At 41.1% G+C, this 60948-nt stretch overlaps 5 protein-coding genes, 1 long non-coding RNA gene and 1 pseudogene across 8 annotated transcripts; 5 read left to right on the top strand and 2 right to left on the bottom strand.

Annotated features, from left to right (window-relative positions):
* Positions 1 to 2728: 2728 nt before the first annotated feature.
* LOC131323147 (glycerol-3-phosphate dehydrogenase [NAD(+)]-like) lies at positions 2729 to 3806 on the bottom strand. Its single transcript, XM_058354812.1, has 5 exons — positions 3643 to 3806; positions 3418 to 3481; positions 3303 to 3340; positions 3095 to 3212; positions 2729 to 2980 (listed from the first exon to the last, which is right to left on the bottom strand). The coding sequence occupies exons 1-5, from the start codon at positions 3754 to 3756 to the stop codon at positions 2916 to 2918; spliced, it is 399 nt and encodes a 132-aa protein (XP_058210795.1). The 5' UTR covers positions 3757 to 3806; the 3' UTR covers positions 2729 to 2915.
* An 8868-nt stretch (positions 3807 to 12674) lies between these two features.
* On the bottom strand, positions 12675 to 13900 carry LOC131323150 (uncharacterized). Its single transcript, XR_009199092.1, has 2 exons — positions 13658 to 13900; positions 12675 to 13070 (listed from the first exon to the last, which is right to left on the bottom strand). It is a non-coding gene; the product is annotated as an uncharacterized LOC131323150 (long non-coding RNA).
* Positions 13901 to 13976: 76 nt separating this feature from the next.
* LOC131323146 (receptor-like serine/threonine-protein kinase SD1-6) lies at positions 13977 to 15752 on the top strand. The gene is made up of 2 exons (XM_058354810.1): positions 13977 to 14195; positions 14304 to 15752. The coding sequence occupies exons 1-2, from the start codon at positions 14022 to 14024 to the stop codon at positions 14640 to 14642; spliced, it is 513 nt and encodes a 170-aa protein (XP_058210793.1). The 5' UTR covers positions 13977 to 14021; the 3' UTR covers positions 14643 to 15752.
* A 1292-nt stretch (positions 15753 to 17044) lies between these two features.
* On the top strand, positions 17045 to 29711 carry LOC131322628 (uncharacterized). The gene is made up of 22 exons (XM_058354023.1): positions 17045 to 18371; positions 18566 to 18697; positions 18882 to 19093; positions 19224 to 19434; positions 19565 to 19799; positions 19908 to 20055; positions 20162 to 20458; positions 20607 to 20747; positions 20913 to 21183; positions 21227 to 21285; positions 21368 to 21458; positions 21588 to 21656; positions 22479 to 22813; positions 22870 to 23431; positions 25618 to 25708; positions 25850 to 27168; positions 27419 to 27550; positions 27794 to 27993; positions 28119 to 28329; positions 28434 to 28668; positions 28776 to 28923; positions 29032 to 29711. The coding sequence occupies exons 1-22, from the start codon at positions 17087 to 17089 to the stop codon at positions 29335 to 29337; spliced, it is 6690 nt and encodes a 2229-aa protein (XP_058210006.1). The 5' UTR covers positions 17045 to 17086; the 3' UTR covers positions 29338 to 29711.
* A 16209-nt stretch (positions 29712 to 45920) lies between these two features.
* On the top strand, positions 45921 to 47162 carry LOC131322629 (G-type lectin S-receptor-like serine/threonine-protein kinase At4g27290). The gene has a single exon (XM_058354024.1). The coding sequence runs from the start codon at positions 45921 to 45923 to the stop codon at positions 47160 to 47162; it is 1242 nt and encodes a 413-aa protein (XP_058210007.1).
* A 46-nt stretch (positions 47163 to 47208) lies between these two features.
* LOC131322630 (G-type lectin S-receptor-like serine/threonine-protein kinase At4g03230) lies at positions 47209 to 49500 on the top strand (annotated as a pseudogene).
* Positions 49501 to 53033: 3533 nt separating this feature from the next.
* On the top strand, positions 53034 to 57124 carry LOC131323140 (G-type lectin S-receptor-like serine/threonine-protein kinase At4g27290). 3 transcript variants are annotated; one of them, XM_058354786.1, is made up of 7 exons: positions 53034 to 54699; positions 54928 to 55059; positions 55293 to 55495; positions 55621 to 55831; positions 55936 to 56170; positions 56278 to 56425; positions 56534 to 57124. In XM_058354786.1, the coding sequence occupies exons 1-7, from the start codon at positions 53388 to 53390 to the stop codon at positions 56837 to 56839; spliced, it is 2547 nt and encodes an 848-aa protein (XP_058210769.1). In that variant the 5' UTR covers positions 53034 to 53387; the 3' UTR covers positions 56840 to 57124. The 3 variants fall into 3 exon arrangements, with proteins under 3 accessions (XP_058210769.1, XP_058210771.1, XP_058210770.1); XM_058354788.1 differs by having other exon boundaries at positions 53059 to 54699; positions 56341 to 56425; XM_058354787.1 differs by having other exon boundaries at positions 53062 to 54699; positions 55296 to 55495.
* The last annotated feature ends 3824 nt before the right edge of the window (positions 57125 to 60948 follow it).

The raw sequence follows: 60948 nt of genomic DNA on the forward strand, positions 1-60948 counted from the left end.
TAGGATAATTGTGTTTGTAAAATAAATCCTATTAATGCATTAATTAATTTTTATTATCAGTAAAACTAATTAATTAATTTTTTACTATCAATAAAATTAATTATATGATATTATTATTAAAAGAAAATCTCGGGTCGTTACAGGTTAGGTTATGGCTTCAAAAAAATAAAAACCATTCTTGGTTCGGTTACTGATTCTCATTTAAAGAACCATGGTTAGAACCGGACCGGACCGTTTAGAACTAATATATATAATTATATACAAATAAATATATGTGTAGAGATTGGTCTACTTTTTGAACATGGAAGAAGTTAGTGCTGCTGATTTAAATGATGTTTTGGGCATTGGAGCTGCTATTCTTTACTTCAAGACGTGCTGCTATATTTTATAGTTTATAATATAGGTTTAATTTTAGTCATAAATATAATGGGTCATTAATGTTTTTCTGTCGTTGAATTTAATTATTCCATAAGTGGTTTTGGCTACTTTATTGATTTTTCGTCAATGTTTTTCGGTCGAGTGTCAAGTATTTCTTGAACCATATTGGGTTTTGATTCTTAATAAAATGTCTATTATTATTTTATGAGTTATTTGATGCTTTAAAATTTTAATTTTATGAGTTTATATTTTGTGAATAATTAAGTGTTTGGATGTTATTTGGATAAAACCGGAACCAAACCAAAACCGGACCGATTTTGCGGTTTGGTTCTGATTAGGTTCCATGCATATATTGGTTAGGTTCTGGTTCCAAATTTCCTAGAACCGTTGGAAATAGTCCGGTTACTGGTTTTCTAGAGAACTAGACCAATCCGGACCGTTTACACCCCTAGTTTTCTCCAACAATTTTGTTTATCAATATGACTCCCAACAAAAGCTCCAATCTTATCAAGGAAAAAAAATACCAGGTATGCACAACAATTAAAGAATAGCGTGTCTCGCACTCATCTATGTAAATCTCTCAATTGAACGGTTTGGTTCCTATAGGGTTTCATGTTCTCAATTGAACGGTTTGATTCATATAGTGTTTCATGTTTTCTCATAGTGATCTGAATATAGATTTTCATGTTGTTTCATACCAGATTTCAAGCCCTAATTATAATCATGGATTCTTTGCATACTAATTTCTTTATCAAATTAAACACACAAAAAAAAGTTGGGGAAAACAATACAGGAAAACTCAAAGTAGTCCTAACACTGAAATGAAAATAAAGTAGTCTTAACACTGAAATCAAATTCCTTTTTAACTTCTAGAAAGGACTTTTAACCGTGAACATAGATGGAACAAAAAAGAGCTAAGGCCAATAGCAAGGGCTGAAAACAATAATCTAGACTTAAGATCACAGAAATCATAAAAAAGTCCAAACACCAAAACCCAATTCCTTTCATAGTTAAACAAGGGAAATTCATCATTACCCAAATCCTCGAATTTTTTAAATTTGGATATCGAAGGGATGAAAAGGAGTTGTTGCTAACAAAAGTGGTCAAGTCTACTTTTGAAGTCCACACTTCAACTGAAGAACAAGTAAATTGTAATGTCAAAAGCATGAATAGCACAGTAAAAAAAATTATATATAACTTCAATCACATATTTTTCATTTACAAGAACAGAGTCAAACGCACTTACCGTTTGATTAGGCGGCCGTCGTGGTGTTTCAGATCAGCTACTGAACCAAACCAAACAAACAAAATCCACTGCGATCTGACCAAAATAGGGCCCCCAATAGGGCAAACCCCTGTGGGAATTTCAAGTTTTAAATCTACAAATCTGCGAAACCACACTTTTTATAGAATGCATATATACTGAAGAGTAAGCGATTATACTTTTTGTCGCCGAGGACAGGGCTTTGTCTCTCATTTTTAAGGGGGTGTTCGGACAAATAAGCCAAAATGGCTTATTTTTTGTCCTTATTCAAATTTTTTTCGTATCACTTGACTTATTGTCATTTTTTTAGAGATTATTGCATCCTTACGACAAGAGGAATCTAAAAAGTAAAAAATTTTGACCGAAATCCAAATTTTTTTGAATAAAGACGAAAGTAAATCAATAAGCCACTTTTTTCATCTTTATTCAAAAAAAATTGGATTTCGGTCAAAATTTTTTACTTTTTAGATTCCTCTTGTCGTGAGGATGCAATAATCCCCAAAAAAATGACAATAAGCCAAGTGATACGAAAAAAATTTGAATAAAAACAAAAAATAAGCCACTGTGGCTTATTTGTCCGAGCGGGTTAGTATCCCAGCACCGAGCGCACCTGGGGTTTCGCGGGGAATAACGCAACTGACACAATCTTACGTACTAATAAAACAAAAGTAATCCCAGATTTGTTCAAATAACTTGTTTATGGTGTGACTTATTCAGTAATCGCTAATCAACGAAAAACATACCATGCTTTCTTGCCTATCCTATGACTTCGTAGATGGATGTGGAGATCAAAAATGTTCTTAGAAGATAAGATCTCTACATTTTTAGAAAACAGAAATGCTAGAGGTACCGAAAATGGGGGAGAGATTTCGGACCGACGGCCGCTGGCGGGCCGTCTCCGGCCACCGGGTATACATATACACACGAAAAGGGGTGCTCCGATCAAGCACCCTACACACCTCGGATGACGTTGATTCCCGCGCTAGGCCCCTCGGTTTTTTTTTTTAGAATTTTTGGACGGCTTGGATCGGCCGTCGGTCCGAAATCTCTCCCCCATTTTCGGTACCTCTAGCAACACTCTTTGGAAAATTCCCAGACACTAGCCTTGAAAATATTTTTTTCATCAAAAGATTCTCAACGGGCTTGATTTTTGAAATGTTATCAATTTTCAGATAGAAATCATGCTTAAAACATTAAAAAACATAAATGCGGCTATATATTTCTTTCGGTATCTACCTGTAATTTCTGGCCCTACAGCATCTCAGCTTCAAGCTCATCGAAAGACTTTTCCGCTAATCCGAGCAAAAGCATCTGCACATTTCCTGTTTCTTCCCCCTACTGCCAAATCAAATCAAAACCATATAAATTTGCTGCATGTTATTATTATGTGCAAACAATGTTCCAAAGGAAATTTTATCAGAGATGTGAAAGCAAAGAATTCTGCCTCCTTACAGCAAGTTGTTATAAGGTCAGCTACGTCACAGCTTTCCAAAAAGGTGCTATCCTTTTTTGAAAATAGGAGCTGGGAAAAGGCCTTCATTTCTCCTAAACCCATTCTCATTATCGCAGCCTATAACATCATATATATATAAACACTCAAATGCAAGACAAGAGTTCAAGGTAGATAAAAATGGTTTTGTCTAAGAACAGACTGCCTTGCCTTCGTGTTATTTCCCATTTCCAAACCATCAACAAAACCTATTCCGGTGGAAATTAAATAATTTCACTCACTTGTGAATATACTAAAGGAACTTGAAAGAAAAAGCAACCTATACCTGCTGCTATTACCACCACATTTTTCAGGGTCCCGCATAGTTCAACTCCCTCCACGTCTTGACACTGTTATATTTGTCCGAGCATTTTCCCCATGAAAAAATCAGGCGATTAATTTATCAAAGTAGTCGTACACAGAAATTTCATATAATCTGGCATAATTTTATTGTGTTCTCTGTACAAATTAGATGCCTACCAATTAAATAACGCAAACAGTTTGCATTCACAGCTGAGGCCATGAAATAAGGTGTACTGAATAGCCGAACCCATTTCTCCGCTATCTTTTTGTTCTCCCTATATCCAACTGTCGCTTCACTGAACTTCTCCACTGCAATCTGCATTTGCAGTATCTAATCATTAGCGACTGATGGTTCAAATAGCCAGTGCAAGAACAATCGGAACCAAATAGTAATTGGGGTTCTAATACCTCATTAGCAACGTTTGCCCCCATTTTAGAACACAACAACTAATTCCAAGCTGTAGGGCCCATCTTAATATGCCGCCAAACATATGGATCGAAGAGACATTCATGGGAAAATGACGGCTCAGAACGTGTTTTGATAATTAATACCCGTCAAGGACAAGTTAAGAACATTTGTTAATGCTGAAAATGTCCTTGGCGGGTATTAATTATTAAAACACGTCATTGGCCGTCATTTTCCAGACATTCATTGCTCTTGAACCAGCAGCTATTACAGAATAGGAGAGGGTCGTCGTTTGCTCCATCGGAGATAGGAAAACGTGGGTGAGAGAAAGAAAGATTGGTGGTGTTCCAGCATTGGTAGTGTCGGCTCCGGTGGTGGAGAGAGAGAGAGAGAGAGAGAGAGGGGTTCAGATCCCATCCAGTTTCCTACTATCCATTGTGTCCATTTAATGGATGGGATTCACTCTAAGAAATCCAAGGAATCCCATGATGCCACGTCGAATCTTAGTTTTGCTCTCAAACGGCAGTTACGGCACTACCAATTTGCTAACAGAAAAGCCCCATTCAATGTGAAAAGAATATTCTTAAATTGGCATGATTTTGTGAGGCCTATTTCGGGACCTATAAAAAAGATTCGAATTGCAAGTTATTCTTAAAATATTTTTTATGGGTTTTTGTAAAAAATTAGCTCAATCCAATAAATATAAAAGCCTTTTCAGCATTCGTAGAAGCCTTACAAATTCTGAAACATCCAATGAATCTTGACAGAACCCTCATCGATATCGAATTGAGCTAATTTTGTTTAGAAACCCATAAATAAATTTTTAAAATTAACTTGCATTGCGATTTGAATCCTTGTAGGACCCGTGATGGACCTTGAAATTTTTTTAAAAAAAAATCATTCCCATCTTAATGTACCAAACAGGGAGTAAACAACTTCATTTTTTTTTTTTTTTTTGTGGAGCCTATTACGGGTAATACTAAAATAATTCAAACCACAAATTATTATTAAAATATTTTTTATGGGTTCTTGAAAAAATTAACTCAATTCAATATTGATAAGAGCTCTTTTAGAATTTGTAGAGCATCTACAAACACTGAAAATGCCCTTACAAATATCAGATTGAGCCAAATTTTTACAAGAACCCATGAAAAAAAAATTAAAGAATAACTTGCGTTTGAATCATCTTTGTGGGACCCGAAATAGGACCCAAAAAATCATGCCCATTTAATAATTTTTTTTTTTTCATATCGATTGGGGCTTTCCCATTATCAAAAGGTATTGCCGTTTGTGAGCGAAATTAAGATTGGACATGGCATCACGGGGTTCCTTGGATTTCTCTAAGTAAATCTCAGCCATTGAATGGACCACAATGGATGGTTGGAAACTGAATAGGATATGAACCAGAGAGGGAGAGATGGGGATGCAGATGAGGAGAGTAAAGTTCGAGAGAGAGTTGGGTGAATTTGTCGAGATAGAGAGTGTCGAGTCATTTTTGGTCAATATGAATTCTAGGAACAACATTGTTAGTATTTTACTTGAGGGAATGGGTTAAATAATTTGAGATGTGGTAGTAAATAATTATTTAGCCTATTCTGGGCCCATAAAAAATTATCAGAATCGTCCATTTTGTTGAGCTCATCGAAAATTTCGACCTTGCAAAAATTCATGTTGATAGGATACCGATCAATACCTGATCCAAAGATTCAAAACGTAGTTATCTTAAAGCAAATGTGTGCTATCCAGCGTGCACAGTGTTTTTTTCCAAGTTAAATGTTACGTTCAAACATTTCCTAACATGCACTATTCTGATTTGTTACAATTGAAGAATTTCCGAAATCTTCAATCAATTTACGTTTCCATTTTTTAAGCCAATGGAAGCAATTTGAATTATAGTATGGCAAATGATTTTGGCACTCCAATCTTTGATGATAGCACTCAAAGACTTGTCTTTTAGTTTAAAAATTATACAACTAAACGACAATTTTTAAAGTGCCATAATAAAGAATTTGAGTGCCAAAATCATTTTCCTTATAATATATAGGGTAAATTTCTTTTATATCCCTTCGACTTTGACCAAAAATTGATTTTGGTCATTCACCTGTCAATTTCGGCATAAAAATACTTCGACTTTCTAATTTTTTTCAATGTCATCCTTTAGAAGCAATCCGTTTTCTTTGAGTCCTTCTATAGGGACCGACGGCCGCACCGGGCTGTCTCCGGCCACCGGACGGCCGATCCGAGCTGTCCAAAAATTCTATAAAAAAAAGGGGGGGCTAATGCGGGAATCAACGGCATCCAATACAACTTATAAATTGAAAAGTTGAAGTATTTTTATGCCGAAATTGAAAGGTGAAGGACCAAAATGAATTTTTGGTCACAATCGAAGGGATATAAGAGAAATTTTCTCTAACATCTATAATAATATACTACCTGTTAGAGCATCCACAATGGAATAATCAAAAGTTGTCACATCATTTTTTGGTTATCCATTTAAGAGGTTGCTAAGGTTAGATTAGCAATATAGAAGTCCATAATGGGACAATCAAAATTGCATAACCAAAACTTGCCATATCACCTTTTTAACTTATAAAAATCTAGAAATTGTGACATAGAAAATATATATTTTAAAATAGTTTTCAAACTAATAAAAATAGGTTATTAGAAAAAGAGAAAATAGTTTTTTGAAAACTTTGATTAAAAAAAAAAAAACAGTTTTTGAATAGAAATTTTTTTTTTCAAAGAACAGTTTTTGAAAAAACAATTTTAATAAAAAAAACTGTTATAAAAAAATTTGGGAAAAACAGTTTTAATAAAAAAAAACTTTTTTTGCAAAAAAATAAAAACTGTTTTTAAAAGTATTTTTGTTATAAACATGTTGAAAATGGAAGGGAAATTTTTTTTGTGTAATGAAGGTACACTTGATTGAGGAAATGTGAAGACAATTAAATATGATTATTGGCAAAAGATTGGTAGTTTTGATTATCCAATGGCTAAAATTTGATGAGTTGCTAAGATGTTTCTAAATTTGGTTATTCCAGTGTGAGCTCTTTTTGAGCAAATGTTGCTAACTTTATAAACCTTTTTATTTTGACTATATCACTGTGGATGCTGTTTGGGAGTTACAATACAACTTACAAACCAAATTTCCTAAAATTTCCGGTCTACAATTGCAAATCCAATCCAGAATTCCTAATATGTTTCTTCCTCTACTAAAACTGTAGAACTAAAAGTATTTCACCGCTCCCGCTCTCTCTCCTCGACCTTTTACCACCGCCGACACCAATACCTTAACCCATTTCAAGTTAGTTGGTTATTCACACCGCTGTTTCCGATTCTAGTCTTTTTCCTTTTTTTTTTTCCCATTTTTTTGGGTCCATATCTTTGTTTTATTGATTCCCATTTACAAGATGAACAATGAGAATGTTAATACTAATGTTGCCTGACGCAATCGAAAACGGACATTATTTGCATGTCATACCGATACTGAAATGTCTAAAGAAACACGCCATGTTAGATTAGGGATCTTACGCAACAAAATTGCTTATTCGTGAAGGTATTTTTTAATCAATACTTACTTCTAATCAACTCTTCTTCATCACCTGTGGATTTTTTTATAATGTCACCCAACAGGAGTGCGTGCTCAACTTCATCAGAGGGGGCGTACCGTTACAATACTAAGAGAGATAAACTTAAATGACACAGCACGGCATGGTAAAAATTCTAACCGCATGTTTGGTGAGTGATTTTTTTCTGAAATCTTGGACCGACTCATCATGCATTTGGACTCTACCTATCGACAATATAAAAAAATCAAATTACGTGGACATTAACAAAACAGAATTACCTATCGACAATGATTAACATAATTTTTAGTTTTTGTTTGGGGCCTTGATTTTTTTTTTTTGGACGAGATTGGGTCAACTTGATTTTTTTCCCGAAATCTTGGGTCCACTCATCATGTTTTTGGATATATACTACCTAACGACAATATAATTATAAAAAAAAAAAATGTGTGGCCCGTGATCTCTGGTTCAAGTCCTTCCTCTAAGACCTGGCCGGGAGTTGCCCGGCAAGCCCCTCCGGCGAGACGATAAGTATGTGCCAGAGGAAAGGGAAGAGACTAGGGTTTTGAGTGGGTATTCGCGTGTAAGAGTGCGTACCTTTTCAAAGGCGTCATCCTTCAGTATTTATAGAGTTTCCCTGACTTGCTCTCCAAGCACAGGCACGTGCCTTGCGCGGGCCAGGCGATGTCACCATGACGTCATTGAATAGATCTGGTAACCGCTTTTGGGGGTGAGCTGGCGTGTTCCATGTGCGCTCATGATTATCCCATGGCGTAACCGTCTCTGCATGTGGGTGGGCGCGTGGACGCGCGGGTGGCCGAGCCCAGAAGAGCTTGTCGGTTGCCTAGCTTGAAGAGGAGCCGAGCCTGAAGGGAATTCGGGCTAGGCGGCATAGTCCACGGGGCCGCGCCCCAAATGGTGGCCGAGCTTGGCGAAGATCTTCTCCGTCGCCAGCGGGAAGGCAAAAACGAGACCGACGACTGGTATGCCTCAGCTGTGGCCGACGGTGGATGAGGGGTAGAGGTGGTCCATGGTGTAATCACGATAGAGCTCGGCCTGCTACAAAAAACACAATTACATGGACATTGAAAAAACAAAATTACCTATCGACAATGATGAACATAGTTTTTTTTTTTTTTGGGGGGGCTTTTTCCGTTTCATGGTTTCAAATTTCAATTATAGCTGTTGTTGAACACAAATATAAGGGTGATCACATGGTTGTGCTTGATTTTTTTTTTTTTTTTGACGAGATTGGATCAACTGATCATGGCATTTTAATAATCTACCATCCCTTTCATATATCCCATAATAGACATAGTTCAACTGCATGCTAAGAGAGTTTAAATGTGAATTTTGGTCCTCAATTGGTAAGCATAAAGAACTATACATTATATGGAGACTACATCAAATTGAAATTTTATGCCTACTTACATATTCTCCATTGTTTATATTAAGATGGAGAAATTGATACGTCTCGAAGTGTCTCCAAGATTCGAGCCGCATGACGATGATCAAGCAGCATTTGAAGAGCAAGATGCGGAAATTGGTTTGAATTATTCGCATGTATTTTAGGTATAATGTAAAAATGGTCGTGACATGCTCCATTGGCTCAATGAAGCTCTTGCTAAAGGATACGAAGACATAATTTATCTCACGATGTGTCTCATCCTATTTGAAGAAATTAGTGTTAAAGGTAAATACTTAAAGGCCATATATAAATCACACTGCATTTTATAAATATAGTCATACCTTTATTTGCGATGTTTGGCTTGGATAATGGTGTGTAGATGCTCGAAGACTATCTTTCTAAATACTATGGACACGCATATGTTTTTATTATTCCTGCTCGAAAACCTGTATGTCTTGACTATTGTGCCTCTGCGACGATTTTCGTGTTAAAGGTTGATTGGTCAGAAGAATGTTTTCACTTTTTCAAAGGTAAGTCGGCCTTTTACTTTCATTGTCACACCTAAATTATATACAAACCAGTTCATATTAATTTCGTGATGAATTTAATAATTCTTGATCATATTTATGTAGGAATGTCGAGGACTAACAAAAGAACAATGGGATTGTCGTGATAACAATTTCGCGAAAGCATTGAAAGATTTTATAAAGACATTTTAATTGTTAGGTTACGTTGGCGAATGGTTTATGGATTTGGAAATGTTTGGATCTACTTTAATATTTTGTTTGAGCCATTGATTTAAATGTGCAACTTCTTTTTTTGAAACGCCAAGGAAATTTTATTAATCTTTGAGAAACTACCAAGACTAAAAGAACAAGGATTAAATGGCATCATATCCCTAAACAAAGCCTAAGAATAATTTTGTACCAATCCAAAACCTAAGAGAGAGAAGAAACCGAGATTGACAAGCTGCCAACCCAGGAAATGGGCCAAAGTCCAAACACCTAACGGGTTTGAACACCAAAAAGGCCGATTCATTCGCATATCACGGGTCTTTGCTAGTTAAAAATATTGCAATATGAATCTTATTTGAAAGATCTCATAATCATTTATATGGTGAAATAAAATTTAAAAACTATTTTCATTAGCACATTACTTTTAAACTTGAAAATTTTAAAATAAGTGCTTATTTTTTTAAGAAAATTTTTGGAACTGGGTACACAGACAACTCTCTCAAGCTGGAGGAATTCTGTGTGCAAATCAGATACCACGTGATATTAATGCAGCACAATGCAATCGTCAGATTAGATTGAAACACTTTTTTTCTCCTTTTTTTTTTTTGGCTTAATTCGTTTGGTACCTTTTAATCCTAGCCGTCAATTGCATTTTTTAACAACTCGTATGTGCTGCATGAGTACCACTTGCCCTATAATCAACTTTCTGGAATGCAACTCTCTCAACCCCCATTTCCTGCGGATCGAAAAAAAAAAAAAAATCCCATTTCCGGCTTCGGCTCCCCTCCAATATTCAAAAGTCAATTATTGTCCCTTTTTTGGCTAGGATTGCCCAAGCAAAAATCAACGGCCCACATCAACCCCATTTCCAAGTTTCCTCCCCACGGCAACATAACCCAACTTATTTTCATTTTACTTTCCTTAATGCTAGATCAACGGTCCACATCAACCCCATTTTCATATTTAAGAATTAATTAACGGCTTGGATCATTCGTATGAGATCCGGAAATGAACCTTGCATGCCGATCTATATAGTGTCGGTACAAGTTACGCATAGTAGAGTTCTTAGACCCTGTTCCACTAAGCATTTTTTCTTTTAGCATTTTTTGTCCTTGTTCCAAAAAAAATAGTGTTTGTTAATTTTGTACTAAACTTTTTGTGAATTATTGATTCGGCTTGACGAGACAAGTCAGGTTTTTTACTTTTACCAAATAATTTGAAAAATAATCATTTTTAAGCAAAAAAATAAAAAGTCAACTTTTTTTTGCTAAAGAGTGGATTTTTTTAAAAATGTTTGGATAAAAGTAAAAAGTGAGACAAAAACTAAAAAACACGATTTTTTTTAAGGCAAATGCTAAACAGTGCACGGTGGCACCCGTTTAATGTAGGTCTCGGGTAGCCTTTTCTGTTGGTGTCAGTACAAAATTTCTTATTCCACTGACGTGTTTTGCTTTTCAAATCAAATTACAAAATTGCCCTTGAATTCTTCCCTTAATTTTCTCTGCCCAATTTACTTTTTGAGCGATATAAACGCATCGATCTCTCCTCTCTACGAACTCTCCACCGAGTCAACTCTCATTTTTTTAACCGAGTCAACCTTCTTGATCTTCTTCTATTTCGGGAAGGTTTGGATTGAAAAGTTAGTAGTAATTTTTTTGTTTTTATTTGAATTTTTTTGCATTTGTTTATTTTGCGTCAAACTTTTGCGACTTATTAATTCGTCTCGACGAGAGAAATAGGAAAAGTAAAAAATTCAATCGAAACTCATAATTTTTTGTTATTTTTGCCTTTATTCAAAAAAGTATGAGTTTCATTCGAATTTTTTTATTTTTTCGATTCTTCTCGTCAAAACGAATCAATAAGTCACAAAACTAACAAATGTGAATTTTTTTGAATAAAGACAAAAGTAAGTTATCATTTGACTTTTAAAGCTAAATCCACCCGAAACCATCCCGTTCGCCTCTGATACACTTGCCAACATCTCTCTAAAACCTTCTGTCTAAATCGTTGATGCTCTATATAACACACACTAACCCTATTATATGTTCGCTTAAAAGCAAATAAAAATAAACGGATCCCCCACAATTCAATCTGAAGTGCTTCAGAAGAACCATTCAAACTCAAAAGAAGATGTTTCAACAAAGCTATGCAAAGTACAAAAAAAAAAATCTTTGAAATTCGGGCCATTTTGCATCTAATTTCGTTTCATATTTTTGAAAACAGAGACGAAATTTCTAGTCTATTTGTAATTCATGTTTTCTGTTGGATATTCTACCTCAGACCAAACCCAATAAATCTGAATAATTCTTAACATGACATCCAATAAATGAGTCGATTTGTATGAGCTTTTCGGTGACTACTGTTTGCCTACCCATATATTCAAAAACCAGAGCCTCATCCTTGCCCCCAACTTGCCAGAAAAATCTATCCTTATGACCACGAAATTGGCCATTTCGTGTGCACTGGTTCTAATTTTCGATCACCGTGGTTATAATGACCAAAATTTGCAGGCGACGGGTAAGAGGCGAGAGGTGAGAGAATGGAAGGGGAAGATAGGTTTCTTTCAAATTGGGGAAAGAGAAAGGTTAAAATTGTAGGTTTCTTTCAAATTGGAGAAAGAGAAAGGTTAAAATTGTCATTTTGAAAAAGAAAGAAAGGTGTCAGTAAAAAATAATGACTGTGTGGAAAGAAAGCACCACACTCAACACGTGAGACATCACCGATACCAGAAATAATAAATTTTTATTACTTTTATCCGGTGCATACTAGCAAATCAAATTCGATTCTGATTCTTTGGGCAGAGGAAGAGAGAGCAGGTGCATGAGTTTACCAAATCACTCCCACACCAAAACTTAAACAGTAAACCGAAGTAAGGAAAAAAGGTCATGGAAGGAAAACATGAAAAGTCTGAAAACCCATTAAAGTAAAAATAAATAAACCACAATCTCGGCACCCAAATCCGCGGGAGCCACCAGTCAGAGCATGCAAATCTACCAAAATAACCCTGCACAAAACGATCAAACTTCACAACTTCACAAACACACCAGGGTATTTGGGTACTTCAACTAAAATGGTTTCGTCCGTCCTCCAAACGTGCCAAACCACTTTAAGGAAAAGCAAGAAGGGAATTGCCTTTGCCTCTGCTCCGAAATCTAGAGGACAGTCTTCAATCCTCATCCTACGATTTTAATGATGCTGTAAAAGGTAGTACAAGATTTGGTATCTAATGCTAGATTTCTTCCATCGGATACTAAGGAATTCTTATTCCTTTTTTTAACGATACAATCGAGCAATCATAAATGCAAGAGTTGAAAGCATGACTCATTGAATCCGAGCAACGTTATTGCTGAGATTCATGCAGTTATGATCCTACAATTTCAATGATGCTATAAAAGTTAGTACAAGATTTGGTATCTAATGCTAGATTTGTTCCATCGGATACTATGGAATTCTTATTCCTTTTTTAAAGGATCCAACAGAGCAATAATAAATGGAGGAGTTGAGACCATGATGAAACTGAATCTGTAAGGGGACAATGGGACAATGTTGGAATTTATTTATGTGGCTCACATGCCATATCAATCCTAGCTAATTATATTTTATAGTATTTATGTTCGTAACTAAAATATGGGTATTAGATTTAAATGAAATATTGCCTAAATAGTTGGTGACTATTCGTGAAAAGGTTTGGTGACTATTCGTGAATAGACATGGTGACTATCCATGAATGTGTTTAGTGACCATTTATGTGTAAGGTTACAACTATTAATGAATAGGTGCCTTATTACTTCTTTGATGGAAGGAAGTATGAAAGGTTGTATCCATTGGGAAAGGGTCCCAATCTATCTATATAAAGACATGTGGTTACCATTAAGTTACAGGTGTGAATAAACTGATATAGATTAGATTGGAAATCCTATCCATTGCTCTCGAAATCCTATCCATTGCTCTCCAAAACAATTAGTGAGAGTTTGTGTTTGTGAAACATATTGGTTCAAGGTCGAAATGATTTCCAGGTTTCTCAAGACTTAAACACTATGGCAAAAATTAAGTAATTTTTCCGCTGCGTATTTATTTTGATTCTCCCACATAGGTTTATCAGGCAATACACCAAATCCATGAACAACTTTACGGAAACACCCCCACCTTAAACCTCAATGCCTAAACTACAACACACGAAAAGGGACATGGATGGAAAACCTTGAAAGTCCAAAAACCTATTAAAAAAAAAAAAAACAGAATCTGCACACCCCAAACGGCAATCCGAGGATGCCAAACTACCAAAACAACCTCACCAACACTACCCGACCGCACACACTCACCAACTACAAGAAGGGCATTTAAGTATTTCAAGAAAAATGGTTTCATCCATCTACCAACATGCCAATCCTCTTTAAAGCAGGAAGGGAAATATAGTCCACACTTTCGTACCTTTTCTCTGTAACAAAATATTTCTGCATAAATTTGTCTTAGATGATTGGTTTCGTACTTGAATCCAACGGCTACATGTCACCGGAGTATGCATTGGTAGGCCTCTTCTCAGTCAAATCTGATGTCTTCAGCTTCGGAGTATTATTGTTAGAGATTCTAAGTGGCAAAAAGAACACAGGCTTCTATAACAGTGACTCCCTTAATCTTCTAGGATATGTGAGTTACCACAATGCTATTGCAATTCTTAAGTTCTTTTCCAACTTGACGTCTTTTGTTTACTTTCTTTTTATTGAGATGTACTTGTAAGCTAAATTATTTACACAGGCATGGGACTTGTGGAAGAACGGCAGGGAACAAGAAGTAAAAGATCCGGTATTAGAAGATATATCTTCCTCTAATATACTGCTGAGATACATACACATAGGGCTGCTTTGCGTTCAAGAAAGTGCAGCTGATAGGCCAACAATGTCTGATGTTGTATCCATGCTCAGCAATGAACTCGCCCCTCTACCCTATCCAAAACAACTTGCCTTTTCAACAAGTAGGAGTGTCCTAGATCAAATTTCAAATCAACGCCCCGAAATTTGTTCAGACAATGATTTGACAATCTCAATTTTGGAAGCAAGACAATTCTTTGAGGATTCATCATATTGTCAGTGTTAGTTCTTAAAAGGAAGGTAGCAATACTTTTCTTAAGCTCGAGTTTTACTTCTTTCCCACATCCATATTTTTCATATGTTTACATGTTTTCGTGTTTCTCACACATCAGGTATGTTAAAGCTTTCAAATGCAGGAATTCTCAACTTATCAATGGCATCAATGACATTATATGGTATTCTAACAACATTTCAAGATCTGCACCTGATCCTATTTTACAACTTTTGGACTCTGGAAATGTTTTCTTGAGAAAGCAAATGATAATATGAAAACCGAGAATTTCCAATGGCAGAGTTGATCATCCAGGTGATACATTTCTATCAGGAATGAAGATAGGAAAGAACTTGTTAACCAGCCGAGAATGGTACCACTCCTCATGGAAGAGTTACGATGATCCAACTCAAGGAGATTATTCATTTGGGTTTGACACTCATGCATACCCCCAAATAATTCTGAGGAATGGATTGGTACTGCTGAGATGTACAGTTCTGGACCATGGAATGGTCTCACGTTTAGCGGGACTTCAACCTTGATACAGTTTTTTCAAATTCCGTTTTAACACAAAGGAGGTGTATTACACTTGTTTCAAGGATGGTTTTAAGTCGGAACACGGCTGCACCAGCTGATGATTGTCATATTTTTGTACCCGGGAAAAGGAGATAATTGTCATATTTACACCCCTTGTGGCAATTATGGTAGCTGCAACATTGGAAATTCCCCGGTGTCTGGGTGTTAGGATGGTTTTGTGCTCAAATACCCAGAGGAGTGGGGCAATGGAGAGAGGCCAAATGGGTGTGTTCAAAGAACACCTTTGGATAGCCCCCCAGGGTGTAGGAGATGGGTTCGTCCAGTATTCGAGGGTCAAATTGCCTGACACGTGGAATTCGTGGTTTAACACAACGGATGACCTTGAGGAATGTGGGAGAATGTGCTTGGGAAACTGCTCTTGCATGGCTTATGCTGTTAAGCAGTAGCAGGGGTGCTAGTGTTCCATTTCAGTTGTGAAGTCATGCAGTCGGTTGCTGAGTTTTAGTTAGTCCGGCTGAGTCCAGCCCAACAATCCGTGTGAGCTTAGTTTGCCCGATGGGATTGATTTGTGGTTCTTGAAGTTGGAGAGTACATATAGTGGTTCTCATTCTTTCTGTAATGAAAGGAAACTGTTATTCTTGTTCTACACATTTTTCAGGTTAGAAATTTGTTATATGCAAATCTTGAAATATGCGATCAAAAGTTTTCGGTCTGCTCCAATCATCTGCCAATTAAATTTTTGGAAGAGAAATCTCTTAATAAATTCATTTGACGTCATTCCTGGATAGAAGCAGCGGCCGATGTTGGCTCTACTGGGAAGAGAAGAGAAATAACTCTCATTTTGATTGGAAACATAGGTGCCGTTGTACATGCTATAGCGCGTGAACGTTTCAAGAATCAGAGCAAACATTTGTCCGTTCCACATTCCACTAGTCCAATAGTACTAAAATTAGCAAGAGCTGGGACTAAGTGGGGAGTGTAGAGCGATATGATTGAGAACAAGAGTGGAGGGTCCTATTAGAGGATTATGTGACCTAGCTTACAAGCGTCCCAGCCATGAGGTGAACCTTTGAAAGTCTGTCAAGAAACCAATTTTAAAGATTAAAACTGCAATGTATTGTTTGACTTGGGTTCAGTCGCTTGTCCTCCTACCTATAACTTGGATAACTTGGGTCATCATTGTTGAAATTTGAAAAGTCTCTCACCAAACCAATCATAAAGAAGGATGAAAAGGTTAAATGTTAGAATCAGAGCAAACATTTGTCCATTCCACATTCCACTAGTCCAACAGTACTAAAATTAGCAAGAGCTGGGACTAAGTGGGGAGTGTAGAGCGATATGATTGAGAACGAGAGAGGAGGGTCCTATTAGAGGATTATGTGTCCTAGCTTACAAGCGTCCCAGCCATGAGGTGACCCTTTGAAAGTCTGTCAAGAAACCAATTTTAAAGATTAAAACTGCAATGTATTGTTTGACTTGGGTTCAGTCGCTTGTCCTCCTACCTATAACTTGGATAACTTGGGTCATCATTGTTGAAAAGTCTCTCACCAAACCAATCATAAAGAAGGATGAAATGGTTAAATGTTAGAACTCTTGAATTCGGTCAGAATTAAGTACTCCCTTCTGCAAAATGTTTTTTCGGTCCGCAAAATGAGGATGTAAAAATAATACAATTTTTGCAAGAAAAATTATTTAAATTTTTTTCAACAATTCACTAGATATCAATGAGTTCTGTTAATTTATGAAAGAAGTTTGAATTTTTTCTTTAAAAGAATGCATTACTTTTAGTCCTCATTTTACGGACCAAACAAACATTTTGGGACATCGTTTTACGCACCGGACAAACATTTTGGGACGGAGGTAATAGCTCACAAAACTACAACACAAACAGATAGAAGCACAAGTAATTTCTGAAGCCAGCAATGGAAGGATTTGTTATACCTCTTTGCATATTGTCTCTATTAGTATTTTCCATCTTAATTACCTCCAATGGTGTAGACACCATAACAAAAACAAAATCACTTGCAGATGGTGAGACCATAGTTTCATCAGGTGAAATCTTTGAAATGGGTTTTTTTAGCCCAGGAACTTCCAAGAAACGGTACGTCGGAATATGGTACAAGAACATACCAATTACGACAGTGGTATGGGTTGCCAATAGAGAAACCCCAATCTTTGACACATCAGGTGTGTTAAAGCTCACGAGTCCAGGAATTCTCGTCCTTGTAAATGGCACTAATGACATTATATGGTCTACTAACACATCAAGAACAGCGCAGGATCCGGTTGTTCAACTTTTCGATTCGGGTAATATGGTTGTGAGAAATGCAGATGATGAAATGAAAGCAGAGAGTTTGTTATGGCAGAGTTTTGATTATCCGGGGGACACGCTTTTACCGGGGATGAAGCTTGGAAAGAACTTGTCAACCGGCCAAGAATGGTACCTTTCTTCGTGGAAGAGTGATGATGATCCGGCTCAAGGTGTGTTTACACTCGTGCTTAATGCTCATGGATACCCACAAATGTTTGTTAGGAATGGTACTAATGACTTGTATTGTTCTGGACCATGGAATGGTCTCCGGTTTAGTGGGATTCCATACACGGCAACAATTCCTGGATTCAGTTCTTATTTCAATACGGGGGATGTTTTCTACACTAACGAGCTTACCAACACCTCAGTTGTTACAAGGTCCGTGTTGACTCATGATGGATATATAACGCTGTCTCTATGGGTTGACCAAACCCGCAGTTGGCTCGCTATGGCGAGTGCACCAAAGGCTAGCTGTGACATGTACGCATCCTGTGGCTCGTATGGTATCTGCATCATTAATAATTCCCCAATGTGTGAGTGTTTGGATAAATTTTTGCCGAAGTACCCAAAGGATTGGGACCGTTTTGATTGGTCAAGGGGGTGTGTTCGTAAGATGCCTTTGGGTTGCCACGAGGGCGGAGAAGATGGTTTCGTCATGTATTCAAGGGTCAAATTGCCTGACACGCGGAACTCATGGTTCGACACAAGGATGAGCCTTGAAGAATGTTGGAGAATGTGTTTGGAAAACTGCTCTTGTATGGCTTACGCAAATCTGGACATTCGTGGGGCAGGAACTGGTTGCTTGCTATGGTTTGACAACCTGATTGATTTAAAAGAGTTCATCGGAGGAAGCGGGCAAGACATATATTTGAGGATGGCATCCTCTGAATCAGGAGGTATGATTGATTATATCCAATCGAACATATGGGCAATTTGAGTAGGTAGCTCTAATTGCAACATAGCGAAGATAATTTTTCTGACAACCATTACTTGTTCAATTCCTATTTTCTTCACAAAACTTGCTTCGGACAGCCCATCACACAAGTCAACCTAATAAGTTCACAAGCAGTAGTTGAATATTGAACTGCAGGATATGTTAATTCGACGCTGAAAGGTAGAAACATAAAGCGGAAATGGATCATCACAGCACTTGCAGTTTCCATGACCATGCTAACTACAGCCTTCTTTTACTGTATTTGGAGGAGAAAGTTGCAAAAGAAAGGTACAAGTACTGAATTCCACTCTTGGAATCTAAATCTAAAGCAATTCAACGAAGTACATTTTACATGGAAATGGTTGGATGTATGTTGATCGAGTCTAATAGACAAGTTTAGTTGCAAATCTATGATTGTATTTGTTAGAGTCTCCATGTTTGTTATGCATCAATGACCCAAATCCGTATACAGTTAATGTAGCAGGGAAGGACTTGTTGTCATTTGATCTTGGCACAAGCATTGGAGCTGACAACACCACACTGACTGAAGCCAGTAAGAGTCAAAATAGTAGAAATAAGGAAGTTGATTTACCAAGGTTCAGCTTCACTAGTGTATCTGCTGCTACTGATAACTTCTCTGATGCAAATAAGCTCGGAGAGGGTGGTTTTGGACCTGTTTACAAGGTAAGATTCACCATCCGGTGTTGAACACTGTACAAATGATCATTTCTTTAACTTAGCATGTTACTTTGCAATAGTATTTGCTGTTAGTTTTGCATAGATAATTAAGAAACTTAGGCCTTTGATATGGCAGGGAAAGTTACAAAGAGGACATTCAGTGGCTGTGAAAAGGCTTTCAAGAAAATCTGGGCAAGGATTAGAGGAATTACAAAATGAAGCAATGCTCATAGCAAAACTTCAACACAAGAATCTTGTGAGACTATTGGGCTGCTGTATTGACGGAGACGAAAAAATTTTGATCTATGAGTACATGCCCAACAAAAGTTTGAATTTCTTCCTTTTCGGTTTGTATTTCCCACATACCCCAAGAGATTGAATTAAACATGATTGTGCTATTTGTATGCTTATGAATAGTTCATAACTTGTACAAGGTAGATGGTTCCATTTGTAATTCTTTGTGTAAATGTGAGACAGATCCGATCAAGCACGGGATACTAAATTGGGAGTTACGCCTTAAAATTATCGAAGGTATTGCTCAAGGGCTTCTCTATCTTCATGAGTATTCAAGGTTGCGAATTATCCACAGAGATTTGAAAGCTAGCAACATTCTCTTGGATAAAGACATGAACCCAAAAATATCAGATTTTGGGATGGCAAGAATATTCGGGGGCAACGGATCACAAGCAACAAATCGAATTGTTGGCACTTAGTAAGTCAAACATGATCCATAACCCAAACATCTCCATACCTTTGCACCTGAAGGGCTTATTTCTGTATAATATTTACCGTAGATGATTTCTTTTGTACTTAAATCCAGTGGCTACATGTCACCGGAATACGCCTTGGAAGGTCTCTTCTCAGTCAAATCTGATGTCTTCAGCTTTGGAGTATTATTGTTAGAGATTCTAAGCGGCAAAAGGAGCACAGGCTTCTATAACAGTGACTCCTTTAATCTTCTAGGATATGTAAGTCAATATAATCCCATTCCAATTCTTATCCTATTCCATTTTTTCCCTTTTTGTTTACGTTCTTTTTATTGAGATGTACTAATGATTTAAATTGATTAAACAGGCATGGGACTTGTGGAAGAACGGCAGGGGACTGGACTTTAAAGATCCGATATTAGAAGATATGTCTTCCACAAATATGCTGCTTAGATACGTTAATATAGGGCTGCTTTGTGTTCAAGAAAGTGCAGCCGATAGACCTACCATGTCCATTGTTGTATCAATGCTCAACAATGAACTTGTCCTTGTAGCCTCTCCAAAACAACCTGCATTTTCAACCAACAGGAGTGTCCTAGATCAAACATCACACAAATGCCCCCAAATTTGTTCAGAGAATGATGTGACACTCTCAATTTTGGAAGCACGATAATGGTTCATACTTCTGTGTGGATTCATTGTACTATCAATGTTAGTTCATGGAGGAAGGTCGTAATACTGTTCTTAAGCTCAATTTTCTTTCTTTTCCACCTCCATAGCTTCAGATGTTTACATATTTTTTACTCAATTAGATTTTTATAGATCTTCTTGTCCTTGGAAATCCTGTTCAGATTCTGCTTATTTTGGTGGTGCTTCTGAGCTATGGTTGTGGTTCTTCTTGGGTTTGTGCTTGCCATTGTGGTCGAGGAACTGTTCTGGCTGTTGATGTGATTGTGCTTGCAATGCCTCTTAAAGAAAATAGATGACATCTTCATTCAAGTGATTCGATAACACTCAAAAGAAATCGTATTGAGTCACTGACCAAAGGTGTTTAGAACACTACCTATGGAACATGCTGCATGAGCTGATGATTGTCATATTTTTGTACCCGGAAAAAGGAGATAATTGTCATATTTACACCGCTTGTGGCAATTATGGTAGCTGCAACATTGGAAATTCCCCGGTGTTTGGGTGTTTGGATGGTTTTGTGCTCAAGTACCCAGAGGAGTGGGGCAATGGAGAGAGGCCAAATGGGTGTGTTCAAAGAACACCTTTCGATAGTCCCCCAGGGTGTAAGAGATTGGTTTGTCCAGTTTTCGAGGGTCAAATTGCCTGACATGTGGAATTCGTGGTTTAACACAACGGATAACTTGAGGAATGTGGGAGAATGTACTTGGGAAAAAGCTCTTGCATGGCTTATTCTGTTAAGCAGTTGCAGGGGTACTGCTAGTGTTCCATTTCAGTTGTGAAGTCATGCAGTTGGTTGATGAGGTTTAGTTAGCCCTGAGCCCAGCCCAGCAATCCGTGTGAGCTTAGTTTGTCTGATGTGATTGATTTGTGGTTCTTGAAGTAGGAGAGTACATATAGTGGTTCTCATTCTTTCTGTAATGAACAATGCAGATCAATGAAAGGAAACTGTTATTCTTGTTCTATACATTTTCCAGGTTAGAAATTTGTTATATGCAAATCTTGAAATAAGCGATCATAAGTTTTTGGTCTGCTCTGATCATCTGCCAATTAAATTTTAGAAGAGAAATCTCTTAATAAATTCATTTGACATTATTCCTGGATAGAAGCAGTGGCCAATGTTGGCTCTACTGGGAAGAGAAGAGAAATAACTCTCATTTTGATTGGAAACATAGGTGACGTTGTACATGCTGTAGCGCCAAACGTTTCAGGAATCAGAGCAAACATTTCCACATTCCACTAGTCCAATAGTACTAAAATTTGCAAGAGCTGGAATTAAGTGGGGAGCGTGGAGTGATATGATTGAGAACGAGAGTGGAGGGTCCTACTAGAGGATTATGTGCCTAGCTTACAAGCGTCCCAGCCTTGAGGTGACCATTTGATTTTGATTCCAGAGACTGTCTAATTTTCTAGAGCAAAAGTCTGGTGGACTTGATTGCAACTTTCTCAATAGTTTGGGGAAGAATTAGGTTGGTTTAAAAGTTCAGGGAGGACATAAACACATTTGTGATAGTTTAGGGGATAAAAGTGGAAAATACCTTGGAAAAATCAGTTGTAGACAATTCAACAAAGCACTTTTTGGGTCATCGCTGTCGAAAAGTCTGTCAACAAACCAATGGAAGGATTTGAAGGAGACGTGGGGTGTGGCAGTTGGAGTGGGAGTGTTTTCCCAATTTTACCCAAGCAGTTACTTTGTTCCATCGTGAAAAAACTGTAAAATCTACAATATTTTTGGACAAAAGTGGAAATCACTTTTGTGACGGGGCTTTAGAAATGGGAAACACCAAACTGGTGTTCCCCTTTTATAATATTAGACGGGGCTTAAAAAATACAAGACACTAAATTGGTACTCTCCTTTTATATAATAGAAAATAGATGACTATAATCTTCAAAGAGACCTGAGCAGCAGTATTTTTAAAGAAATCAAATGGAAGGATTTGTTGTACCACTTTCCATACTGTCTCTATTCTCCATCTTAATTACCTCCAATGGTGTAGACATCATGACTACAACAAAATCACTTGCAGATGGTGAGACCCTAATTTCATCAGGTGGAATGTTTGAACTTGGCTTTTTCAGCCCAGGAACTTCCAAGAACCGGTACGTGGGAATATGGTACAGGACAGCATATTACAAGGAAATACCAAGAACGGCTGTGGTATGGGTTGCCAACAGAGAAACACCACTCTTCGACACATCAGGTGTGCTAAAGCTCACGAGTCGAGGAAACCTAGTCCTTGTAAACGGCACTAATGGCACAATATGGTCTACTAACGCTTCGAGATCAGCACTGGATCCGGTTGCGCAACTTTTCGATAACGGTAATATGGCTGTGAGAAACGCAGATGAATAGATGATGAAGTAAGAGCGACGTATTTCTTATGGCAGAGTTTTGATTATCCGGGGAACACGCTTTTACAGAGAATGAAGCTTGGGAAGAACTTCTTAACTGGTCAAGAACGGTACATCTCTTCATGGAAGAGCGATAATGATCCAGGTGAAGGTGCGTTTACATTCGTGCTTGACACGCATGGATACCCACAATTGTTTCTGAGGAAGGGCACTGCTGAGTACTTGTATGGGTCTGGACCATGGAATGTTCTCCGCTTTAGCGGGATTTCAAACTCAAACCAGATTTTCCGATTCAACTATGATTTAAGACTCGATTATGATCTCAATATGGAGGAGGTTTACTACACTTTCGATGTCCCCAACGCATCAGTTGCTCTGAGGACCGTGTTGAGTAGTGAAGGATATGTAGGGCAATGGACATGGGTTGATCAAACCCGTGGTTGGATCGCTATGGCGAGAGCACCGGAGGCTAGCTGTGACATGTATGCGTCCTGTGGCTCGTATGGTATCTGCAACATTGGTAACACTTCAATGTGCGGGTGTTTGGATAAGTTTGTGCCGGTGAACCCAAGAGAGCACCGGAGGCTAGCTGTGACATGTACGTGTCCTGTGGTTTTGAGTCCCCCAAATGAGCAAGGCTATATAATGAAATCTAGGCAGTGAGTGCCAGATTTTATTACGCCCTCGTTTGGGTTAATAAGTCAGTTGACTTGTTCTTTCTGTCTTAATTAAAAAAAATTACATTTTTTTGGTTTCGCATCAAGTCTTTTTTGGATTATCGGTTCGTCAAAGTGGCTTGTTTTTGTCATTATTTAAAAACTTTGGTTTTCAATATAATGTTTTACCTTTTCGATTTCTCTCGTTGAGATGAACTAATAATTCATAAATTTGATGCGAAACTAAAAAATGGAAAAATAAAAAACAAAAACAAAAAAAAGAAGCCAAGTGGCTCGCTTAAGCCAAGCCAGGCCAACCTTTTTGACAGGTAATCAGTGCATCTTCATTTAAAAAAATAATAATAAATTTCAACCGTACTTGTTTTATAAAAATGACGACTCCTGCAGTTTAGGGACAAAAGTGAAAATAACCCTCGGAAAATCAATTAACAAAGCATTTTGGGATCAACAAACCAGTTGTAAACAACTACAGGACCATGTTCGTTTTGGAATATTCTTTTCAAAAATGAGAAGGTTGTATTAATAATTGTTCAGTTGCACTTACAAAACAGAGATCATTACATAAAATTTGGACAAAGCTAAACTAATCGTCTAACAAATACAAAACGAGTCAATCACAAGACAATCCATGTTCGTTTTAGAATTTTAGATGTTAGATTTTGGGTAATAAATGGAGAAAGATAGATAAATAGAGAAATGAGAGTAATAATTAAGAGAAAATTTATTAAAGACCGTGCACAAAGAGAAAAGGTTGAGACTTGAGCCCTAAAATGAACATGGTCCTGGTGTTTTTATTGAACGGCAAAGAAAAAAACAATAATCTTTGAAATTGTTACAAAGGATAAGGAACAAAGATTTGACGGCATCATATCTCTAAATTTAAGAACAACCATGTGTCGAAAAATCCGAGACGCAAATCGAGTTTGGCAAGAAACCAAATAAGGAAACACCCATTACGGCAACTCCACACCTATCGGGTCAAACACCCGTAGGCCGAAACCCAAAACCTAAAAGAAAGCCCTAATCTACCGACAGCTCCCAAAATGCCGGACTTGGATCCTATCCATTTGCTTCAGACCAATTCGGCCCATTCGGGTGCATCTAGGCCATCCAAAAGCATTTTGGACGGTTCAGAGTTTGAGTATTTTTGATTTTTTTTTTTAAAAACACCTCTCTAAATCTAGGTCGTCCAAAATACTTTTGGACGGCCCGAATAAACTAAACTGTTCCGAAGCAAATGGACAAGAGGACAGTGGAGGAGAGATGCCCGCACCTCTATTCTGCTGTTCCTCTCTTGACTCGGTCACGCAGTCCACAAACCAGAGGCCCACCCCAGTTAAGAAGCTAGCCCGCCATTTAAAAAGACAAGTTAACCCAAGTGCACTTGGACCATCCATTTGTTTTGTCAAGAGGTCACTTTCCTCGTCCTCTCAGCCTCATCATCTCCATAATACAATTTGGGCCGTCAGCTTTGAATAGTTGAAAATAAATTAAAGAGGTAATTAATGAATCCCTTTGTCTGTTCAAAGGCCAATATTATTTACGGTGTCCCACACATTTGTGCTGCACCATTTTGAGTTCATCAAGGAAATATGAACTCTGCGATAATGTAAATCGATTATTTCAATCTGATGGGAGTTTCGGCTCTCGGGTTACCTATTGTTGTTTTGTTACATTACATGTGGAAATTGATCTATTCACAATGACAAAACTGTGGAAACTTTATATCCATCTCAAAACCAATTGGCAATGAGTGGAGAGGTCCCAGATGTTATTAAGTGATCACCCATTCCACTCCCAAGCAATATGAGATTCTATTTCTTTAACATCTCCCTCACGTGCAGCCGCATTTGAGGTCTGTCACGTGTAGCCACTTTTAGGTCCTATCATCGTTCAGCCTTTTTGCTGGTCTGTCATCATGGAGTGTGGATTGTTAATTAATTTTTTTAAAATGTGGGGTGAAACGGGCCCCGCTCTAATACCATGTGGAAACTTTATATCCATCTCAAAACCAATTGGCAATGAGTGAAGAGGTCCCAGATGTTATTAAGTGATCACCCATTTCACTTCCAAGCAATGTGAGATTCGATTTCTTTAACAAAAACAGACAGAATCTTCTGCCTGTTCTGCCAAAAGGGAAGTGAAGAAAGCCATATTTTTTTGGCGGAAGGATTTGAAGGAGATGCGGGGTATGGCAGGTAGACACCAAATTGGTGTTCTCCTTTTATATATTAGACGGGCCTTAAAAAATACTAGACACCAAATCGGTACTCTCCCTTTATATATTAGAAAAGATGACTATAATCTTCAAAGAGACCTGAGCAGCAGTAATTTTAAAGAAATAAAATGGAAGGATTTGTTGTACCACTTTGCATATTGTCTCTATTCTCCCTCTCAATTACCTCCAATGGTGTAGACATCATGACTACATCAAAATCACTTGCAGATGGTGATACCATAGTTTCATCAGGTGGAATCTGTGAACTTGGTTTTTTCAGCCCAGGAACTTCCAAGAACCGGTACGTGGGAATATGGTACAGGGCATTATATTACAAGGAAATACCAAAAACGGCTGTGTTATGGGTTGCCAACAGAGAAACACCACTCTTCGACACATCAGGTGTGCTAAAGCTCACGAGCCGAGGAATCCTAGTCCTTGTGAATGGCACTAATGGCACCATATGGTCTACAAATGCTTCGAGATCAGCACAGGATCCAGTTGCGCAGCTTTTCGATAGCGGTAACATGGTTGTGAGAAACAAAGATGATGAACTAAGAACATGGAATACGTTATGGCAGAGTTTTGATTATCCGGGGAACACACTTTTACCGGGAATGAAGCTTGGGAAGAACTTCTTAACTGGCCAAGAATGGTACATCTCTTCGTGGAAGAGCGATAATGATCCAGGTGAAGGTGCGTTTACATTCGTGCTTGATACGCATGGATACCCACAAATGTTTCTGAGGAAGGGTACTGCTGACTACTTTTATGGGTCTGGACCATGGAATGGTCTCCGCTTTAGCGGGATTTCAGACTCAAACCTGATTTTCAGATTCAACTATGATTTAAGACACAATTATGATCTCAATACGGAGAAGGTTTACTACACTTTCGATGTCCCCAACATCTCGATTGCTACGAGGACCCTGTTGAGTAGTGAAGGATATGTGGAGCAACTGACATGGGTTGATCAAATCCGCGGTTGGATTGCTAAGGCGAGAGCACCGGAGGCTGGCTGTGACATGTACGCGTCTTGTGGCTCGTATGGTATCTGCAACATTGGTAACACTTCAATGTGCGGGTGTTTGGATAAGTTTGTGCCGGTGAACCCAAGAGAGTGGGAACTTGGAGATTGGTCAACTGGGTGTGTTCGGAGGACGCCATTGGGTTGCCACGAGGGTGGAGAAGATGGGTTTGTCAAGTATTCAAGGGTCAAATTGCCCGACACACGGAACTCATCATTCGACATAAGGATGAGCCTTGAAGAATGTCGGAGAACGTGCTTGGGAAACTGCACTTGTACCGCTTATGCAAATCTGGACATACGCGAGGAAGGAAGTGGTTGCTTGCTTTGGTATGGTGACCTGATTGATATTAAAGAATTCATCGAAGGAGGCGGGCAAGACATCTATGTGAGGATGGCATCCTCTGAATCAGGTACAACTTGTTTTATCCAATTGAACTTATGGACACTTTGAGTAGCTCTAATTGCACATATTGCGAAAGAGAATTTTTTAGGCCAACTCTTTTTATTTTTTATTGATGGCCAACTCTTTTTATTTTTTATTGATGAGTGCCAACTCTTACTTGTTGAATGCTCGATTACTCTAAATTAAATTTCATCGGACGTCCATCACACAGGTCAATCTATTAAGTTCACAAGCAGTACTCAAATATTGAAATGCAGGTTATGTGAATCCCACAGCCAGAGGTAGAAGTGTGAGGTGGAAATGGATCATCACAGCACTTGCAATTTCCATGACCCTGCTGACTATAGCCTTCTTTTACTGTATTTTGAGGAGAAAGTTACAAAAGAAAGGTATGGATACAGAATTCAAGTCTTGCAATTCAGCGAAATACATTTTACATGAAAATAGATGGTGTTTACTATTGTGCAAGTTTACTTGTTTGTTGTAGGATTCAGAATTTGGGATTGTATAACATGTATGTTGGTTGAGTCTGCCAGACAAGTTTACTATGGCAAATCTATGATTGTATATGTTAGAGTCTCTCTGTTTGTTATGCATCAATGATCCCAATCCGTATACACTTAACGCAACAGGGAAGGACTTGCTGTCATATGATCTTGGGACAAGCATTGGGGCTGGCAACAACACACTAACTCAAGCCAGCAAGAGTCTAAATAGTGGAAAGAAGGAAGTTGATTTACCATGGTTCAGCTTCGCTAGTGTATCTGCTGCTACTGATAGCTTCTCTGATGCAAATAAGCTTGGAGAGGGTGGTTTTGGACCTGTTTACAAGGTAAGATATACCATCAGGTGTAGGACACAAATGATCATTTCTTTAACTTAGCATGTTACTTCACAATAGTATCTTGCAGTTAATTTGCAAAGATCATAAAGAAACATAGCCCGTTGATATATCAGGGAAAGTTACAAAGAGGACATACGGTGGCTGTGAAAAGGCTTTCCACAAAATCTGGACAAGGATTGGAGGAATTTCAAAATGAGGCAATGCTCATAGCAAAACTTCAACACAAGAATCTTGTGAGACTACTAGGCTGCTGTATTGATAGAGATGAAAAAATTTTGATCTATGAGTACATGCCCAACAAAAGCTTGGATTTCTTCGTTTTCGGTGTGTACTTCCTACATATCCCAAGAGATTGAATTAGACGTGATTGTGCTTGTTCTATGCTTACGAATTGTTCCATTTGTATTATTCTGCATATATTGAGACAGATCCGATCAAGCACGGGATACTACATTGGGAGTTGCGTCTTAAAATTATCGTAGGAATTGCTCAAGGGATTCTCTATCTTCATGAGTATTCAAGGTTACGAATTATCCACAGAGATTTGAAAGCTAGCAACATTCTCTTGGATAAAGACATGAACCCAAAAATATCCGATTTTGGGATGGCAAGAATTTTCGGAGGCAACGGATCACAAGCAACAAATCGAATTGTTGGCACTTAGTAAGTCAAACATAATCCACTGCATCAAACACCTCCCTGCCTTTGCACCCAATCAGCTTATTTCTGCATAATTTACCTAACATGATTGGTTTCATACTCAAATCCAGCGGCTACATGTCCCCAGAATACGCCTCAAGAGGTCTCTTCTCAATCAAATCTGATGTTTTCAGCTTTGGAGTACTGTTGTTGGAGATTCTAAGTGGCAAACGGAACACAAGCTTCTATGACAGTCACTCCCTTAATCTTCTAGGATATGTGAGTTAATACAGTCCCATTCCAATTCTTAAGTCCTTTTCCCTTTTGTACCTTTTTGTGTACTTTCTTATATTGAGATGTACTAATGATTAAAAATTGCTTGTACAGGCATGGGACTTGTGGAAGAGTGGCAGGGCACAGGATTTAAAAGATCCGATATTAGAAGATATATCTTCCACAAATACACTGCTGAGATACATAAATATAGGTCTGCTTTGTGTTCAAGAAAGTGCAGCCGATAGGCCAACCATGTCTGATGTTGTATCAATGCTCAGTAATGAAGCTTCCTTTCTCCCATCTCCAAAGCAACCTGCATTTTCATTTAGTATGAGCGTCCTAGATCAATCTCCACACAAACACCACGAAATATGTTCAGAGAATGATATGACAATGTCAATTTTGGAAGCACGATGACGGGTCATAACTACAGCGAGGATTCATCATATTCTCAGTGTTATCTCTTAAGATGAAGGTCGTAATTCTTTCTTAAGCTCGTGTCTCCTCTCTTAAGCTTGTTGTCCTTGGAAATCCACCGGAGAGTCTGGTATTCAATTAAAACTTCCCCTCCTAGGAACTAGTTTGTGCCATGTTGTGTAATTATTGTGTTGGTGTTTCTGATGTATAGTTGTATTTCTTCTTGGGGTTGTGCTTGCCATTGTGGTTGAGGAACTGTCACAGCAGTTGACGTTATTGTGCGTGCAATGCCTCTCGACGGAAAAAGAAAAGAAAGCAACTGGAAATTTCATCTGCATTGAAGCTTGAGCTATACGCTATGAATATTGTCCTCATTATAGCATATTAACTGAGCACGCTAATTAACAATTGTTAAAAACATGGTAAAGTTTTAACTTTTTTTTAACTGAGCTAATTGCAATTCGAACTCTAGTAGCTTGATTTTTTATGCAATATTATTATGTTTACGAAGTCGAGTAGATGTATTGTTGGAGCTTGGTGTGAAACATAAACAAGGTTGAAAAATGTGTTCGAACTTGGATTGTTACAAAGAACAAGAATTTGACAATTCTGTAAAGTCCATATTTTGGCAATCCCATGATAAAATCTCTTTTGATTTGTATCCCATTAATTATGTTGGAACTTATTGTTTTAGAGCATTTGTTTTAGGAAAGGCTATCAATTGTAGCTTGTAATTGATAGAGATAGGTTGTCAAAGGAAAGCAGTTTGGAAGGGAATCAGTTTGCATAGAGAAATTCGTGCAAAGGAAATGCAGAAATCGTGGGTGGCAATATGGAAGTGATTGTCTGTCATAGTGCTCGAGCAACTCAAGACAGGTTTTATTCCGTGCTCGAGCAATGTTCTTTTTTCAGCAGTCTATTTATATGAGGCTTTGTTGGCTTTTCAAGATGACCGAATATATGAGTGCAGCCCCTCTCTTGCTCCAAAACTGAGAAATATCTAAGGGAGATTTTTAGTTTGTCTCTAGGAAAAAAATATGATCATTTGATCATCAAACTTCCGGATTAATTCCAAGAGCCCTCTCCATACTTTGTGATTGCTAATCAAAGTGGTCTTCCGGTGGATACCGACGGTGGATTCCTTAGGTTATTGGAAGGCTTGAGCGATTCAAGGCAGCGGCGGTCAAGCACTAGGTGCGGTGAACGAGTGATTCGGCAATCAACCTTGGTCAACCGAGAGCGATTCTAGGTTGTAAGTATAGGTTTGTTTGTAACCGTACAATGAGTATAGTACATGATTTCCTTCCCGTGGTTTTTTCCCATTTAGGGTTTTTCACGTATATTCTGGTGTTCATTGTTTATTCTTCGTTCCTATTATTTCTTGATTATTGGATCGGTAGGAAAATAGGAATTTCAAATTCAACATAGGATGACTTCACGTAACTGGAGTGTTATGGGGTCATCGACTTTTTTATTTTATTTTTTCCCTTATTTTTGTTTCTGCGGTCAGAGTTTCCGAGCCGCTTTATGTGCAATTCAACTATTCTCTTTCCCAGTCCGATCGAAGGCAAGCCATCCACGCTGGCACTAAGGGATTCACAAGAGATTTATCTCTTGCAACCTGGCCCCTAGAGATTACCAAATTTCGAACTCAGAATATCTAAATTTACAGCTCTCAGTTCCGCTTGAGCGGGCTTGGGTCATCGACCTTGAATGCCTGTCTAGAAATTAACCAATATATAAAGACGATAAGGACTTGTTCCAGCATGTGTCTCTGCATTGTTTGACTCAGCTTGAGTCGCTAGTCCTACATATAAACTTCGCAATCAACCATAAAGTTTGGAGAGGGCGGGCTTGGACCGGCATCCTGAAAAGTGAAAAACTAATAACTTCCCAATCAAACCATAAAACTTTTTGGGTTATCGCTGTAAAAAGTCTCGTCAACAAACCAATTGTAAACAACTAGTAGTACTGGGTAAACGTACAACTAGTAGTACTTGTGCTTTTTTTAACGAATATTTTTTTTATAATATTTGAAATTGTTAAAAAGAATAAGGAACTAGGATTCGAAGGTATCATATTCCTAAATTTATGAAAAATCAATTCCTAAATTTAAAGAACAATTACGTGTCCAAAAATCCGAAACCGAAACCTGAGTTTAGGCCCTGTTCGGACAAATAAGCCACAGTGGCTTATTTTTTGTCTTTATTCAAATTTTTTTCGTATCACTTGGCTTATTATCATTTTTTTTGGGATTATTGCATCCTCACGACAAGAAGAATCTAAAAAGTAAAAAAAATTGACCGAAATCCAATTTTTTTTGAATAAAGACGAAAAAATTGGCTTATTGATTTACTTTCGTCTTTATTCAAAAAAAATTGGATTTCGGTCAAAAATTTTTACTTTTTAGATTCCTCTTGTCGTGAGGATGCAATAATCTCCAAAAAAATGATAATAAGCCAAGTGATACGAAAAAAATTTGAATAAAGACAAAAAATAAGCCAAAATGGCTTCTTTGTCCGAACACTCCCTAGTCAAGAAACTAAGCAAGGAAACACCCATTAGGATAAGTCCATACCTGTCGGGCCAAGCTCAAAACACCCGTTGGCCTAAACCCCAAAACCTAACAGAAAACCCTCATCTACCGACAGCTCCCAAAACCCCAGCCCCTCCCAGACCGGCAGCCACACCAAAGCCCCACCCCATTTAAGAAGAGTAGAAAATAGGGAGGACGGTGGAGGAGAGATGCCCACACATCTATTCTGCTGTTTCTGTCTTGACTTGACTCGGCTCTGAGTAGTTATTCAATATTCTCGGAGTATATGAACAGTATACTCTCTCATCTCACATAACATGTAGGTCCCATATGTGTTCTTTGTGTGGGCCACACATATTATGTGAGAGGAGGAAGTATACTATTCATATTCTTCGGGAATATTGAATAATTTTCGTTTCTGCAGTCCACTTACTGTGGAGGCTTCCGTAATTGTCTCGGTAATATAACCGGACCACCATCAACCGAGTCCTCATATTGACATGGGCCTGTGTATATTTTTCTGTTTACTCGCTCGGCGTCAAGTCTCCTGTTTACACTTCGGTTAGTTACCGAGGTGTGCATTCCGTTTGGGTCTTTTGGCAGAATGCAGCATAGCAGGAGGGGACCATGAACGATACGTGGCGAAAAGGATCATCTGCCCATGTGCTTCATAACCGTCTTATCCCGTGGCATCATCTATGAGGTCACCAAGGGCGGTTACCTAAGCGTGACCTCCATGCACTGGCTTGGAGCCCAAGTTAACCTAGGTCTATAAATACAAAGGGATATTCATCTTTGAGAGGTATGCCATCTTCCCCTAACCCCAGACCTAAAAGCAACTCTCCTTACATCTAACTTGATCGTCGGAGGGTCACAAGGCTATTCCAGCCTTAGTGACTTGTTGCAGGTCCAACGGCGGAGGAACGGAGCAGCGGAAGTGAAGTACAAGTTCAGGCGAAGGTCCCTCCTCCTAAATCGAACCCCTACAATTGGCGACTCCGCTGGGGACCTAGCCATCCTTTCAACTTTCACTTCCCCCCATCTGCTCCGTTAAAACATCCAGAATCAAACATGGTGGAGATCGACGACGCACATCACGGTGGTACCGCCCACGGGCTCGGTTCCCTCGTGGACCACAGCCTGGCTTCTGGAGGAGCGGCGGCCCATGGAAAGAACCACATATCCATCGGAGTTGGCGCCGGAGCGTCAGCTCCAGACGCAGGCCCATCCTCCGAGCTCCACTCCTACATCCGCCATCTCGAGCGCAAAATCGATGATCTCACGACGGTTGTAGACCACGACAGACACGTCCGAGACGAGTTGGCAGAGATCAAACACCTCCTCATCTCCCCATCTCATTCCTCCGGGAGCCGCGGCGGAAGAACAAACCGTCGCACCCCCCCACGCAGTCACGAAGCCGGTCACCTGCTAGAGCATAGATCCCGTCCTTCAGTCAAGGATCGTCTTGAGTCACCAAGACCGGTGGACACACGAGCCCCAAAAGAAACATCGCGCAGGGACCGTTCTCGCTCTCCTGCGCAACTTCGAAGGAGGCCATCGGCCTTTGACAGGCTCGGTGGTGGGAGCGTCTCTGCCTCCTCCACCCACTCCGTCCTTGTGGGCAGGACAGGCCGGGAATCTACCCCTAGCCTCACAAGGGCATCCAGGGGAGATGACGGCCTTGTCGAGATCCAGACTAGAGGATACCGGGAGCGCCTGAAGGGCCCCCGAGCCAGAAGTCCCATCGTCTCGCACCCCGGCGGCGCAAACAGCAGGAGCCCGGTCACCGAGCGCCTCGAGGCTTCCGCTCGGGATAGCTACCGACATCATCGCCAGGAGCGTTTTCCCAGAAAAACGGTTAGTATCGATCCAAAGAGAAAGGAGCACGAACGATTGGACAAACTCGTCCCCAAGAAGCGTACAGCGACTGAGCGTCCAGACGGCCCCGACCGTTCGATCCGACCTCATCGCGATGCGCGACTTGCACGACTCTCGACCTCTCCATTCACAAGAGAGATCGACTCGGTTACCCCACCCAAAGGATTCTCCCAACCCAAGTTCGCAAAATATGACGGCAAGACCGAGGCGTACACTCATCTGGTCCAGTATAAAACCGTCATGTCTCTATTTCTTCGGAATGAACCCTCGGACGATGCTTTCCTGTGCAAAGTGTTTCCAGCAAGCCTCGGCAACCTGGGCCTCACCTGGTTCAATCAACTCCCGGCTCGGTCAATCTCCTCGTTCGATTCCCTCTGTGACGCCTTCATGGCACGGTTCGTAACGAGCAACAAGCACGAGAAGGAGATCGACTCCCTCTTAGCCCTCCGTAAGAGGAACGACGAAACGCTTCGGCAGTACGCCGGCCGTTATTGGGAGTTGTTCAATGAGATAGAAGGTTGCGACGGTGTCATCTCTGCCCGAGGATTCAAGCTCGGTCTCACATCCCAGGACGAGCAAGTCTACGACGACCTCGCTCGCCATAAGCCGAACTCTATGAAGGACCTTATGACTCGAATCGAGAACTGGTGTCAGCTCATCGAGTCCAAGGCAGAGAGAGGCATCGGGAAGCCTACAAGTTCAAAAGCGTTGAACACTTCGGTATCCATACCGGCCTCCGCACCTATTTCAACCCCGAAGAAACAGGTCAACACGATCAAGCAGTCGCCGAGGAGGGGGCCGAAGCCAAGTGACTTCAACGCAGAAAAGACCGTCTTCACCATTCCCATCTACCGGATCATTGATCAAGTGAAGGATCAGCCCTTCTTCTCCTTCCCCAATCAAAAGCTCGGAACCGAAAATGGGAAAATCAAGAATCCCATCGTTCGATGCAGCTACCATAGCGAGCAAGGTCACTTCACCACAGCATGCAAGCCCTTCAAGGCCTACTTGGAACAGCTTGTTGCTGGTGGCCACCTCGGCAACTTCATCGATCACGAGAAGACGACGGCTAGGACACAGAGGACCGAATCACATACCGAGGAAGAGGTACAGACAATCAACGTCATACACGGTCCCTTGAACCCCGAAGCCGCCCGAGTCATCCGGGCAGAATTGAATGAAGCCTCCTCCTCCAAGCAGGTCATGCTAGTTGGCCCCGAACCGAAGCGCCCCAGAACCGACGACGGCTCCAAATGGACGATAACGTTTACCGAGAAGGATCTCGACCGCGTCCAGCTTCCCCACAACGACGCCCTCGTGGTCACGCTACGCATCGGAAATTTCAACGTCCGTCGCGTCCTCGTAGACCAGGGCAGCTCTGCCGAAGTCATGTACTATTCCCTTTTCAAGGATCTGAAGATTCCCGAGACCGACCTCCGTCCTTCCGAAGTTCCCCTTATCGGCTTCAACGGAGCTCCTGTCTGGCCCATCGGTATGATCACTCTTCCTGTCCGTGCCGGCTCGGTAACGCTTGAAATAGACTTTGTGGTGGTCGACGTCCCTGGCCCTTACAACGCCATTGTTGGTCGAACCTGGCTGCATAGGCTTAAAGCGATTGCCTCCACTTATCACCAAGTGGTACGTTTCATCGGCACTAACGGGCACCAGGAAGACCTGTACGGAGACCAGACCGCGGCCAAGCAGTGCTACGTCAACGCTGTCCGAAGCACCAAACAGACCCCCCGGGTGAATCTCATTGAAGAACCAGAAGCCCCAGTTTTGGAGGACGTCGGCAGATCCCCCGACGACAAAACCGTCGAAGATGTGGCCACAATCCCAATCACCGAGGACGGCTCCCGCTTCTTCCTTGTCAGTTCCTCACTTAGTGACACTGATCGGAATGAGACGGTAGCTTTTCTCAACCGAAACATTGAAATGTTCGCCTGGACTCCCTACGAGATGCCGGGGCTCGACCCCTCTTTCATCTGCCACGAGCTCAACATCGACAAAGCCAAGCGACCGGTCGTACAGAAAGCACGACGGTCCTCTCCCATTCACTCCGAGGCCGTCATTGAAGAAGTCAACCGACTCCTAAACGCTGGGGCAATCAGAGAGGTCCAGTACCCCAAGTGGTTGGCTAACACCGTCGTAGTCAAGAAGAAGAATGGCAAATGGCGTGTCTGCGTCGACTACTCCAACCTTAACGATGCCTGCCCGAAGGACTTCTTTCCTCTTCCCCGAATCGACCAGCTTGTCGACGCCACCTCTGGTCACGAGCGACTCAGCTTTTTGGATGCGTACCGGGGCTACCACCAGATCGCCATGAGCGAAGGCGATATCGAGAACACCGCCTTCATTACCCCCCACGGGATCTTCGGTTACCTCGTAATGCCCTTCGGTTTGAAAAATGCCGGAGCAACCTTCCAGCGAATGATAACCAAGATGTTCGAGCAATTACTGGGAGACACTATGCTGGCATACATTGACGACATGGTGGTTAAAAGTCTTCGCGCCGGTGATCATCTAACTCACCTTGCCGAAGTCTTTGAGATACTCAAGCGCCACAAACTCCGCCTCAATGCCGAGAAATGCGTATTCGGCGTCAGCTCCGGAAAATTTCTCGGCCATCTCGTCTCCCGGCGCGGTATTGAGGCCGACCCTTCCCAAATTCAAGCAATTGATCAGCTCTCGGCTCCCCACAACAAGCGCGATGTTCAGCGTCTAACCGGGATGGCTGCTGCTTTGAATCGGTTTATAAGTCGCTCCTCGGACAAATGTCAGCCATTTTTCGCTCTACTAAAAGGCAGCCGACGAAGCTTCAACTGGACAGAAGAATGTGACCAAGCCCTCCAGCGACTAAAGGAGTATCTTTCCACGGCTCCACTCCTCGTCACTCCAAGGGACCAGGAAGACCTGTTCCTCTATCTAGCTGTCTCCCCGCACGCCGTCAGCTCGGTGCTCGTCCGACAGGAGGGTCGGGAGCACCAGCCAATCTACTACTCCAGCAAAACCATGACTCCCGCCGAGACGCGCTACCTCCCCCTGGAGAAGCTCGTGCTCGCCCTAATCTCAGCCTCCCGAAAGCTTGCCCCGTACTTCCAGTCTCATCGCATCATCATCCTGACCGAGTTCCCCCTCAAATCTCTTCTCCGAAAGGCCGATCTCTCCAACCGAATTTCACAATGGGCCGTTGAGATTGCCAATTTCGAAATCCACTTTCAGCCTCGGACAGCAATAAAGGCTCAGGTTCTGGCTGACTTCATCGCAGAGCTTACACCGCCCAACGTATCTGCTTCGGCACCCCCACCGAGCACCGAAGCAGTACTCCAGGCCAACCCTAGCGCAGCTTGGCAGCTCTTTCACGGAGATGTATGGAAAATGTACGTCGATGGCGCATCCAACAGCCGAGGCGCAGGTGCGGGCGTCGTTCTTCTCTCACCCTCCGGTGTCTTGCACGAAAGCTCCTTCTCCATCAATTTCCCAGCCTCTAACAACGAGGCCGAATATGAGGCGTTGATCTCCGGACTCAAGACTGCCGAAGCCATTGGCATCGAAGAGCTCGTCGTTTACAGCGACTCCCAGTTGGTGGTTAACCAACTCTCTGAAGAATACGAAGCTCGGGATGACCGCATGCGTACCTACCTAAGCACCGCAGTCCAGCTCATTCAACGCTTTAAAGCAATCAGAGTCGAGCATATTTCAAGGGAACAGAACGCCCACGCCGACGCCCTGGCAGGTCTCGCTTCGGCATTCTCATGCACTGGGCACCGATCCATTTCCTTCAATTCTATTGACAAGCCCAGTTTTGAACTCGAAGACCTACAGAAGGAAGTACTCAACATAGAGCTCGGTCCGAGCTGGATGGATGAAATCGTCCTTTACCTAAGGGAAGACTCCCTTCCCACCGACAAAAAGGACGCCCACCGACTCCGCAACAAAGCTGCCCTCTTCTGGCTCAATCCCAACGGCAAGCTTTACCGAAGATCGTTTACCGGGCCGTACTTATTGGTTGCACACCCACATCAAGTTCCGGGCATTATCGAAGAGCTTCACGCCGGTGACAGCGGTTGTCACTCCGGTGGACGATCGCTCGCCCACCGAGCCCTCACTCAGGGATATTGGTGGCCGACAATGAAGAAGGACGCTGAAGAGTTCGTCAAGCGTTGCAAAAAGTGCCAGATGTTCGCTCCCATTATCCATCAGCCGGCCCGGGACCTGAGCCCTCTCACCAGCCCCTGGCCCTTCTCCCAATGGGGCATGGATATCGTTGGAAAGCTCCCAGTCGCTCCGGGTGGATTCAAGTTCCTTTTAACCGCAACAGATTATTTCTTGAAATGGGTCGAGGCCGAGCCCCTGGTAACCATTGAAGAAACAGACGTCATCCGCTTTGTGTGGCGCAACATCATCTCACGCTTCGGTGTGCCGTTCGCCATAATTACTGACAATGGAGGGCAGTTTACAGGAATGAAGTACCGGGCTCTGCTTGACGAATACGGTATCAAATGGGACACGTCCACTCCGGCTTACCCCCAGGGCAACGGACAGGCTGAGGCGGCAAACAAAGCAATTTCATCCGGGCTAAAGCGACGACTCGAGTCACGGCGAGGAAAATGGGCCGAAGAGCTGCCCAGGGTACTCTGGGGCTATCGTACGACGCCTCGGCGATCAACCGGTCGCACACCTTTTTCCTTGGCATTCGGAATGGAGGCGGTCATCCCACTCCAAGTCGGACTTCCAACAATGAGAACAGAAAATTTTGATGAGTCGGTCAACAACACCACCATTGCTTCGGACCTCGATTTAGCCGAAGAAGAACGGGACAACGCAAGGATAAAGCTCGCTTCATACCAACAGGAGGTTGCAAAGGGTTACAACCGAAGCGTGCGCCTCCGGTCGTTTAAGCCTAACGATCTCGTTTGGAAAAAGGTGGTGGAGAAGTCCAAAAAGCGAAAGTTAATGCCCAATTGGGAGGGTCCTTACCGAGTTCTCAAGCACCTCGGTTCGGGTAATTACAAATTGGAGAAACTGGATGGTTCCCCCATTGCTAAGTCATGGAACGCCAACAATCTGAAGAAGTTCTACGGATAGTGCTCGGCCACCGAAGCTCGTTTTGTCCTTATTACGTTGCATTTTCTTTTGAGAAAGTTTTGAAAGCAATCTGCTTATGTATTGACAATACCCCGAGTTTTAATGAGAATGCACTTTGGCACTATTCGTACACTGATTGTTTAAATTACTTATACTTGGCCTATTCTTGCCCGGACCATTTTATACCGACTTCAGGGATATTATTCTCCCATAGGTGATACCCTCGGAGAAAAATCCCCACCAAGTCGCCCGGGCCTCTTCGGTCGTCTAAATTTCTGGTCACTCGCTGTAAGGATACTCGGCCTTTTTCTCCGAGCCCCTTACACCGACCCATCAGAAATTTCTCACTGTTCGGACTCGCCGCGTCACGAACCTATGGCAGAAGCCATACCACTTCATTACGCCGGCCTACGTCCCTAGCAGTAATACAATCCCGCGCCTGCTCGATAAGCTCATTTCTATTAATCAGCAGGGGCGTGCAATGTCAAAAGTTCATTACAATGAATGGTTCTGATTCGGTCCTACTAAGCTGGGGCTTCGGAACGAGTCACTTTTTCTTGATTGAACATCTTTTTTATGCTTGGCAAAACGATTCGGTTAAAGCTTCGGTTAAACTTGTTTCTACAAACTTTTTAAGTCCCACCGAAGCAGGGGCATCATAACCTAAGGAGCAAACCAATCAAACAAGCATTTCAAAGATAAAAACATTCAAGAAAAGAAGAGCATTCATTCACGAACAATAAACCAAAAAGGTACTACTTCAAGTATCAAACGATTACAATCCCTGGAACGGCAAACTCCAAATGTCCGGAGCCGTCCAGTAAACCGACCATTCAGGCAAAAATTAAAGTACTTTTTCAGAGCTACGAAATATAAAGTTCCTATGCTTCATCAGGGAATAGGGGCGCTAAGGTCAGCTGGCTCCTCGGTCGCTTGGGGCTCCTGGTTCGGCACCTGCTCGCTTTCCTCCTCCGGTAGCACGAGCTCTTCAGGAGGGGGCTCAGGCACGGTTCGAAGCTCCGAACCCTCTGGCAGAGTAAGCTTGCTTATTAAGGCCTCGTGGCCGTACCGAAGTCCGTCCAAGAACCGATCTCTGAAAAGCTCGGCTTCTATCTCCCGGACCTGCTTCTTATATTCCACTCCGGCAGCATCCCAGCCTTCATCGTAGCCTTTGTTCCGTGCAAACTCGACCTCCCGAGCTCCAGCAGCCCTCAATGTGTCAGCATCCTCCTCAGCTTTTTTGGCCCTCCCTTCGGCAAGTACCCGCTCCCGGTCGCACCGCTGAAAGTCGGCTAGGTAGAGGTCACAAGTCTCCCTCGCCACTTTCAGGTCGTCCTCTCTCTGAGCAAGAGTCTTCCTCAGCAGCTCCATCTCCTGCTCTCGTGCCTGGCATTGTTCGTTCACAGCGAGCACCCGAGCGCCGGCCTACCAACACAATTAAAATTGATCAAAATTCCAACAAAACGATCAAAGGAGTAAGAAGAAACTTTCAGAAGTAACTTACTTTCAGAAGTGCCTACGCTATCTCTCCTGTCAGATCCACGGTGCACCCCTCAACAGCCCGGGCATCCTTCGGAAGAATACACGACCGAAGCAGCCCAAACGCCGTCCCAATGTTAGAAGACGCGCTATCGGCGTGATGAATTAGGTGCCCCGAGTAGTGACGAACCTCGGGGGCCCAGGGGACCTCCCTCGCCGGAACACGAGTCCCCGTTTCGGTTCCTCCCCGGCTCTCCACATCTCCCTCATCTCCTCGGGTCCCCGTTTCTTCTATCAAGATCGGCTCCCCGCCCCTTCCTCGTCCGAAGCTTTCCTCCTCGGTTCGAGCCCTCTTCTCCGGAGGCTCCTGAGGAGAAACAGGGATCACCCTCGAAGCTCCAGCCCCCGGCGAGCCTATCCTGACGCCGGCACCCCGTCCTCGTGGCCTTTGGCGCCGAAGGTTGAGCACTTCTCTTCCACGGCCGCTCATCTCTCCACTAAGTCCCGTCCTTTCTGGGGTCTCCCGGTCGATTTCTTCTCGGATCACGCCTCGGGGACCAGAATCACCAACTTCGTCTTCTGTCGCCCCAGCTCCTCCTCTCCTACCTTCTCCTCTTCCTTGGCTTCTCCCTCGGCCACGTCCTCGTCCCCCTCGAGAGACTCCTTGCTGCCTCGGCTTCTTTTTCAAATAGCCGGTATAAGTCGGTTTGTATCCGAGCAGTTCAGGTGCATACCGACTCGTGATAGGAATGGCGTAAGCAGCTATTATTTGCGCTCGGTTAGCCCTTGCCCGAAGCTCTGCAACGATTCCCTCGGCTGAAAGATAGAGAATGGAAGAATCAGTATACAATGAGGAAAGAAAAATGTGCAAACATAATAAAGCTAAGAAGATGCTTCTACCGACCAGGAGCCCCGGTTTCGAACTGAACTGTGGTGGCTGTGTCCGCGCTCTCCCCGGGCCCAAACATAAAATTCCCGGTGACCGACACATAAATACTCGCCCACTCTTCCGAGTCAGGAAGATGGTCGATAAGGAAGGTGTCGTATCCCGTCCTACAGGAGAGGTAGTGACGGTCGCTCTCCCGGTTAACTCCAACGAGGTATACACCGAAAAGCTCCTCGAGTCCGAACGTGAGGTTATATTGTCTCCTCAGCTCTATAATGCTCGTGATGATCCGGTAGGAGTTCACCGTCAGCTGAGAAGACGTGAGGGAGAGAGCTCGGAGAACCCTTCGGACAAACTGATGAAGGGGGAATCTAACGCCCCCCTCTGTGATAGCCATCAAGGGGAATATGAGTGCTCCCTCCCGGTGAGGAAGGTCCTTGGGATCGCTGTTCGGTAAAATGCGAACATCAACGTCATGAGGTACACTATATACCCTCTTGAATTCAGCATAAGAAGCCGAGGAGCCGTCAAAGTACTGATTTCGGTATGGGCATGGCCTCATCGCCCTCCTGCGTCCCCGTACCTCCTCGGGGGCATCCGCGAACGGACCCGGACCTTGGTTCGAGGTACTTGGGGCCTCCATCTCTTGAGAATCAAATGTCGTCACCTCACGAGGAGCACTCGAGGGTTCAAATGGTTCAACGCAGTCGATTGGAGTTCGGAAGAACGCCCTCTCCCGAAGTGTCTGGCGAATGTCCTCGGGAATTTCGATAGGAGAAGAGCCTGAACTACCAGAACTGTCCGAAGAGAGCTCGATGACCATTCGCTTCTGCCTAACCAAGGAAAGGAATGCAAAAAACCCGTTAGCTATGTGCTCAGGGAAAAATCAATGTCTAACGCTCGATGCGGAATGGTCATCGCTCCTCGGTGTCCTCGGACAATCGTTTCCTATGAAGGTGCTTCCCTCTCGGAAGAATTTCTAAAGATCAAAAAGCCCTTTCCCTTGAGATCAAGACGAGTCTAGGTCTCGGGATGAGTTTTGGCCTCGGGATGAATCTAGGTCTCGGGATGAGTTTAGACCTCGGTAATAGCGTGAACAACGCTGGAGAAGCCCAGCGCCGCCTTGAACCAGACGGTGGCGAGCGGTTGCTCAGCCGTAACAAGTGCAGGAAAACGGCGAAAAAACTCAAAAACAATGATCAAAACATGGAGAATAAAGCAAGGAGGTCGACATACCTCAAGTTTGTGCAAGATCTCCTAACCAAAACGATCGAAATCTCGATTGAAAGCTGGAAATATACGGCGGCGGCGGTTCGACTTCAGAAGCAGAAGAAAGGGTGACGATCTCACCTCTGTCTCTCCTATTTATATTGGTAAAGATGGAAAGCTGCGCGGGAAACGAAGCGTCGAGCATTGAGCCGTTAGATCATCGACATGTGTTATCATCGAACGGCTAGTATCAAGGATTCTGCACCGAGGACAGGCGCCGGATATTCAGGCCTTAGGCATGTTGACGCGTGTCACCGAAGCGACGTTTCGTACCAATCAACTGGCATGGCACGTGCCGAGGCAGCTTTTTGATTCTGAGATCTCGGCAACAGTTGACACGTGGCTCTTCTCTGGCGCGGGTTGAACGAAATCTACCGAAGCAACTTCACCCTTCGGTTATTCTCTAAAAAGAAAGACCAAGGCCTGATGTCTCATACGATAGGATCAAGACCCTGAAGCAGAGGTGCAACGCTCCAGGGACTTGAGGGGCTATTGTGGAGGCTTCGGTAATTGTCTCGGTAATATAACCGGACCACCATCAACCGAGTCCTCATATTGACATGGGCCTGTGTATATCTTTCTGTTTACTCGCTCGGCGTCAAGTCTCCTGTTTACACTTCGGTTAGTTACCGAGGTATGCATTCCGTTTGGGTCTTTTGGCAGAATGCAGCATAGCAGGAGGGGACCATGAACGATACGTGGCGAAAAGGATCATCTGCCCATGTGCTTCATAACCGTCTTATCCCGTGGCATCATCTATGAGGTCACCAAGGGCGGTTACCTAAGCGTGACCTCCACGCACTGGCTTGGAGCCCAAGTTAACCTAGGTCTATAAATACAAAGGGATATTCATCTTTGAGAGGTATGCCATCTTCCCCTAACCCTAGACCTAAAAGCAACTCTCCTTACATCTAACTTGATCGTCGGAGGGTCACAAGGCTATTCCAGCCTTAGTGACTTGTTGCAGGTCCAGCGGCGGAGGAACGGAGCAGCGGAAGTGAAGTACAAGTTCAGGCGAAGGTCCCTCCTCCTAAATCGAACCCCTACACTTACCATTTAAGGAGATAGCCCCATGCCATTTCGGGTTCGTTCCAGAACGCATAAAAGTTGTTATTTTTTGAGCAATAATAAGGCATGTTCTATAAAATGGTGAATAAGTACTTATTTTTTAATAAGGCAATTTTTAAGCTCAAAAATCATATACTTACGCAAATAATTTTTCTATCAATATAGATCTTATTTGATAGATCTCATTGAGATCTTTAATACGGTGCAAAAAAATTAAAAAATTATTTTTCATTTACATTATATTTGTAACACCCCGTCCCACATCGGAAGTCTACATGGATGATCTTGGGCATATAACAAACCTTGTGGGCTACTACTAGTACCTTGTGCTTAAGCTTTTGGGCCATGTGGTGTGGCCTGTGGATCAAAATCAAGGTACTGGGCCAGTGGTCTGCTTGGGGCGTTACAGGTGGTATCAAAGCCATCCATGTACACGACCGTGTGGGCCCTTGGAGTTTGGTTTGATTTGGTTGTTGGTTTGATTTATAATGGTGATTATAGTGCTCAACCCCTCGCGAGGGCGCGAGGCTATAAAGTTGGGGAGATTGTAACACCCCGTCCCACATCGGAAGTCTACATGGATGATCTTGGGCATATAACAAACCTTGTGGGCTACTACTAGTACCTTGTGCTTAAGCTTTTGGGCCATGTGATGTGGCCTGTGGATCAAAATCAAGGTACTGGGCCAGTGGTCTGCTTGGGGCGTTACAATATTTTAGTTTGAAAATGTAAAATAAGCTACTTATTTGAGCTTTGTGGAACAACCTTTCTTATTTTTCTTTAAAAAGTTCCAAATTAAATAAGTATTTATTTTTTTTAGAAAGTTTCTGGAACGGGCCTTAAGAAGACAAGTTAACCCCCCAAGTGTACGTCCCACGACTTCTGATCAGCTCTTGGGACCATCCATTTGTTAAGAGGTCACTTTCCTCGTCCTCTCCATACAATTTGGGCCGTCAGCTTTGAATAGTTGAAGATACAAGGAGGTAATGAATCCTTAAACCATTCAAAGGCCATTAGTTTCTGTGTCCCTCACATTTGTTCTCACTATATTTGGTTGCCTGACGTGCCTTTAAGCTCTTTAATTGATACATGATTGGCGGATCTGGCTATGATGTCCCGGTCCGGTTTTGGGCATCCGTGTCTCTAATTTCCCTCAACTGTTTGAAATCTTCTTTTTTTAATCTCAACTTCCACTTATAGTAGGTGTGGTCATATATTGTGGTAAGTGTGAATATAAATTGTGGTCATACATTATGATAAGTATGATCATTGGTAAATATAATTGTACATTGCAGTAAATGTGGCCTGCGGAAAAATCTTAAAACCAACTTGTTTTTGTGAGTGATTTTGATCTAATGGCTGAGATTTATTCATTTTTCAATCTAAAGGTTCATATTTAAGAGGCATCCATGCCCCAATACCACCGTGGGGCATGAAAGAAAAACTCTGGTTTCGCATGTATGGATTTTGATATTACGTAATTTTTTTTCCCCCCAAACGATGCTGTATGTCCATTACTCTATTGGAAGTTCTGGTGCCAGAACCTTTCGAGGGACTTTCCCTTCAACCTTCTTGTCTTAAGAAGCCTCTTCTTCTTTTTTATTGTACCCTACATGCCATTTTATTGGTTTAATGGTTTTCTTCTTTGTTTACTTGTTTTGGGTTGTGTGTGTAAATGTTCCCCAAGCTTCTGAAGCGCATCAGGGATTCTTCAATTTTCTTGGAAAAATAGTCTAAAGAGTACTGTTGATTTGTGTCGGAGTCAAGCTACGTATTGACACAGAATCTGAAATTGCTCTCAGTTCACTCAAACAAATTTTGTAACTGTTGTTGACCTCAGTTCCTGGCAAGTTTTACTTGTAGAGGCTTCATGCACCATTTGGAGTTCATCAAGGAATATCAACTCCGCGAGAATGTAGCTCGATCATTTCAATCTGTTGGGAGTTTCGGCTTTCGGGTTTCCATTGTTGTTTTGTTACATAACATGTGGAAATTGATCTATTGACAATGACGAAACAGACAAAATATTCTGCCTGTTCTACCAAAAGGGAAGTGAAGAAAGCCACAGTTTTTTGTGGAAGGATTTGAAGGAGACGTGGGGTATGGAAGTTGGAGTGGGAGTGTTTTTCCAATTTTACCCCAGCAGTTACTTTATTCCATAGTGAAAAAACTGTAAAATCTACAATATTTTTGGACAAAAGTGGAAATCACTTTTGTGACGGGGGCTTCACAAATGGGAGACGCTGGTGTTCTCTTTTTATATATTAGATGGGGCTTAAAAAATAGAAGAAGAAGACACGGTACTCTCCCTTTATATATTAGAAAAGATGACTATAATCTTCAAAGAGACCTGAGCAGAAGTATTGTTAAAGAAATCAAATGGAAGGATTTGTTATACCTCTTTGCGTATTGTCTCTATTATTTTCCATCTTAATTACCTCCAATGGTGTAGACACCATAACTACAGCAAAATCACTTACAGATGGTGAGACCATAGTTTCATCGAGTGAAACCTTTGAACTGGGTTTTTTCACCCCAGGAGCTTCCAAGAACCGATACGTGGGAATATGGTACAGGGCAATATATTACAAGGAAATAACAGGAACGGCAGTGTTATGGGTTGCCAACAGAGAAACACCACTCTTTGACACATCAGGCGTGCTAAAGCTCACAAGCCAAGGAATTCTAGTCCTTGTAAATGGAACTAATGACACCATATGGTCTATTAACGCTTCGAGATCAGCACAGGATCCAGTTGCCCAACTTTTCAATAATTTTAATATGGTTGTGAGAAACGCAGATGATGAAGTTAAAGCCGAGAATTTGTTATGGCAGAGTTTTGATTATCCAGGGAACACGCTTTTACAGGGAATGAAGCTTGGGAAGAACTTCTTAACTGGTCAAGAATGGTACATATCTTCATGGAAGAGCGATAATGATCCAGGTGAAGGTGCGTTTACATTCGTGCTTGATATGCATGGATACCCACAAATGTTTCTGAGGAAGGGCACTGCTGACTACTTGTATGGGTCTGGACCGGGGAATGGTCTCCGCTTTCGCGGGATTTCAGACTCAAACCAGATTTTCCGATTCAACTATGATTTAATACTCAATTATGATCTCAATATGGAGGAGGTTTACTACACTTTCGATGTCCCCAACGCATCAGTTGCTACAAGGACCGTGTTGAGTAGTGAAGGATATGTAGGGCAATGGACATGGGTTGATCAAACCCGTGGTTGGATCTCTATGGCGAGAGCACCGGAGGCTGGCTGTGACATGTACGCGTCCTGTGGCTCGTATGGTATCTGCAACATTGTAAACACTTCAATGTGCGGATGTTTGGATAAGTTTGTGCCGGTGAACCCAAGAGAGTGGGAACTTGGTGATTGGTCAAATGGGTGTGTTCGGAGGACGCCTTTGGGTTGCCACGAGGGTGGAGAAGATGGGTTTGTCAAGTATTCAGCGGTCAAATTGGCCAACACACGGAACTCATCATTCGACAAAAGGATGAGCCTTGAAGAATGTCAGACAATGTGCTTGAGAAACTGCTCTTGTATGGCTTACGCAAATCTGGACATAAGCGAGGCGGGAAGTGGTTGCTTGCTATGGTTTGATTGATATTAAAGAATTCATCAAAGGAGGAGGGCAAGACATCCATGTGAGAATGGCATCCTCTGAGTCAGGTATGACTGGTTGTATCACATTCAACTTACAGACAATTTAAGTAGCTCTAATTGCACGCGTAGCAGAAGAGAATTTTTCTGCCAACTCTTACTTATTGAATGCTTGGTTACTCTAACTTATATTACATCGGACGTCTATTACACAGGTTAATCTATTAAGTTCACAAGCAGTACTCAAATATTGAAATGCAGGATATGTGAATCCCACACCCAGAGGTAGAAGCATGAGGTGGAAATGGATCATCACGGCACTTGCAGTTTCCATGACCCTACTGACTACAGCCTTCTTTTACTGTATTTTGAGGAGAAAGTTACAAAAGAAAGGTATGGATACATAATTCCAGTCCTGCAATTCAGCGAAAATACATTTTACATGAAAATAGCTGGTGTTTACTATTGTGCAAGTGTACTTGTTTGTTGTAGGATTCAAAATTTTGGCTTGTATAACATGTATATTGAATTTTTGATTGAGTCTGGTAGACAAGTTTATTTTGACAAATCTATGATTGCATTTGTTAGAGTCTCCGTGTTTGTTATGCATCAATGACCCAAATCCGTATACAATTAACATAGCAAAGGACTTGTTGTCATTTGATCTTGGCGCAAGCTTTGGAGCTGACAACAGCACACTGACTGAAGGGAGTAAGAGTCAAAATAGTAGAAAGGGGGAAGTTGATTTACCACGGTTCAGTTTCGCTAGTGTATCTACTGCTACTGATAACTTCTTTAATGCAAATAAGCTCGGAGAGGGTGGTTTTGGACCTGTTTACAAGGTAAAATTTATCATCAGGTGTTTGACACAAATGATTATTTCTTTAACTTAGCTTGTTACTCCACGATAGTATCTTGCAGTTAATTTACAAAGATCATAAAGAAACATAGGTCATTGATATATATCAGGGAAAGTTACACAGAGGACATACGGTGGCTGTGAAAATGCTTTCCAGAAAATCTGGACAGGGATTGGAGGAATTTCAAAATGAGGCAATGCTCATAGCAAAACTATTGGGCTGCTGTATTGACAGAGATGAAAATTTTTTGATCTATGAGTATATGCCCAACAAAAGCTTGGATTTCTTCCTTTTTGGTGTGTACTTCCTACATATCCCAAGAGATTGAATTAGACATGATTGTGCTTGTTCTATGCTTAGGAATTGTTCCATTTGTATTTTTCTGCATATATTGAGACAGATCCGATCAAGCACAGGATACTACATTGGGAATTGCGCCTTAAAATTATTTTAGGAATTGCTCAAGGGCTTCTCTATCTTCATGATTATTCAAGGTTATGAATTATCCACCGGGATTCGAAAGCTAGCAACATTCTCTTGGATAAGGACATGAACCCAAAAATATCAGATTTTGGGATGGCAAGAATATTCGGTGGCAACGGATCACAAGCAACAAAGAGAATCGTTGGCACTTAGTAAGTCAGACTAACATCAAACACTTCCATTCCTTTGCACCCAAACAGCTTATTTCTGCATAAATTTACCTTAGATGATTTGTTTTGTACTTAAATCCAGCAGCTACATGTCACCGGAATATGCCTTTAACGGTCTCTTCTCCGTCAAATCTGATGTCTTCAGCTTTGGAGTACTGTTGTTAGAAATTCTAAGTGGCAAAAGGAACACAAGCTTCTATAACGGTCATTCCCTTAATCTTCTAGGATATGTGAGTTAATAAAAATCCCATTCCAATTCTAAGTTCTTTTCCCTTTTGTACCTCTTTTGTATACTTTCTTATATGGAGATGTACTAATGATTAAAAATTGCTTGTACAGGCATGGGACTTGTGGTAGAGTGGCAGGGGACAAGAAAGATCCGATATTAGAAGATATATTTTCCACAAACACACTGCTGAGATACATAAATATAGGACTGCTTTGCGTACAAGAAAGTGCAGCTGATAGGCCAACCATGTCTGATGTTGTATCAATGCTTAGTAATGATGCTTCCCTTCTCCCATCTCCAAAACAACCTGCATTTTCATTTAGTATGAGTGTCCTAGATCAATCTCTAGACAAATGCCCCGAAATTTGTTCTGAGAATGATGTGACAATGTCAATTTTGGAAGCACGATAACGGGTCATAACTACAACAAGGATTCATCATATTGTCAATGCTAGTTCTTAAGAGGAAGGTCGTAATACTGTTCTTATGCTCGTGTCTCCTTTCTTAACACATCAATGTTTCACATGTCGACTCAATTAGCTTTTAATATAATCTTCTTGTCTTGGAAATCCACTGGAGATTCTGGCTTTCACGTAAAACTTCTCCTCCTGGGAACTAGTTTGTGCCATGTGGTAATTATTGTGGTGGGGTTTCTGATGTATAGTTGTTGTTCTTCTTGGGGTTGTGCTTGCCATTGTGGTTGAGGAACTGTCACGGCGGTTGACGTTGTTGTGCATGCAATGCCTCTTGACGGAAAAAGAAAAGAGAGGAACTGGAAATTTCATTTGCATTGAAGCATGAGCTGTATTAGCATTATGAATATTGTCCTCATTATAGCATATAGAGTTGAGTTCAAGTCTGAAAGGCCCTGTACGCAACGGCAGTACCCCCATTCATGTTAATTCTTGGCTACACCAGTGCCTGTATACATCTTCATTCAAGTTATTCGATGCACTCAAAAGAAATGAGACTCACCAAAGGCTTTTAGGGATCCAATCACACGCTAGACTATGCCGATCAAACATAGGCCGCGTTCAAGCTCATTTAGTTGCCGCTTTCCTTGGTGCTTGATGTCCTTTCCCATACGTACTGGTACTATTTCTGTGCACCAAATATACCCTCTCACAAGGCTGGATCTCCAACACAAACGGTAGGGACACAACTCTAAGCATACTTCTCTATCAGGGGGTGAGATGCTATACTCAAAAAATTCAGACTTGTTCTATTCAAAAATTGAAAACAAGACATTAACTAGACATGATCCTGTGGCAAATCTCAGCCGTGCACTGAATCCAATCGTACTCATACCCGTAACATACATGGTACCACTACTTGGCATGGTACTTCTAAAAACGTATCAGGTTCACGAAACACCTACCGAGATTATTCTCTATGATTTTTCAATTTATCCAGGTTAGATCCAAACATAGCCTACGATGTATAGTTTACGGATTATCAACAGGGACAACATTATTATTTATATTCTCAATACACCCTTCTCAAGTGTAGCCAGATCCTCTTCTATAACCGTGCTAAACACATACAATTATTAAATCAATTAGGCAAGCGATGAGATTAGAATACAGGATCTATTACCTGCTTTAATACCATAGTATTAGATTGTTAACTACCAATCCATCTAAAAGTTTAATGCTTTGTTCGGATGAATTTTTGAGAATTTTTGGGTTTGGTTTTTGCCTTTTTGGGGTAACGAGTGGAGAGAAAAATTAGGGTAATAATTGGAGATAGGGTAATGAGCAGCTTGATTTTCAATGCAACATTATGTTTATGAAGTCGAGTAGACGTATTGTTGGAGCTTGGTGTGGAACATAAACAAGCTTAAAAAATATGTTCAAACTTGATTTGTTATGTAGCAAGCTCATCTCAAGTGACCCTTTTAACGATCCGGCCACAAGTTGAGCTCGAGTTACTTGGTTGGTCCTGTATTGGGCTACCAGTGGCTTGATTTCAACAAGTGCGTCATTTGCAAGACTAATGCAGTGCATATAAATGCCAGTCTATCCTTTAATCCTCCTCACAGCTAAGCTATTAAATGAGTGGACTCTGCAATTGTAGACAATTCAACATACGATGACTTCACGTAACCGAGTGTTATGGGGTCACCGACCTTCTTTTTCTTTTTTTTCTTTTTTTTTTTTTTGCGGTCAAGAATGTCTGGGCCACCTTACGAGCACCTCAACTACTCTCCTCCCCATTCCGGTCAAAGGCAAGTCATCCACGCCAGGATTGAAGGATTGACAAGAAATTTATCTCTTACGGCTTGACCCCAAAAGATTACCAAATTTCGAACTCAAAATGTTTGAATTTATAGCTCCGGCCGTTCCCACTTGAGCGGGGATCGGTCATCGACCTTAAAAGTCTGTTAAATTATTATCCAATTTATGAAGACCGATAAAGACTTGTCCAGCATGTGTCTGCTTTGTTTGACTTGGCTTGAGTCGCTGGTATTACATGTAACTTCGCAATCAACCATAAAGCTTGGGAGGGCGGGCTTGGACCGGCATCTTGAAAAGTGAATACTCTGTTCATTTCGGATTTTGAGGGAGGTTTTTTAGAGTAATGAGTGGAGAGAAATAAATAGAGAAAATTTATTAGAGACCGTGCACAGAGATTTTGAGTTCCCCAAACGAACAAGGCTATATAATGAAATCTAGGCAGTGAGTGCCAAATTTTATTATGGCCTCGTTTGGGTTAATAAGCCAGTTGGCTTGTTCTTTCTGTTTTTATTAAAAAAATTGTATTTTTTTTTTGTTTCGCATCAAGTCTTTTTTGGATTATTGGTTCATCAAAGTGGCTTGTTTTTGTCATTATTTAAAAATTTTGGTTTTCGATATAATGTTTATTTTTTCGATTTCTCTTGTCGAGACGAACTAATAATTTATAAATTTGATGCAAAACTAAAAAATGCAAAAAAATATATAAATAAAAACAAAAAAAAGAAGCCAAGTGGCTCGTTTAAGCCAAACCAGGCCATCTTTTTTGACAAGAACTTAATCAGTGCATCTTCATTTAAAAAAATAATAATAAATTTCAACTGTACTTTTTTTTTTTGAACAGCAACTGTACTTGTTTTAAAAAAATGACGACTCCTGCAGTTCAGGGACAAAAGTGAAAATAACCCTCGGAAAATCAGTTAACAAAAGCTTCTTTTCAAAAATGAGAAGATTGTATTGGTAAATGTACGATTGCACTTACAAAATGGAGATCATTATAAAAAATTTGGACAAAACCAAACTAATCGTCTAACAAATACAAAATGAGTAAATCACAAGACAATCCATGTTTGTTTTGGAATTTTGGATGTTAGATTTTGGGTAATGAGTGGAGAGAGATAGATAGAGAAATGAGAGAAATAATTGAGAGAAATTTTATTAAAGACAGTGTACAAAGAGAAAAGGTTGAGACTTGAGTCCTAAAATGAACATGGTCCTAGTGTTTTTATTGAACGGCAAAAAAAAAACAATAATCTTTGAAATTGTTAGAAAGGATACGGAACAAAGATTTGACGGCATCATATCTCTAAATTTAAGAACAACCATGCGTCGAAAAATCCGAAACGCAAATCGAGTTTGGCAAGAAACCAAATTAGGAAACACCTATTACGGCAACTCCACACCTATCGGGCCAAGCTCCAAACACCTGTTGGCCGAAACCCAAAACCTAAAAGAAAGCCCTAATCTACTGACAGCTTCCCAAAACACCGGACTCGGATTCTGTCAATTTGCTTCGGACCAATTCGGCCTATTCAGGTGCATCTAAGTTATCCAAAAGTATTTTTGATTTTTTTTAAAAAAACACCCCTCTAAATCTACGTCATCCAAAATACTTTTGGACAGCCCGAATGAACCAAACTGGTCCGAAGCAAATGGACCGGAGAACAGCGGAGGAGAGATGCTCACACCTCTATTCTGCTGTTCCTCTCTTGACTTGGTTACGCAGTCCACAAACCATAGGCCCACCCCATTTAAGACGAGTGCACTTGGACCATCCATTTGCTTTTTTAAGAGGTCACTTTCCTCGTCCTCTCAGCCTCATCATCTCCATAATACAATTTGGGCCGTCAGCTTTGAATAGCAGAAGATAAATTAAAGAGGTAATTAATGAATCCCTTTGTCTGTTCAAAGGCCAATATTATTTACTGTGTCCCACACATTTGTGCTGCACCATTTGGAGTTCATCAAGGAAATATGAACTCTGCGACAATGTAGCCCGATTATTTCAATCTGTTGGGAGTTTCGGCCATATTTTTTTGGTGGAAGGATTTGAAGGAGATGCGGGGTATGGCAGGTAGACACCAAACTGGTGTTTTCCTTTGATATATTAGATGAACAGCGAGGCTCCGCCACTTTAGTATATCCCCTTTTTCATCCAGAATTTACAACTAAGTACTCTCCCTTTATATATTAGAGAAAAGATGACTATATTCTTCAAAGAGACCTAAGCAGCAGTATTTTTAAAGATATCAAATGGAAGGATTTGTTGTACCACTTTGCATATTGTCTCTATTTTCCATCTTAATTACCTCCAATGGTGTAGACACCATAACTACAACAAAGTCACTTGCAGATGGCGAGACCATAGTTTCATCGGGCGGACTCTTCGAACTGGGTTTTTTCAGCCCGGGAAATTCCACGAAACGGTACGTGGGAATATGGTACAGGGCATTATATTACAAGGAAATACCAAGAACGGCAGTGGTATGGGTTGCCAACCGAGAAACACCACTCTTGGACACATCAGGTGTGCTAAAGCTCACGAGCCGAGGAATTCTAGTCCTTGTAAATGGAACTAATGACACCATATGGTCTACTAAAGCTTCGAGATCAGCACAGGATCCGGTTGCGCAACTTTTTGATTTGGGTAATATGGTTGTGAGAAACACAAATGATGAAGTTAAAGCAGAGAATTTGTTATGGCAGAGTTTTGATTATCCGGGGAACACGCTTTTACAGGGAATGAAGCTTGGGAAGAACTTCTTAACTGGTCAAGAATGGTACATCTCTTCGTGGAAGAGCGATGATGATCCAGGTGAAGGTGCGTTTACATTCGTGCTTGATACGCGTGGATACCCACAAATGTTTCTGAGGAAGGGTACTGCTGACTACTTGTATGGGTCTGGACCATGGAATGGTCTCCGCTTTAGCGGGATTTCAGACTCAAACCTGATTTTCAGATTCAACTACGGTTTAAGACTCAATTATGATCACAATACGGAGGAGGTTCACTACACTTTCGATGTCCCCAACGCCTCGGTTGCTACGAGGACCATGTTGAGTAGTGAAGGATATGTAGGGCAATGGACATGGGTTGATCAAACCCGCGGTTGGATCACTATGGCGAGAGCACCGGAGGCTGGCTGTGACATGTACGCATCCTGTGGCTCATACGGTATCTGTAACATTGGTAACACTTCAATGTGCGGGTGTTTGGATAAGTTTGTGCCGGTGAACCCAAGAGAGTGGGAACTTGGTGATTGGTCAAATGGGTGTGTTAGGAGGACGCCTTTGGGTTGCCACGAGGGTGGAGAAGATGGGTTTGTCAAGTATTCAAGGGTCAAATTGCCCGACACACGGAACTCATCATTCGACATAAGGATGAGCCTTGAAGAATGTTGGAGAACGTGCTTGGGAAACTGCACTTGTACCGCTTATGCAAATCTGGACATACGCGAGGAAGGAAGTGGTTGCTTGCTATGGTTTGGTGACATGATTGATATTAAAGAATTCATCGAAGGAGGCGGGCAAGACATCTATGTGAGGATGGCATCCTCTGAATCAGGTACAGCTTGTCATATCCAATTGAACTTAGGGACACTTTGAGTAGCTCTAATTGCACATATTACGAAAGAGAATTTTTTCAGCCAACTCTTTTTTTTTAATTATTTATTGATGAGTGCCAACTCGTACTTGTTGAATGCTCGATTACTCTAAATTAAATTTGATCGGGCATCCATCACACAGGTCAATCTATTAAGTTCACAAGCAGTACTCAAATATTGAAATGCAGGATATGTGAATCCCACACCCAGAGGTAGAAGTGTGAGGTGGAAATGGATCATCACAACACTTGCAGTTTCCATAACCCTGCTGACTACAGCCTTCTTTTACTGTATTTTGAGGAGAAAGTTACAAAAGAATGGTATGGATACAGAATTCAAGTCTTGCAATTCAGCGAAATACATTTTACATGAAAATAGATGGTGTTTACTATTGTGCAAGTTTACTTGTTTGTTGTAGGATTCAGATTTTGGGATTGTATAACATGTATGTTGATTGAGTCTGCTAGACAAGTTTACTTTGGCAAATCTTATATGTTAGAGTCTCTCTGTTTGTTATGCATCAATGATCCAAATCCGTATACACTTAATGCAGCAGGGAAGGACTTGTTGTCATATGATCTTGGGACAAGCATTGGGGCTGGCAACAGCACACTAACTCAATCCAGTAAGAGTCTAAATAGTGGAAAGAAGGAAGTAGATTTACCATGGTTCAACTTTGCCAGTGTATCTGCTGCTACTGATAGCTTCTCTGATGCAAATAAGCTCGGAGAGGGTGGTTTTGGACCTGTTTACAAGGTAAGATGTACCATCAGGTGTTGGACACAAATGATCATTTCTTTAACTTAGCATGTTACTTCACAATAGTATCTTGCAGTTAATTTGCAAAGATCATAAAGAAACATAGCCCGTTGATATATCAGGGAAAGTTACAAAGAGGACATACGGTGGCTGTGAAAAGACTTTCCACAAAATCTGGACAAGGATTGGAGGAATTTCAAAATGAGGCAATGCTCATAGCAAAACTTCAACACAAGAATCTTGTGAGACTACTGGGCTGTTGTATTGACAGAGATGAAAAAATTTTGATCTATGAGTACATGCCCAACAAAAGCTTGGATTTCTTCCTTTTCGGTGTGTACTTCCTACATATCCCAAGAGATTGAATTAGACATGATTGTGCTTGTTCTATGCTTACGAATTGTTCCATTTGTATTATTCTGCATATATTGAGATAGATCCGATCAAGCACGGGATACTACATTGGGAGTTGCGCCTTAAAATTATCGTAGGAATTGCTCAAGGGATTCTCTATCTTCATGAGTATTCAAGGTTACGAATTATCCACAGAGATTTAAAAGCTAGCAACATTCTCTTGGATAAAGACATGAACCCAAAAATATCCGATTTTGGGATGGCAAGAATTTTTGGAGGCAACGGATCACAAGCAACAAATCGAATTGTTGGCACTTAGTAAGTCAAACATAATCCACAACATCGAACACCACCCTGCCTTTGCACCCAATCAGCTTATTTCTGCATAATTTACCTAACATGATTGGTTTCATACTTAAATCCAGTGGCTACATGTCCCCAGAATACGCCTCAAGAGGTCTTTTCTCAATCAAATCTGATGTTTTCAGCTTTGGAGTACTGTTGTTGGAGATTCTAAGTGGCAAACGGAACACAAGCTTCTATGACAGTCACTCCCTCAATCTTCTAGGATATGTGAGTTAATACAATTCCATTCCAATTCTTAAGTCCTTTTCCCTTTTCTACCTTTTTGTGTACTTTCTTATATTGAGATGTACTAATGATTAAAAATTGCTTGTACAGGCATGGGACTTGTGGAAGAGTGGCAGGGCACAGGATTTAAAAGATCCGATATTAGAAGATATATCTTCCACAAATACACTGCTGAGATACATAAATATAGGGCTGCTTTGCGTTCAAGAAAGTGCAGCCGATAGGCCAACCATGTCTGATGTTGTATCAATGCTCAGTAACGAAGCTTCCTTTCTCCCATCTCCAAAGCAACCTGCATTTTCATTTAGTATGAGCGTCCTAGATCAATCTCCACACAAACACCCCGAAATATGTTCAGAGAATGATATGACAATGTCAATTTTGGATGCACGATGACGGGTCATAACTACAATGTTATTTCTTAAGAGGAAGGTCGTAATTCTTAAGTTCGTGTCTCCTTTTGTAAGCTTGTTGTCCTTGGAAATCCACCGGAGAGTCTGGTTTTCATGTAAAACTTTCCCTCCTTGGAACTAGTTTGTGCCATGTTGTGTAATTATTGTGGTGGTGTTTCTGATGTATAGTTGTGGTTCTTCTTGGGGTTGTGCTTGCCATTGTGGTTGAGGAACTGTCACGGGGGTTGACGTTGTTGTGTGTGCAATGCCTCTCGACGGAAAAAGAAAAGAAAGCAACTGGAAATTTCATCTGCTTTGAAGCATGTGCTGTACATTAAGAATATTGTCCTCATTATAGCATATAGATTTTTAACAATTGTTAACTAACTGAGCTAATTACAATCCGAAACTCTAGTAGCTTGATTTTTGATGCAATATTATTATGTTTATGAAGTCGAGTAGATGTATTGTTGGAGCTTGGTGTGAAACTTAAACAAGCTTAAAAAATATGTTCGAACTTGGATTGTTAGGTTGTTAGGTAGTAAGCTCATCTCAAGTGACTTTTAATGATCCAGACGGACACGAGTTGAGCTCGAGTTACGTGGTTGGTCCTGTATTGGGCTACTGGTGGCTTGATTTCAACAAGTGCGTCATTTGCAAGACTAATGCAGTGCAGATGATGCTAGTCTCTATCCTTTAATGCTTTACAGCTAGGAAATGAGTGGACTCTGTAACTGAAGTGTTAACAGGGAACAATGATTTGACAATAACATAGGATGACTTCACGTAACTGGAGTGTTATGGGGTCATCGACTTTTTTATTTTATTTTTTCCTTTATTTTTTTTTTGTTTCGGCGGTCAGGAGTGTCCAAGCCACCTTATGTGCACTTCAACTATTCTCTTTTCCAGTCCGATCGAAGGCAAGTCATCCACACCGAGACTAAGAGATTCACAAGAGATTTATCTCAGCGACCCGACCCCAAGAGATCAATGACGGAACCACATTGGGGCATATGGGGGCCATGGCCCCCGTGTGGTTCCGGGAAATTTTTTTTTTTTCCGAATTTTAATATTAATATTAGTTATTTTTTAGTTTCTTAAGAATATGTGGATATGTATTTTGTATTGGGTGTTGTTTACACAATTAAATACTTGAAGAATGTGTTTGTTTTAGGTCCCACAACCAAAATTTTCTCCCTGCACACGGTCTCCCATAAGTTTTTCCTTCAACTATTAATCTAATTTCTCTTTCTATCTCTCTGCTTATTACCAAAAAAAACTCCCGCTAACCTTAACCAAACAAACTATTAAATTCGCGAACCTTAAAATTTCAAAATCTTGTTGTTCACATTTCAGCCCCGGCGTTTACGAAATTCTGGTTCTGTCCCTGCAAGAGATTACCAAATTTCAAACTTAGAATGTCTGAATTTACAGCTCCCAGTTCCGCTTGAGCGGGGTTGGGTCAATGACCTTGAATGCCTGTCAAGAAATTAACCAATTTTATAAAGACGATAAGGACTTGTTCCAGCATGTGTCTCTGCATTGTTTGACTCGGCTTGAGTCGCTAGTCCTACATATAAACTTCGCAATCAACCATAAAGCTTGGAGAGGGCCGGCTTGGACCGGCATCCTGAAAAGTGAAAAACTAATAACTTCCCAATCAAGCATAAAACTTTTTGGGTTATCGCTGTAAAAAGTCTCGTCAACAAATCAATTGTAAACTAGTAGTACTAGGTAAAAAACTAGTAGTACTAGTGTTTTTTTTAACAAATTTTTTTTTATAATATTTGAAATTGTTACAAAGAATAAGGAACTAGGATTTAACAGTATCATATTCCGTCAATTCCTAAATCTAAAGAACAATTATATCCAAAAATCCGAGACCCAAACCTGAGTTTAGGCAAGAAACTATAGAAAATTAGAGGCCGATCCTCTTTTTTAGGTTCGTTTTGATCCCAACCCTATATATTATTTTCGAACCAGATAGGCTCGAATATGTTGAGTACTGACTTTTTTACCCCGTTCCAACGGAAAGCGATCTCCAAAAATCGAAAACTCCCTCTACTTCCCCGCTCTCTCTCTCTCTCTCTCTCTCTCTCTCTCTCTCTCTCTCTCTCTCTCTCTCTCTCTCTCTCTCTCTCTCTCTCTCTCTCTGTGTGTGTGTCTCTCACACCACCACCAATGGCCGTTCCCCCGTTTTGGTTTTCGGTTGCGTTTTTCGAGTAGCATAATTTATTGGACAACTCCAACTCCAATTGGTTATCGGTTATCGATTGGTCTCTCTCCCATCGGCTCTATTCTGCGTAGTGAAGGAGATGGCTCGAGCGAGCTACGGCCTCAGGTACTCGAAGAATTTCGCCGCCGAAGCCGACGTATAGTGAAGGAGATGGCTCGAGCGAGCTCCGGCCTTCGGTGCTCGGAGAGGTTCGCCGCCGCCGCCTCCTACGTCGGCTTCCGCGAATCTCCAAATCTGCAATGACATCACTTTGCTCCTCTACGCCTTCTACCAGCAGGTCACAGCTTTCTAAGTAATTCTCAGAGTTTGATGTTTGAATTCAATTCATGGAAGAACGTATGTAAGATCTGAAGTCGGTAAATGGCTAGAATTTTCGGTTCACTCGTATGTGGTGCTGTTTGACTATGTGTAACTTTGATCTGCTTGGGAAATCATAAAATAGTTGACCAGAAAATGGAAATACTCCAAAAAATAGGATTATTGTGCGGATTGATGATGGGCTCCGACCGATCAACGGCGGTGGTGATCAACTGACGCAGCGGTGGTGATCTATGTCGCTTAGAGAGAGGTTGTTGGCTGAACACAAAACTATTCTCATTTGCACTTCACAATTTGTTGGTAGATATTGAACATTCAGATATGTAAGTTGTAAATTAGAGAGGAGAAACAATTAGGTGTCGAATTAGAGGAGGCGAAACCTCATAAGCAAGACAAAAATAACTCAAATTTGAATATTTATAACTATATTTGATTTTGATTACTTTTTTTTGTTCAAATTTTGTTCGTGTGTGTATTCTCTATTAGAACTGTATATTTTTTATGAGAACTGTCTATGAGAATTGTGTTTTTTCTATGAGAACCGTGTATTTTCTATGAGAACTGTGTATTTTTTATGAGAACTGTGTATTTTAATGTGTGGTAAAACTATGTGAACTCTGTATTTTCTATGAGAATTGTGCCCAGTTCTCATAGACACAGTTTTCATAGACAATTCTCATAGCTAGTCTTATAGACAGTTCTCATAAAGACAATTCTCACAGACAGTTCTCATAAAAATAGTTCCCATGAAGGCATTTCTCATGGTGACAATTCTCATAAATACAGTTCTCATAGGGTCAATTCTCATAGAGTCAATTTTCAAAGAAACAATTTTCATAGAAACGGTTCTCATAGAAACAGTTCTCATAGCAAATGGTATTTTTTTAATCTTACATAATTTCATATACAATATAGATCTTGTTTAGTAAATATCGTCGAATAGGTTCTAAAAATGTAATTTTAAAAAAAATGAATACCTACAACAAAAAATAAAACTTCTTGAAATTTGAACAATGTTTTAATGGTGTACCAATGCATGGAATGGACACAAGTTATAAATTTGCATGGAATTATAAATTTTCATGGAATGGACACATATTAATCTTTCATTTTGGTTATAGCCATACATGGATTTTCATTAGTGTGTGGGCTAAATGTCAAAGAGTGCAAAACAAAAACCACAAAGAAAAGAAAAGAAAGAGCAAAACAAAAACACATGCAAATAGGACAAATTGTATAAAAAGACTAGGTGTCCTCACCACTGGAATGCATGAACAAGCGTATATAAGAGAGGTGAACATATGTGAAAGAGGGGCTAGGAAAGGAATAGGAATTTTTTTGAAAGAGGATAGGGGTGCTCGGTAAGAGTGGGAGTGGCCGAGTATTGGGCTATTAATTCGAGCTAGCTAGTTTGATGAGAGTGTGGTAACACCTTAATATCCTTGGGATTATATGGAATTCGATTTTGGGGTGTTACAAGTGAGGTTATGAGATGTGCGTATTATTCAATTCACATAACTTAGTTCTCATAGAGACAGTTTTTATAGATAATTTTCTAT

The sequence above is a fragment of the Rhododendron vialii genome, chromosome 4a, assembly GCF_030253575.1.
Source record: "Rhododendron vialii isolate Sample 1 chromosome 4a, ASM3025357v1".
Taxonomy (NCBI): domain Eukaryota; kingdom Viridiplantae; phylum Streptophyta; class Magnoliopsida; order Ericales; family Ericaceae; genus Rhododendron; species Rhododendron vialii.

Excerpts from the sequence above, each read along its gene's own strand:
- LOC131323140 (XM_058354786.1), top strand. The coding sequence starts at position 53,388 with ATGGAAGGATTTGTTGTACCACTTTGCATATTGTCTCTATTTTCCATC. Across the intron at positions 55,832-55,935 it reads CTTGGATTTCTTCCTTTTCG|ATCCGATCAAGCACGGGATA; the intron begins GTGTGTACTTCC and ends ATATTGAGATAG. Across the intron at positions 56,171-56,277 it reads AATCGAATTGTTGGCACTTA|TGGCTACATGTCCCCAGAAT; the intron begins GTAAGTCAAACA and ends ACTTAAATCCAG.
- LOC131323147 (XM_058354812.1), bottom strand. The coding sequence starts at position 3,756 with ATGCAGATTGCAGTGGAGAAGTTCAGTGAAGCGACAGTTGGATATAGG. Across the intron at positions 3,482-3,642 it reads CTTATTTCATGGCCTCAGCT|TGTCAAGACGTGGAGGGAGT; the intron begins GTGAATGCAAAC and ends CAAATATAACAG. Across the intron at positions 3,213-3,302 it reads AAATGGGAAATAACACGAAG|GCTGCGATAATGAGAATGGG; the intron begins GCAAGGCAGTCT and ends ATGATGTTATAG.
- LOC131322628 (XM_058354023.1), top strand. The coding sequence starts at position 17,087 with ATGGAAGGATTTGTTATACCTCTTTGCATATTGTCTCTATTAGTATTT. Across the intron at positions 20,459-20,606 it reads TGACACTCTCAATTTTGGAA|ATTTTTATAGATCTTCTTGT; the intron begins GCACGATAATGG and ends TTACTCAATTAG. Across the intron at positions 28,924-29,031 it reads CCCTTAATCTTCTAGGATAT|GCATGGGACTTGTGGAAGAG; the intron begins GTGAGTTAATAC and ends TTGCTTGTACAG.
- LOC131323146 (XM_058354810.1), top strand. The coding sequence starts at position 14,022 with ATGATTGGTTTCGTACTTGAATCCAACGGCTACATGTCACCGGAGTAT. Across the intron at positions 14,196-14,303 it reads CCCTTAATCTTCTAGGATAT|GCATGGGACTTGTGGAAGAA; the intron begins GTGAGTTACCAC and ends TTATTTACACAG.
- LOC131322629 (XM_058354024.1), top strand. The coding sequence starts at position 45,921 with ATGGAAGGATTTGTTATACCTCTTTGCGTATTGTCTCTATTATTTTCC.